Below are 72,089 nucleotides of genomic sequence, written 5' to 3'. Positions count from 1 at the left end.
TGTTCTTTATAACTATTTACTTTGTTCTTCCCTGGTCTCTGCAGGAAACACGGACAGTCCTGGATTGCTGCTCCTTTGTTCATTATAACCTTTTCCACCTGACAGTGGCACCTCTCCCAGCTCTCTTAAAACATCAGGGTGAAATCAAGTGGGAAAACAATCTGGAGGGAAAAAAGTGAAATGGCCTGTTATCAAATGGCCATGTTCAATTGGCTACTCTTTCTATACTCTGCTATTTGAGAAGTCTGGACATATCAGTCTTCTCTGTCTGAAAAAAAGGTCTCACCCTTGCTGAATGTTGTTTTTCATCCTGGCAGTGGGCTGTTGCCCTCTGTAGATCCATACTAATGAATAAAATCACTGAGGGCTCACCCTGTGGCTCAAAGGACAAATGGTTTGGCAGGGTGATGTCCATAGAGACAAGTCCACTGTGTACTCGTCTCCTATGCAGGATGGCCTCATACATCCTGCCTGTTGGCAGCAGTCCTCTAGCACATACCATCCCTGAACTGAGCCTATGAGACAAGCCTAGCTAGTATGAGCCAAAACTGTGTCCAGAGAAAAACCTGCAATTATTAACCAGCAGTTTGGAGATGGACAACAGAAGAACACAGAAAATAGCTGATCCCATGCCCCATCCGTGTTAACCTAGTGCAGACGTAGTTACAGTGACTAAAATTGCCATTCTGCTTCATATTTCAAGATGAGGCAAATGGACAAAACTTTTGTGAGCATTTTCAGATCTAATGTTCATGGTCTTACACTTTTTTAGTTATAGGCAATTCTCAAACACCACAGTCACAAGGAAAACACAATTTTTACTGGCAACCATAGAATAGAACTAAAGCTAACAATGCAAAACAAGAAGAAAAAGCTCCCATACTTTTAAACTGCTTGCTGAAATGCAGTCATGGAAGCAATTCCTTTATTTTCAGCAGTGAAATCTCCTAAAATAGGGAGCTGAACCTGATGAAAATTAGATCAGCTACTATGTGAGGGTCTCACATTACACTTGCCAGAGAAATGCAATAAGCTTTCTTGGTCTACATCTCTCTAACGTGTCTGTGAATGGGAGGCTTCACAGTGACCACAGGGTTCAGAGTCCAGATTACATATCCTGAAGCAACCAGGGAGTATCACATTCTGTATAAAACATTTTTCAGCTAATATGGCAGGCAATGATACTTTCAAAAGCTTCTAAGGGACTTAGAAGTTGTAAGCTCCCTTTCCAGCCAGGACCCCGGTCTCTATATAGGATATACTCACCAAAAAGCTAAGCGCCATAACCCCAAGGGTTTGCATATCTCACTATCCCCAAGAGTAATCAGCAAGACTGAAGTTGCTGTCTCTGAGCAGAAACTGAGTGGAGAACTGACTAAGCTAATGAACAGATACTGCTAAAGAAAGTTTTGAAGATTTGCCAGAAAAGAAGGCCCTGTGTAACTGAATTCCTGCCATCAATTCCTTTGTGAACTAATATTTTTGCAGTCTTAGGCAAAAAAAAGTGGGGTATTGGTGGTAAAAAGTAGTCATGCCAGTGTTCGTTTTTATCCAAAACACAGTGTTAGAGAGCAAGATGCAGTAACGTGGGGTTCAGAGCAGCCTGAGGAGGTTACAGCCCACACATCCCATGTGAGTTCTTCAGCCATGAAGGCAATGACCTTCATAATCATAAACATATTTTCTCTGCTACACGAAGATTTAAGTATGCTACTGAAAGAAGAACAGTTCTGTCAGACAATACGGAGACCATTTTATCCCAAAATATCCTTCAGAAGAGAGAGTCAACTTGCAATACCTAGTTAAGGCCCATGTGGCTGAGAATGGCAAGAAGTGTGGCACATACCTGGGAAAGCAGAGAGGGCATGGAGGAGCTGCAGGAATAGTCCGTGGCTGGAAGATAACACTGGCTGCCCAGATTCCATAGGGTGGAGTAAGCTGGGCTGGATGCTCAGCTAGGTTCCATGAAGGTCTGGCAGTGTCTGCTTCAGTTCTCGAGTCACCTGCTACCACAGAAAAAATTTGGGATGCACGGTAGCTCATGTGACAGGGTCAGGTGATTTGGCCTCCAAATGAGAGCCTAACTTATACTGCTCATGAGCAAATAAAGACAGATGGAAAAATGAATGTGCAAATCTTCCATGGTTTAAGTGACTGGAAACAACCTTCACAACCACCAGGGTGAAGAAAACATCTTCATTCCTGCTTTTTCCATATGGTCTAATCCAGCATTTGCTGATGTTGGGTTTCCACAGCAGGCTGAGCCAGATGGTTCTGCCCACCCTTTGCTTCTACCCTTTCTACTACACTCACCTGAGCGTTTGGTTGCTGTTGTGTTGATCCTGGTCAGCATGCTGAGGCAAGAAGCGCCTTTTTTCACATCCAACATTTTCTGTTGCATTTGCATGCTGAAATGATTCAGCACAGACAAGGCCAAACAAACTCTGAAAGGGAGAGGTTAGGACCCTGGCAAAGGGTGTGATCTTGGAAAAGCTAAGGCAGGTTATGCTTGCACACCAGCCCATTGAACCAGCAAGGAAACAGGTAGGGAATGCCTGCTGTAAGCATTGAGGCGTCAGGCTACTAAGCAAGTGTAGCCAGTACTAAAGCTCTCAAGGGGAGGTATTTAAGCATTTTATGGAACTTTGCCAGAAGAAATTAGAGTTCAGGCAACTTAAGGGTTTAGTGATGCCTACACGAATGTTTATCTGTACTTATGTTTGGACGATGGTTTTTGCAGCATTTAAATAGCATTTGGTTTCCTGTATCAGTCTGAGGTTTCTGACTCATGATATCAAAGGTACTTTTGAAAATGTTATGGAAGTCCTTAATTAGCCTGAGTATTTTTGAGAATTTTAGCCATTCTATTTCCAAGCCATTCAAGGCTAATTATAGAGGCTGTAATAATTTCTATGTTGTACAAGAGACTCCTGATTCCAAGTGCCATATGTTACTAAGCACTATTTTATCTAATACTCAGCTAGAGCCTTTTTGAAAGACAGATTGTAATTGAGTGTGATAAGTTCTGTTTTCTGATAGCTATTATTACTACAGTGCCAGAATAAGTGATTGAAAAATACATTTATATGAATCAATTTTGATTGTATAACTTACAGTGCTTACTTTATTAACTTAGTCTCATACAATCTTGTTTCCCAATTCTTAAGAAAGACATTTTAAAAAACACAACCCCTAATTTCCTATTCTCCATTAGGCACATTTATCCAAACCTTGATTAGATTTCTCTCACTTTCTAAGTGATGCTGCCCTATGGAGCATCCAGCAAGGCCAACAGTCTGCCATTCCCATACTTTTACTTATTCTTCAGACCTTCATGAAGAAATTTGAAATGCAATTATAGCAGTCATAGCAAAAAATATGTTAGCCAAAAGGAAAATGGAGGATCATATCTTTATGCATTTTCATGCATTTTATTTTATTATTAATAATATCTTCCTGTGGATGTCTGATCTCTGAGAAGTGAGAAAAAAATCTGAATATCACGTACAAAAAAAATATAAGAGGAAGGCTAAATTCTCAAATTCTATTTCAAATTAAAACAGAAAAATTCATGGGAACCAAGAGGAAAAACAGTTTATACTAGCATTCTATTCAGATTTCCATCACCTATTAAAATTGTTAACTTACAACATATGTAGCTTTTCATCAAAACAACAAGGGTAAGATTAGAAATAATCGAAATTAAAGAATTTTCAATTGCCAGTACAACCCATAGAATTAAAATCTGGGCTTTTTATATCTTTCCATTATTTGTCATTGAGATAAATGCTTGCTGTTGGATAAATTATGAACCCAGGTTTTCTTTCTGTGCACACAGCACTATATGACATAGGAAAGCTTCATTTTTCACTGCTGCAATGAAGTGACAGTGTAAAATCTCTAGGGGATGCCAGTCAGACATAGTAGCACTGCTCCAAAATGTCCCAGCTGCAGATCTAGCCCAAGGACCAAAGCTTCGAGTCTTATGCATAATTAGCAAAGTAATATAAAGTGGTAACAAAATAGAAGCCCAAGCACTACTGTTTTCTTGCAAAGGCGTTGATGCCTTTTGACAACGTGAATTTGAGCTGATACCTGTGGTCAACAGTCCCAAAATAACAGCAAAACTTGTTCAAAGGAGGACAGGGGAGCCCTAAAGCATGTGTTACATGCACAGTCCTTCAGGGAGAAGTCTTGTTCTATTCTTGAATACACAGTGCTGCATACACTGTCTGGAGAACCCACAAATCAGCCAAGCACAGATCCGTCACCCAGAGAGACATGGATTTTTCCATGTGATTTTTACCTATATTCCAGGGAATTCAGAAAGATGAAAGCAAAATGTAGAGCTTGGGATCTTCACATTGTGTTCTGACCTTTCCAGCAGTATACTGAGTCCATAAACTGATTCATTTTGCTTAGTGGTTCTCTGGTTTTTTGAAATGGATGTAGTGAAAAAGGCTCCATCTATTTTTACATCCTTTCCAAAGACCAATCTGTATCCCAACAACAGATGTTTTCTTTATTTATACATGCAAATAAAGTACAGTAAAAATAAATATCACATGGAAAGACACAGATATACAAGTGCTGAGAACATGTTAACAAATAGACATCTAAAACCATTTTTCAATGATAATGTGTGAAGAGGAAAAGTGCTTAGATATCAAAGGGATGTGCATGGTAGAGTCAATAATGTATTGAATACGAATTCAATATGCATTACAGTTCACCAGTGTAAACAGGGTTAGAGCCAGGAAAGTTAAGAAAAAAATAAAGAGAAATATGTTTTTTGGGGCATCTGTATTCTTCACTATGGGCTTTTGGTCCCTTGGGGTGTTCTGACCCTACTTTTTGTTGTGCAGAAGATGAAACAAATATGTATAGCTAGAAACCAACATAAAAACTAAATCGATCTGGGGTATCATCTCACTAATATGTTAATTGAATACACAGTCTTCTTGCTCCAAGCTGTTTTAAGATAGTCCTATTTTTCTTGACCTTTTAGATGAGGTCTACAGTTACTTCTACATTTCTTTTTGTTCTGAAGATGCAAGAAATGGTAGCAGTGAGTATTGTGATCCATCAAGTTCATCATGACTTTGGAGATAGGCTTCTGAAGTGAACAACTGTAGATGGCCCTGAGTGTGCACAAGCCCCAGACTATTTCATTTTTAGTGACACTCAATATCCTGATGGAGCTATACAGTAAAGGATATTACTATAACCAATGACATATATTTCCTTTTCATTTATGTACTTTTAGGTCATGAGGGGAATAAAGATCAGCACAACTACAGTGTCTATTGAGGCATTTATTTCAGTTCTCTCTGCCCTGTACCTTGCATTAACGCGTGAGCCTCTGCAAAGACTGCTACAGTGCAATGAATCATCCCACTAAGTCACTAATTAGAGAAAACTCCTCTCAGATTCAGTGAGTCATCAGCTTTGCATATTGTGTTTTTCAGACTTTTTCACAATATCGAGGATATTCTGAGAACAGGAAGAGTAACATTTCATAGACTGGATAAAGTCACTTGAAGGGAATAAACAACAAAAATAAATTGAGCAGGTAATTTTTTTTGTTAATGACTAAAGGAGCTCTTTAGGATTAAAAAAAGTAATACCTTGAATTGAAGTGAGCAAATTAGAAAAAATAAACAATTTTCTAATGAAGGAATATTCCTCTAATTAAGATATCTATCAGATGGCATGTGTTTACGCACTTGCATTTGTATATGCAAATAACAAATACGCACAAACAGGACTATCTGTTACCTGAGCCCCTCATTAATATTAAGGTATTTATCCTCTCAATTCTTCTTTGATACTTGTCGCTGTTGTGGCGGTCACGACACGCATGGACAGTGCCTTGGATTAAGTGCCAAAAGCCATTTATTTAACAAAGCAGCCTCTTTCATAAACATTCTGTATGTTGTCATTCGTGTTACAGATTCATTGGCTGCTAAACTACTACAATACTCCTACTGGCTGCTGTTAACTAAAACATACAGTCATTGGCTACCTATGGCATAAGCGTCCAAGCATTCAGAAAAATAACAGGTGCAGATATGTTGCTGTTTTTCTCCTGTTGTTTAACTTTCATGCTTCTGTTGATACTATATTCTCATGGATAAAAACTAACTGCTTTTCTTCTCGTGGGCTTTTCTCATGAATAGAGGTTAACCATGTCCAAATTAAGGTCTGTGAAGACTCCAGACCTGCTGTCGGCCTCAACAGATACTGGTAAATGTTTTATTATTGTATTAAAAATGAGAACTGAAAGAGTCAAATATATCCTTGAAAATTTTGGTTTATCACAAAAAGAAGTGTATGGCAGATAAGAATTCAGAAAAAACCCAACAGCATCTAATGCCACAAATAGCACTATTTTTGCTCTGCTTAATGGATCTGAATGTCAAAATGTCTCACAAAGCCTAATTAATTTCACTTGCCCTTTATAAATGCGTGACAAATCCATGCAGATATGGAATATTTGTTTTCCAAAGTTTCATTGTGAATCAATGATTGAAGCAGGGAAGCAATCCAGAACTTTTAAGGCCATCTCATTTTCTTGCACCAATTAAGCTTCTGACTCTGCTTTTATGCCCTTTAAACTGTATCTGAAGTTTTAATAATTTTTATGAAGTCAACTGGATAAGTGACTTCAAATATCAAAAATTAATTGACTAAATTGCTTTTATAGTCAGCTGACAGTCGCTTCTGTCATTTCTTTACTGTCCAGATAGAAATGGGAAGAAAATACCCGTATGTATTAGAACATACCTAGAGTTAAAGTGAGTCTGATATGAAAATGATACTGTTTCCTCTTGGAAAATCTATCCAACAATTTCTAGTCATTTGAAGATCTACATCTTTGTGCATAAGCAAAGGTTAAATAAGGTTGAAACTTAACTAGCTGGGCTGTATTTATACTGTGGTAGACTCTTCAAAATATCCAGCATACAGTCTTGACCTTGGAAGAGACTGAAAATGCAAGTGCTGTCAGTGGTACTGACAGTAAAGTACTTATACAAAACTGAGTCAGCATCAAAAATGTCAGCAGAACATTTTCTGTTTTAAATTAATTCTCTCAACATTTTCATTGGAAATGTGTGTACATTTCAACATTAGGCTGCCAAAGTTAAGGAATTCTCAGCTCTGCACAGATGATTGTTCTGTGTGGTTAACCACTTCACTGCATCTCTGGAGCACTGCATAAAGCAGGAGAGCAGTCACCTTCTTCACAGAAGTAGGACTCTCAGAGTTCCAACGAACCAAAGATAAAAATATTCAGAAGTACTCCTGACAGGATGTTAGTCAGAAGATGGTGCTATTATAACAGAACTTCTAAGGCAGCTGAGTCTCTACAGGAAAATGCAAAAGTAAACCCCAAGTGTAAATTAAAAGCTGATTTCAGTGTGAGCTGATGCTCTGCCTGTCACTGAATACACCTCACAGAAATGCACTCACTAGGACACCCTTTAAGTCTACACCTTGGCTTGCTTGCATCAAAGGGGAAATGCACCAGAGAACACACTTTAAATTGCCATTCACAAACTTTTCCACACCCACTTGGATCTTAGCCCATTTTAGTGACCCTCAAATGATCAACAACATTTTTATGTATTTCTGTACCACATAGTGTATTTCCATGTCAATATATAGGTTCTGACTGAATTGCTGCTGGTATTGCAAACAACCTGGAAACAGGCAGTAATACAATTTTATGGCTTCTGGAGCATTATTAGCTCAAATATCTACATAGAACCACTGTTTTGTGTCATATAGATATAGCTTTGAAAACACTTCCTTTTGTCTTTATAAGGGGAAAAAATGGAGGTTGCCCAAATCTTCATAAACAGAATACAAAATTTTCTGCGATGTGAAAAGATTGCATTTTGACTGTGAAGGAGAAAAAGCTGATGTTGGTGGGAAAACTAGGAAACAAACATATAATTACTAAAACATCTGGATGCAAGTAAATGAGCATGGTAATTACCTACACAACAAATGGGTGATTAGAAATGCATGAAATTAGAGCAGTGCACAGGAAAGCTAATTATCATAATTGATATGATGAGTGATATGGATTCTGTAGTCTTTGGCCAATTGTGAAAACTAGATTATAGAGAAAAAGGCAGAACCACTAAGTAGAAAAGACCACAGATGCGTTTTACTGTCTGAGAGAGATCTCTTCCTTGCTAGAAAAGTCATAGTGCTGTTCTTAATATCTAGAATATAATGAATGTACATGTACATAAAGAAGAGCAAACTGGGGACAGGTGTTCTCATCATGGTGCAAATACGTTAATGGAAGAGGTTACCACTCCTGGCTGCACTCTAGTGCCCCTCTGAAGAATGTCACTCTATTGAGTAAGCTTTTAGTGGAACAATCTGTTAAAAAAATTGCAAAAATCACATCTGTGAGATGAAACAGCTTGATAGCCTGGTATTCCTTCAAAGTTCAAGCAGACTGCTCTCCTGGAAGGCTGATAGGCCTTAGTGTTTAGAGTCAGGGCAGTGCCATGAAACTAATGACTGCAAGGAGAATGATATAAAAGCTGTATATCATGTTTAGTTACATAATTAAAATAATTCAAATATGTACATTTCACCTGATTTCTGCCTTAACAATTATTATTTGGCTCATTTCTTACAGCTTTTTTCAACAACAAAGGTCAGCTAAGGGAAAAGATTCAGAGGACTAAGCAGGAAACCTTGTAGGAAATATTTTGCAATTCGGTATTCTTAGCTATTATTAGTTACTTAGCTATTCTAGAGTAAATCCAGAGGAACACTGCTGCTTCTACTGCCGTGTGTGTTTACATCATGGGAAAAACTAAGGGAATGGGAAAAGAGACAGTCAGTGGAAATGGGGTGTAACGTGATTGAAGAGAAGGGTCAAATTCTTTCCTGCCAAAAATGAGCAAACCTCTGTGAAAATGTCAGTGAAGCTTCACTCAGAAATGCCAGGAGATATTTTAGCCAGAGTGGGAATTTCACAATGAATACGTTTCTGGTTTTGAAATAGAGCCATACTTCTAAGCACTTTTATGATTAAATGCAAGAATTTTCAGTGGGCTCTACTGTGCACCATTCTATGAGACACTTCTGTCTCCTTGCCGGACAGCCCCTGTGTCTGCACTGGGTTGGAGAAGGGAACCCTGCAGCTTCCTGGCTCCTTTCCGTGAATGTGGGCTGCTGGCTCCTCACTGAGTATGTCAGTACCCTGCAGCCACAGCCTCTGCCAGGCTGATGGGGCTCCTGCCAGGTGTCAACACAGTCCTGGCTTCTCTGCGTCAATGACCACTTCTACAGCACTGGTGCGAGCTGTGCAGATCTCCAATAATCTTTTAAAAAACTTATTAATAACTGCTTTCATGATTGTTTTAAAAACTTCTAAATAAAGTTTGGGAACTTCCACATTCAGTTCAATTCTGAAGCGAGAAATTAATTTCCCATAATTTTAAGTTACTTTCAGCTGTATTTTGTTGTTGATAAGTGAGAAGACAGAGTGAAAACGTAAGGCCTTATTTATAAGGAGAGGAAATCTGAGTATTAAGGAGTTAATTGTATTCTGGCATGAATAACATTCTCATTACTTCACTGTCAATATGGGTAAACAGAAAGAATAAGAAATACGTTTACGAATATTTCAAGGGCACTGTTAATTTTGATAGGTTTTGTATATACACCAATATATCTGAGAATATTGTTCTGGTCCTTGGATACATGTCCTGAGGTGCACAACGTAGGTCCTGCTAACGAGAAACTCTTACATTTTGATCAAATTTCAAAGCATGAAATGTAATCAGGCTCAGTAGTTTGTTAAAAACTATTTGCTAAAAACTCTTTGCTTTACAGGGAATAGAAGTAGCTATATTAATTCCATTTCCAAAGAGGAAACTAAATAGGGAGCTTTTTTCTTGCTAAATGCACAAATCCTTTTCACAGACAGGCTTTGTGGAACCCTATGCACTTACCTACGTATTTCCATCCACAAGAATTCATACCAAGACACCAAACCAAGAAAAATCCAAATGCATGCAAAAATGAAAGAAAAAGTAAGCAAAAAGTTTTCTCAAAGATTCACATCCCAGTTAAACAAGTAACTGACTTGGCAGGTCTTGTCTTTGTTCTGTCCCTGCAGCACAGTCTAGGAAAGAGCACTCCCAGTGGGAGCTGTTAGTCTTGAATAATAAAACAGATAACATGTAGAGAAGGCTGAAAAGAGCCATTGCAGAGGTTAAGGGAGAAACACTAATTTTGGAAAGGAATCCCAGTGGTGGATGTAAAATTGGCCCGAATAAAAGGGAACACGTTCTTGTGGCAGAACAGCTCAGCAACCAAGAAAATAACCAGGCATGAAAAGCTTTATTTTCCAATTAGATCAGTTTAGGGAGTTTGATATATGCACTGTGTTTCTCTACCATGTCTTGTCCAACCTTTGGTGTCTCTGCAGTTGAGTAGCTCCAGGTTCAAGTCTGGACTTCTCCTTTGTCAAAGAATTTATGGGGGCAGAGATGCCAGAAAGATCCCCCACAAAGTTTCCTCCTTACAATGTAGTCAAAGACCTTTTTCATTTTCACAAGTGTTTCTGCTCATAAGTCAGCTGGAAACCCAGAAGAGACCAGGACAAGTTTTACAGAGATCTGCTCCCATATCTCTGCTTCAATATTATTCTCTGAGAGCTGTTCCCTAGAAAATATGTTGCTCTCACATCTCCAGCCAACATCTGGCCCGAGAACCCCTGCTACACAGATATGAATACAGTCCCAGTCTTAACGCATTGCTGAACTTCCCACTGAGGAGGAGGAAAATGTAAGAAAAGAGAGGGATGTAACAACGCCTTCAAGTCTACTGGTACAGATTTATGACCCTGCTGAAAAGGTGCTCCAAGATCTTCTGCAAGATAATCTCTGTTGGCTCCCTAAAAGTAGCTTTTAAGTATAACCACTCCCACTTTGGAAAGGTGTGGTCTACATTCTGCAGAAAAATAACAATGAAAATAGAAAAATACTTTGTAAATGCAAAGTATAGGTCCAGGTAACCCCTAAGACTGCCTATCTTTCCTTAAGGTTATGAGCTGCATGGACAGAAGTGCCAGGTGTATGCATCACTCACCAAGAGTGTGCAACAGGGTTTAGAACACTGGGACACTGCAGGTCTGGTTGTCTTCCCTATACTGCCTCTCATCTGCTCTTCTCTTTGCCAAGCCTGTCCACTTTTCTGTACACATAATGCTTAGCAATACTAATAACACATACTTCTTTAATAAAGCATTAACATCTGCTAAAGCAATGAAAATATTCATTCATATTAATAAGAATAATCAGTGGTGCCTATTGGAAGCAAAAATGGGAAAAGAACAGAAAGTATTTAGCTGGAAATATAGCAGTTGGGAGAAGTGTCTCTGTCATGTATTATAAATGTGGAAAACAGAATACAAAAGGCCCATTTAATTCACATGAGATTCATGACCCCCTCGTATACCATGTTTGGTGCTGATTTATTTGAATTAAGATGGCCAGAAAACCTCCTCTAACTGTTTTTTGTTGAATTATTTAGTTCAGTTTTCTTTTGTTTTTAATCAAGCTCTTGCTCAAGCCCTGTGAGTAAGAATTCAGTAACACATTGTAAATCACATTTTGCAAGTTCTGTGACTTCAGATGAGATAGTAAAAGATAATGCTGTATAATTCACATGTGGCTGGTTTGTCATTCAGGCACCACATGTCAGATTCTCCCTCTACACAGCTGAATGTGTTAGCAAAAAAGCTGAGGAGACTGCAAATAACACAGTTTTAAGGTCCTGGTAAATAGAATGCTCTTGTTATTGCTGAAACAATTCAGAGTCTTATGAGTACAAGCCTAAACCATTTTTTTTTTAACAATCCTTGACTCAAATTCAATTTATCGTGAAACTTTTCCAAAAGAGGAATTGACAAAAAAGCCCAAAACCCAACAACTAACCAAAACAAAACACAAGAAAAACACAGTCAGCAATTCAACCTTTCCCAAGTAAATGGTAGAGAAAATTATATTCCAGAGCAGAAGTGTGACATCCCATCATGATAACAAAAGATTTCTCAAAGCTTCACATACAAAATAAACATCTGAGTAAAACTTTTTCAACAATGTAATGTTATTTTTAAGGTGTCAGGGATTGTCACTGACTGCAGTTGCTCAAACAAGGTCTAAGCAGAGTCACTGTCCTAAAACTACTCTCTGGTCTTTGGAGAGAAATAGGTGAATTGCAATCCAAAATGCAACTTCTCTATATTGTCCCTAAAGAAAGTCTCAGTTAAGGTGTCTACAGCATAGATGTAACTCACACCACTCATGGATCTACCATTTACCAAAATGAGGCCCCAAATGGTCTGACAATTGATTCACATAATCTAAAGACTAAGTACTGTTCTATAGCGTTATATGTCCCAGTATGCAAACCAAACATTTGCACTGTCATGTGCAGCTAAAAAGGACTGGTGTCTTATTCCTAGAGATACCCAGACTCCTCGTGTGGCTCCATTTTCACTCCCTACCTAATCCCTCTCACAAATACATATTTACCTACACAGACCACTGCAGAAGGACAAGTCATGGCACTATTAAGGGCGTATCAGTCCAAACAACCTTTCAGACAGATGCACCATGGAATGAAGTATGATCATCACTTTGTTTGAAGACATCCACACCAACGACTCTCCAAGATGTCTCTAGCTGGGCTTTGCACTAATCCGATACATTGCTATGTTGTCAGCTACCAGACAGCTTTGAAACACTGATTCTGTACTGGACTTCTACTGGGTGTTTTTGGCTTTCAGCCATTGAGGTTCCCACTGTTAAGGATTCCAAAAACTTGAACAGCTTGAAAAAAAATAAAGCTCGTGTCCTAAATGATAACGGAATAGTCTTCATGACTAGAGGAATAGATGCATCTACAGATAAGGGTATATTTTCATATAATTATGTACCCATTGCATTAAATCCAAGTGTATATGTATTATGCATGAATATATATAAAATAACAGATATTTGATAGGACCAAGCAAAAGAACAAAAGGTCTTCCATTAGTAGGTGCTACTGAAGAATATCTTACCTGAACAAGTTTACAAGAAAACATGTATTTATTTACTTCTCCAGAGCCTGCAGAATGTTTGCTGCCCCTATCCTTCATTTCAACCAGAGGAATGACCAGTTATGGATTTATAGGGAATTTTAGAAAACATTTCTCCTCTCTAGAGTATTTTGAGGAGAGTACTAGCACTTGGAGGTATGATTTGAAGGCATGATTTTTATTAGTAGTGTAGATGGTTCACCATCTGCTGTTTAAGAAACAACAAAATAAGAGTAATTTTGCAAAATGTTTGTACTAAAAATGAACTATAAAAAAAGCTGTCCATAACCATTGGTTATCTGCTTTTCCTTTTAAAAGGATACATCAAGTCAGTGTCATTTTGTCATGTGTCTAAAAAGCAAAGCCACAGCAGAGGAAAATATTATTACAGGTTTATTATGTCTCAAAATATAGAAATATATTCTGACAGTATATTTTAAAGAATAATATAACAATAATCTTCAGCTTCTTAGTCTCAAAATGGTACACCATTATTTAAAAATATATTACTTAATGTACCCAAAATTTAGGATCCATCAAATTCCCTTTAGAATAAATTGAATTCAAAAAAAGCATAACCACCTACCCAATTTATACAAAAAACCAGTAATTTTTTTAAAAAACCCAGAGGACTTTAACTTTTCTAAGAAGGTAATTCAGATGGAGACCTATTTTCCTATACACTCTTGTGCATGAACTGCAACTAAATGTAGATATGTAGGTAATGTCAGTATAAAATACAGATGGGAGTGTAAAATGATACTGTTCTATTAAGGGGAAAGAGTTCCCAAGGCTGAAATCAGAACTGATAAATTTTTTTTAATTGAGTGTATGCATAGAAAGGATTTATGTATTACTCCAATAGCAAGATAAAATAAATTAGTTTCTGCAAAAATGACAGCTGCCTATTCACATGCATACACAGTCACACACACATGCTGATTTTATCAGTCTGTAATCATCTGAGTTTTCTGAGATATGTTTTAAATAACCAGAGAAGTCAGAGTTTACGTGAATATACTAAGAAGAAACTTATAAATTCTATCCATTTTTAGCAACTCTTTGAGAATTGTTTAAAGGAAGCATTTTTAATGAAGGCAATTCATGATAAAAGCATATGTTATAATTAGCCATGTAATAGAGAGAAAAACATTTCTATTTTCCCATTTTCATAACACTAAAATAAAGGGATACCCAAAGACATTAAATGTAATTAACTCAAAATAAACATATGTGTAGTGGTGGTGGGAATGGTAATCTGAAATTTGTTGTGTAATTCACAGCCAAAGGATTTAACTTCGGGCCGAAATTTGGTGGGATTAAAAAGTTATTTATATGGATTTAAGAACTATCAAAATTGCAATAATTAATGCTAAATAAAAGGAAAAAAATCCCTTATTAAGTCTCATTATTTAAATCAATCCCCACCTGATAGAAAAGCAGATGGGACTGAAAGTAGGCTGCACCTTCTTATGAAAGATGTTTTTTATCTTTTCCTGAAAACAGCCACCACTGGGGATAAGATTTTTGATTAAACAAGTGACAGCTGCTGCATCCCATGTACCTTCCCTTGCACACTCATAAAACACATCCAGAAGTGGGAGCTAAATAAAGCAAAGCACTTCCATACCCTGTATTCTGTATACTTTGTGTGTATAGTAACTTGTGTATGTAATGGGAAGGCTTTTGTTTGATTTTGGCTTGGTTTACACTATTAAAAAGATACCTGCCAGAGCAGTGTAGTAGATAACAAACTGATATGATTTGAGGTAAGAATGTTGTAGTTCAATTTTTAGTGTTAACTTGGAAAGTCATAGATAGAGGCAAGTCTGTCTACACGGGATTTCTGAAGCCTGGAGCCTTTTACAAACTCTTCATCACACAGGCCAAAAAGTAACATACTCCTCCAGTTACACTCATCTTGTTAAAGAAAATAGTTATAACAATTATGTGCAATTTTTTCACTTCTATTTTTTACCTGCTATTTATTTACTTAAGCATGGTTCAACATTTCACTTTTTCTAATGGAGCAGAACTTCTAAAAGAAAAAATATGTTCAGCCAAGAAGTTTTGTTTAGTTTTTTTCCTCCTGTGCCTTTTTCTAAAGAAATATCTTGCCACAGTTTTCATTGGCACAATATGACCAAATGCATTTTAGTTCCTCTAACAATACAAAGCAGTTACAGAAGTTCTGGAGTTTCTAGTTTAAAAAAATTCTATACAAAAAGGCTTTACTTTACAATATTGGAATGGGATAAAGCAGATTTCAGCATGGTCAATTGAAAAATTAATTTGTGAACTTCTATTGCATAGTGAGGTGACCCATTAAATAAATGGTTCTGAAATTTTGCTCATACAAAAGAAACTATATACTTTTAAATAAATAAAAGCTACTATATACATTATACTGTACAATTAAATGAGAGATGACATGAAATGGAATAAATTTAGGCCTGCCTTTTCATCAGCAAGGCTCATATCTTGACTTTATTACAATTTTGAATAAAACCCTCTGCTTTAGATTATTTTTTTATTTTAGTGGCAGCCACATGAACGCACCACCATATTCCTGTATTTTTTTAAAATAACATTGGAACTGTCATCAAAGTAGAGCACGGAGATTGCGTTCAGTTTTGTTGGTGCACAGCATGGCTTTGGTACGTGATCAGGGAACATCAAGTGAACCTGAAAGACAGATGAATACATAGCTCATATATCAAACAGAGAGGTACAAGGACAATGTCAGTGCAAAACATGTCTTTGCAATTCAGCGAGGGCTGTGGTCACAAATTTTCCTCGGTTAGCAACTTTAAAGCACAGCTTACCTCCAGCACATTTCTCTGATTTCAATTGCACGGGCAGAGTTATACAATAAAAGTAGATGCAGAGATAAATGAGGAGAAGCAGCCAAGACAGAAAGTTGGTTTTCAGATGAAATTTAGAGAAGAATTGGGGTTAGGTGGCTGCTCAGGAAAACATTTAAACATATTGTCTGTACCATCTTTACTGAGGCCAGGGCATAATATGAAGCAAAGCTCAAGCCCCAGGTCTCACCAGGACCCCAGCATGTGCTAAAACACTTGCCTGTCTTGGGGGCTGCGTGTGGAGGAAAATCCGGTGCAGACAGCAAAGGCTGTGCAGGCAAAGCCTCATAAAGACACTGTTTTCAGCCTATGAAATGGTAGGATGTGGGGTCTCAGACAGTATGAGTGCATTTTAAGGTCTTAATCTAGGTACCAGTGGATCCAATTCTACTTCCACTGGATTAAAAATCAGTTTATAAGGTGGGTGCCAGCTGGACAGAATGTTTGGGGAGGGGCTGAAGCAGACAAGTCTTCATGTTCACCAGGCTGAAATATATCAATGAAAGGTTAAAGAGAAAGAAAAGAGTTTTGAAAAGTGTCCCAGAACAAACAAGATCTAGTGGAAATAAAATGGGGGAAATACAAGTTCTTTGTACTTGAAAGAAGGTTGGATGTAATATTCTACACATGCTGAAGACTTGGAAACTGGGGAGGCCAGAGAAGAGGGAGTTGTAATAGAGAGGGCAAGAGATTATTAAGGCATGGATGAAGACTTCAGCAGTAATAGGTTTCATTTGTATGTTAAGTCTTTGTAAATCAGTTAGAGCCATCTGTCTTGCAGTGATATAAAGCCAGAGCCTTTGCCAGACAACAGAGAACAGTCTATCAGGAAACGATAGACTGTTTTACATAACAGTTACCATGAGAAGGTCTTTTGAAATGTGTAATAATAAATCCTGAAGCAGCAGTTTTGTAACAGTTTGGGCACACATTTAAAAACTATTTAACAAATGAATAGCAAAGCACTGGAGAAAAAAATTATTGTGCTTCACCTAGGCAGATGTTTGTCCTGCCACAAATCCTGGTCCCACCAGCCCCTGCCACCCCTGATGGAAGATCCGTGGCCCCACAATACCCCCGTGGAAGTGATGTCCACAGCATTTTCAAGAGTTTACCCCAAATTCAGTGCAAGTCGACCTGATGATCCACTGCCTTGCATGACCAGGAAGTCAATGCTACCCCTGTGCCTGTTCTGAGGGTAATGGAAAGCAGGAGAGGAGAAGACAGTTTATAGAGCTCATTAAATGCACCCTATCTTTCATTTATATGCATCTGTATTCTCTGTTTGCCTGAGTTCACTTGCAGAAAAACAAGAGAGAGAGAGTGAGGTACTGGCCCAGTTTCTCCTATTTTTTGTTACAAAAGAAAATAAAAAAGAAGCAGTAAAGTTTGGAGGGGTACCAAGGAACAATCACTTCCCAGCCCAAAGAGTAGGCTTTTTCAGAATGGTGTAATCAGTATGGCCGGGAGATGACTGCATTTGGATTAGGGTGGAGCGTATGAATAATTGCTTCCCAAGCCATCCCCATATGGCACACCTTGTGTAAATCTGAATTTTGTATAATTTAAACCAGAAAGCATTCAACTACTGTTATCTCATCTAATTTATGTACAGCTAAAATTTAATTAGCCTCATGATTTTTTGGCTGCACAACTGAATGCATGTACAGTACATGCAGAGGGAGACACACAATTCCAAAATGGCCATAAAAAGGGGGAAAATTAAGTATCCAATTTAAAAAATAGGACAAACTACACACATTTCTTAACAATGGGAAAATAACCACTTTTGGACAGGAAAGACACACGAGAAAGTAGCACTGGGCCAACTCTTATTTAACAGTCCATAATTGCAAGAGGGAGCTCTAACCTGGGGATCTCAGCGATATTGGCAACTTTTCTGGACAATGTTTGCATAATGCTAAACTATTGCTTTGCTGACCTGCGTCTTTTCAGCTCAGGATTGCAGATATTCTGTTCTTCATTGTCTTCTAAGCATATTGCTATATTCCTTGCCAGCTGGCATTTTCTGTTCCCTTTCACCTGAACCCCTTAACACACTTCTACGTATTTTCAGCCTCTGACATTTTCCCCTCTTTTTGTAAATCTTGCTGAGTCGAATTCTAGTATAGAGGAATAATGTTGCATTGGTAACTGGCCTTGGAGAAGGTAAATGAAAAGTTGAATGGAAGGGAAAATGTCTCAGCACATGCTGGGTTTTTAAAAATGTCTCTCTCACGTAGAAATTCTTGGCAAATTTCACAAACAGAATTTGTTTTCTATCAGAAAGAAATCAAACTTCATTCTTGTTTGTTTGCTTGTTTGGTTTTGGGTTGGTTTTTGATGTGGGGTTTAAATTTGAGGGGGATGTTGGGGCCAGTATCCCAGGTAGTAACTCCACTCATTTCTCAAGGGGAAAAGGTTTTTCAGGTCCATATTTTTAATGTGTAAATAAAAGAAAAAGATCACTATCCATGGACAGACTCATCAGCATAATCTGATGGTCAGGATACCTTACCATTATCAGTTTAAATCAAAGGGAACCTTAAATTCATGGTTCTCTAATCGAAGTTGAATGCCTTGGTCTTTCCAGAAACTAACTGGGGATGGCAACCCTTTCCTGTTCTCATTTCATGCTGTTGCTCCCTCCTTGTGTATAATTTCTCATTCCTCTACTTCTTAAAATCATTCTGCTAATACCAGTGCTATTCAGAGTCAGTTCTTCAGCTGGCACAGGGGAAAAATCAGTTTTTGACCAGACTGACCAGACTTTGACCTCACAACATTACATTTAGTCATAGTCTAAAGATCATGATTTCTGTAGCTGAATGCTGCTGGGGTAGAGGAGGCCTAGCCAGCTGCCTCAACTAAGATCATCTTTTTGGCTGCTCCAGCTGAGGCACAGGACTAACATAAGAATTAGCAGAGGCAGAAAGCTGGCTGCAAATCCCCTTTTACATGTACCAGGCAGAGCAACAGATCCAAACACACTTATTTTTAAATTGCATTTGTAAGCCAGGCATGACTGAACACAATTTCTTACATGCAAATGCATCTGTTTGCAAAGCTTCACATTAAATTACAGTGTAAGAATCTCTGCCAGCAGTTGACAACAGAGGTCCACAAAGTGGCCAAGTGTCATCATTTCTGGAAGGTATAACATGTAGATGTTAACACTGAGCTTCAATAAGCTGCAAAAACTCTTGGAAGTCAGACCAGGGGGCCCCTTTGCTTCCTGTCTACACAATTCTCCAGTAATATAACACAGTCTTCTCATGTGCTATTGCATGCGTGAAATGGAGGTGAAGCCTACCCCACAGGCCACTCTGAGCAGCTCATCCTCTCTCCAACAAAATCACTAAAGCAGGTTTTCAAAATGAGCTATGATTTACCCAGAAATAATCAAAATTCAGTAGTGGTAAACAGAAGAGTCAGACTCTAAGCAAAGACACAAACAACTGAAGCAGAGGCAACTATAACACAGTCAGAGGCATACCAGAGTCTGAACAATGGCATGGTTTGTTGCATTCATGTGGGCATTGAGGGGGAAAGAACACTCTCCATCACAGTAAAACGCAGCATAGCCCTCCGGTGCAATAATCCAATCCTAAAACAAGAACAAATAAATCCACTCATTATATTATCTTGCTCAGGGAATTTATAACTATATCAAACTAAGACTTGCTCAATGAGAAAATGAACTTCAGAAGGTGGCATGTGAAATGAATGGGTTAATTAATCTTTTGAACAAACAATGTTTTTTTTAAAAAAAAAATACTTGCTTTGTTCATGAAAATTGAGATGAAAACTAAATTGAACTTAAAAATCTGTACCGAATACCAACTAATGAGGCTATAAGGGAGATTAAAGATTAAAAAATATTTGCAGAATACTTTCCCTTCCAGGCTAAAAATCTTGAGCACTTCTTGGTGCAACAAAAGTAATTAAAATGCATTCTCCTTCTTCAGCTTACTCAATACTGTTAACTGTATTATTGCGTGAGACTGAAGGTTGCTAGTGATTACCTGTTGGCATGTCAATGAATCATACATTTTCAGTATTTCAGGCAACACAGCATGGGCAAAAGACCACAAGAGGGAAAATATTTAAAAATGTTAATGAAAGCTCTGTGTTTAGTTTGCTGAATTCCTCCTTTGCCAGGTAATGGAGGTGCTGCAGGAAGGCCAGAGAGGATCAAGTAGCTACTTCTTGGGATTTGTATCTTTTTTTTTTTGTATCTTATTTCACTCTGGGTTTCACTGATCAGATATTGTACAGTGTAGCTCTGGCTTTCTAGCAGAAACTTTTAACTCTTATAGTAGTTTTTGTGTTAAAAATAGATTTTCTTTTTTCTATGGCTACCTTGGGCACTATGGCCACTGATCTGAGAGCCTGGCATATCTTGGAGCATACCAGAATTTACTGTTTAAAAAAAAAATTAAAACTTTTGATAGCTGAAAAAAAACCCCTGTAATCTAGAGACAATGGCTCACTTGTTCAGTGGCCTGAGTTCAATACCACAAGCCTGCTCTGTGGCCCTGGACAGAGTAATTATGCTTTGCAGGCTTGGGAAAACATCCTCTGCCTACTTCTTCAGGCTGCTGTGGGGATAAATATACTACAAAATATCAGACAGGATAATGAGGCCATATGAGAATCTGAGCTGGATACATAAAGGATGAGCTGTCACTACGGAGGTAGCATACTTTTTCTCCTCATAGGCTTGTTCTGCTCCTGGAGAGTGGTTTTTAAATGATTCAGAGAAATGTGAAAGGCATAGACAGCCATCCCAGAGTTCTTACCTACATATGCAATACTTATAGGTTGCTGATGGCCTTCTTGTTTCTTTACAGAGAGTTCCTTGCTTTCTGGAAAAAAACTCTAGATTGATCTCTGTTTTCTTTTCCCATAATGCACTGCCTTTGACTTCATGACCTTTTACTGTAAGTATATATTTTTTTTTGTTACTGTATGGCAGGATGAGTTTTCCTCAGAAATTATATAAAATTAGTTATGGTGTTGCAAAGATCACTGAGTAGTGATCCAAGATTTATTTCCCCAAGGACCCTACCCCAGCAAAGTCTCTATGGCCTGCAGTAGACAGCACTGAACCAGGGAGGTTTAAATCTGAACTAATGAAAATTTAAAACATTTCATTACTTGGTGTGGGGATTTTGGTTTCATTTGGTTTCATTTGGTCTCTTGAGCAGTAGTTCAAATTTATCTTTATGTAAATGAATCCAAATTATAAAGCCGCTAATGTATGCAATATCTTTGAGAGAAGAACTAAACAGGTAAAGTCATATTGATAGCAATGCTGATAAGGATTTGTTACAAAATACATTTAAAGAATTTGTCTCTCATCACTGAAATACTAATTTCCATAAAGAAAACAGAGTGTAAATAATGGGAGACTTCAAAATAGATTGTCCCAGTTTGAACTGATGGGAAAGAGCATTTATCATCTTACCTGCCATCCTAAGTCTCGGAAACTCACATAAAGTTCATGTTTCTTACATGCTTGCTTTTGCTCGCTTGTGTTATAATCTACAGGAAGTAAATAACATTAATAAATTATTTGGAAGCATTGATAGAACTGAGGAGTTTTATCTATTTTTGAGATCCTGACCAAGCTATATAAAGGAAAGGAAAACCAACAATTTATATTCCTAGGGTTCGTTGTAAAGGCAATGTAAACCTGGAAATCCAGCAGCATAGTCAGACTGATACAATTTCTGTACACTGGCATACATTCTGTACAATGCATACAACATTAGGGGAAAGAGGTTTACAAGATGTCTATTTGCTGGCTAGCTGGGGAACACCTCTGATAATATCCACACAAGTAATCAAAGAGGACAAGTGAGAGCCTGATCCAAAATATGGGGAAGTCGTCTGTAGGTTGGCACGTTTTTTATAGCCAGGTAAACAAAGCAGCTCAATCCAAAAGATGAATTAACAACAATAAAAAATGTCCTGAAACAAGGGAATTTCCAAAAGTCTCTTAGTTAAACACGTAGTAGCACATTTTATACTTCTTAATTTTTACCATATTTTGTGGAAATATTCACCACTTGTTGATCTTCAGCTGGTAATACTAATGTAAACAACTAGACTAACAGGTGTTATTTAAAGGAGTGAAAGCTCACTGTCAGAGATGTGTCAGGACAGGACACAGAGAACCTTTCATACATGCTTCTGCACAACAACCTTACTCCTGGAGAAATTCTAGCACTTGCTCCTTTCTGCTCCTAAGTAACAGGAAAGGAAGGGAACAGGGTCATGCCTTCATCACATTAGTCCCCAAGCTTGGTTTATAGAGCTATTCATGTGATGCCATATGTGAGGTATGTGACAGAGCAGGGAGTACAGGCTGTCTCCTCTGTTTCCAATTCAAGAATTCTTAAGGTACTTTTTTGAACCAAAATAACCATTCTGGGAAAAAAAATCACAAAACAATTCACAAAAACAACAACAAGAAAGAGCAAACAAACAAACAAAACTCCACAAAACCCAAACAAGGACGACATGGAAAAAGAAACAAATCCTTCAGTTTCAGGAAAAGAATTTTTTAAGGAACATTTCTTTTTAACATTGTAAGACTTGAGACTGAAATGGGAAGGTCTCTGAAAAATTTCAGGATAATTAAGAGAGAAACTCCTTTTTCACATAAAATGAAAGGAACTTCTGCAGTATATGAATTAATCTGTGTAGTTCATCACTATTCTTACAGAAAACTCTTCTAAATATATGGTCTAGAGGAGTTTTTCTGCAAATTTTCCAAGTGCTTCTTGTCAGCCATCCTGACCTCTGCTACCATTGCTTCTCTGGGTTGTCTTCAGCTTCTCTGTGTCTTTCCAAAGATGTGATGGTCACAACCAAACACAGTGTGAAATAAAGTAAAATAGTTGTTTCATATTATTTCAGGCTTATTTTCTAGTAGTATAACCCAGAATAGGAGTTTTGCAGCAAACCCACACTGTCAAGTGATCCGCTTCCAAACTTTTTTTTATATATTTCTGCCTTGTCAGCCTTAGGAGTCTTTTGTAGTTATATAAATCAAAAGAACAGATTGGGGATGAGGATGCTGATGAGAACTGTAGCATGATGGGGCTGCAGCAACCATGGTAGAGTTATGGTTCTGAGGGATGACGTCAACAACAGTGCTGCAACGCATTGCAAGTCTAGCAAGTATGGCACAAATCCCCTGTGGCTGACTAGGAAAATCTTGACTGAGCTCAAATTCAAAAAAGAAGCAAAAGTAATGTGTAATTGGGACAAACTACACAGAAATAATATAAAAATATTGCCTGGGTATGCAGGGATGGATGTTAGGAAAGTTGAAGCTGGACTTGAAACATGAGGGATGTGAAAGTCAACAAGAAGCACTTCTATAGGTACATTCACAGTAAAAAGAAAACATAAGAAAAATACAGCTTTGTTGTTCTGTAGAGCAAAGGACATAGTTACAAGGACTCAGAACAGGTTGACGTAGTCAATGACTTCTTTGTCTTGTTTTTTACTGGCAAGATTTGCCCTCAGGACTCCCAAGTCCCTGTTCCTAGTGGCTGAAGCTCTACCCACAGTAATAGAGTTAGGAATCAGTTAAGCAACTTGAAGATACATGAGTCCATGTGAGCAGAACGGATGAATTTCAGGGTGGGGAATGAGCTGACCAACACTGCAAAGTCACTTCCTGCCATTTTTGAGCATTCATACACTGAAAGACATTTCTGATGATTCAAAATGGAAAATATCACACCCATCTTCAAGGTAGCCAGTCAGCTTAACCTCAGTTTCTGAGAAGTCTTTGGAACAAATTCTCCTGGAAACTGTCCAGGCACACAAAGAACAAAAAGGTGTTTTGGGAACAGTCAGCATGAATTTACTAGTTCAAACTGGGCCTAACCAATCTGACTGTTTTCTGTGATGATCTGACTGGCTTTGTGGGCTTTTGAAAAGCTCTGGGTGTTGTTCCCATTACTTTTAGGAAGGTTTTGGATATGGTCTCCCTTAGTATTCCTTGAGTCAAATTGATCAAACCAATGAATAACTTTGATAGGTAAGAATATAATGGATGGAAGCTTACCAAGACTGCTGGGCCCAAATAGCTGGGATCAGTGGTACAAAGTCCAGATGGCAGCTGGTGACTAGGGGGGTCCCTAAAGGATCAGTACTGGTATTAACATCTTTGTTAGTAACTTGGACAATAGAACAGAATGTGTTCTCTGGAAGTTCACAGAGGGTATGAGATCTGAGAGGAGTGCTCAGTCATCCAAGTTACCAATAAAAGCTCAGACTGAACATGATGCAGAAGAGACTCGACAAGATGTCATTCAAAATACACAGACAAATTTTTATCTTGTTGTTAACATGCTCTTTGAATAGGCTTTTTCTTTATTTTTTAAACAGGGTATGTACCTACTTTCTATTGAATACACATGAGCCCAATATGACTCTCAAAACTGTGGCAAAAGCTGTCCTCAAGTCAAGATATGTACATTTGCAATACTAAATAAGCATCAGGGATGTTGAGTTAGGCTTTCTAAGCTATAACACCTCAAATCCTCATAATTTTAAAGACAAACACTGCATTCTTTCCTGTGGTATTTTCCTAGCCCTTTAATGACAGTCATTAAAGGATCTCCACATATAGCTGGTTATGTGTTGCCATCTCAGATACTCTCAGTTGTCCCAGGGCATGCAGAGTCAAAATATACACCCACATCCCATGGGAGTTCTGTGTCTTTTTGGAGTAGCAACTGGAAGTGAGGCAGGATGCCCTAAGATATCACAAGTTTTCAAAAATCTTTATGCCTTTATTACAACCAAAATCCCTAAGTCATACCTTGTGCTGAGTTGTCTGTAATAATCTAAGGGGTTCTGAACACACTCTAGAAGTACAGTGAGGGTAGCTGAAAGTAAAGGAACTTAAATGGAACTGAGATCACTGGTCACTCTTCACAAGGATCTATACATTCATTTTCACTGGCATCAGTGCTCATACAAGGTCAATATTGAGCTTTTCTGTCTCAGCAATTAGCGGGAATTTAAAACTCATACATATAGAATACAAGTCACTTTGCAAAAAAACTGTGACTGAAAAATGTGGAAAAGATGAACATGAGAAAGTCAGGAAAGTCACGATATGGTTTTAGATAGCACACAAGCAGGCAAACAAATGAAAGCTGAAGATTGTGTTTTTGCCAGTTTTCTCTGCAGTGCCATTTTCATATTCAAGAACATGTACAGAAGTTTTACTGCCAGGATGTAGCAGAAGTCCATACAGTTAAAGGAGAAAATCTGAATAATACGTATGTAAGTCATCGCACAGATGTCATCATTGTTGTGATATTCTGAGCCATTTGAATATAGGTTCAAATGATGTGTGGTCACACCAGAACACCTGATAAAATGGCCTGTGTGTACAGACTGTAAGCCATCTAATCCATTCACCTACAAAGAAAGTGAGACTCAGGAAGGTCTCTATTCCTTCCTTGAACTCTATCTTTCATGAAAGACAAATGTTGTGTGTAATATAACATTTCGTGTAAGTATCAAATGTGACATTTATAATAAGATCTGGTGCCAAGGATTCAATTTCACATACTGTAGCTTCAAGTCCCATATGCTTATTCTGTCAAGAATCAAAACCATAGGCTATTGTGATTGAGAAAGCATTGTTCCTCAGCTATTCAGGGACTGCAGTTGGAATCTAAACCCCTACATAGGAGAAATAGCTGTGGAAGGAGGGCAATAAAATATATGTATAAGAAATTTAATGAGATTTTTTTTCCAGGGGAAATAAAGACATAAAAACATGCTTATACATATTATTACAATTATATATTATTATATACATACTATTTTGAATTAGTTAGTGTGACACCAACCAATAACATACACAAAATGCAGCCTTAAGTGTTGTCTTCTGGTTTTATTTCACTCCATATAAACAAAAATTATGTAGCTTCATTTTTTAGTTTCCTGGTGTAAGTCACTATTCAGTATTTAAATGTGGATATTCTCTAGTGCCAATTACACTGTAACTCTTATTAGATAATGTTAAAAAAATTAAAGTTAAACCAGCTTTTTTTCAGAGGAGAGCTATGTTATATACTTTGTAAATAACCTGTCTGTTTTGGTTTGGTTTTGGGGTTTTAATTATTTTTTCTTTTATCTACAGTTTGACAAAAATAAAACTGGGTAAACAATAGAGTTCCATCCTCTGTGCATAGCAGGCAGGCAGAGCCTGAATGCTAAGCTTAATTCTGTCTGTCTTTGCACTGCATTGATATCATCTCAAAGTTCTTAGCAACAGAGGGATGATAACCTGTGACCCCAATTTCTCAGGTGTTATAATAAGCAATACATAAGATTTTATTTTCTTCATATTGCGATTGTGTATATGACAGAATCATAGAATGTTAGTTGGAAGTGACCTTAAAGATCATCTAATTCCAACTCCCCTGCCAGGGACAGGGACTCCCCTGATTTTCCACTATACCAGGTCTCTTCCAAACTAAACTATTCTGTGATTTTGTGAAAATTCATTAATAATTTTAAAAATGTCTTGTCCTTTGGAAGGGAAGAGCTGAGTTGCCCAGTGAGGCTTTCCTTTTTGAGATGCTGAGAAGACAGTAAAGCTAATTGCTGAAATTCAAGAACTTAAAAAATAAGAAGGGAAAAAGAAGAAGGCAAAATACAAAAGGCAAGAGGCAAAAGAAAGATGACGAAAGGCAAGGGCAAAGGGAAACAAGGAAAAAGAAAAGAAAAAGAAAAAAGAAAAGGGAAAAAAAGGAAGAGAAAATGAAGAAGAAAGAAGCAAGGAGAAAATGAAGACAAGATTGTGGTAAAGTTGAGACTGATGTATAGAGAAATATCCAAAGTCTGCCACATATGAATGACAACATACCTGTCTGGGTCTGGCTACACTACCTCTGGCTATGTAAGTGAGCGTTTTTCACTGTCAGTGTCTGTCTTAGATGCTATAGCTACAAGATTATGGAAGAAGCTTAGAAATGAAAAGACCTACATCACGAAATTATCTTTGTCCATCACTGTGTCAAATGTCTTGCATCAAGGAGTGAATGAGAATTGAATACAGTCTATTGACAGTCTTCCATGAGAAAGAGGATGGACACAATTCTTTGGTTTTTTCCCCAAAAACTTTTGTGTTTAAATATGAAGAGATGAATTATACTTTTGAAGTGCTGCTCATTACTGAAGCTGTAGAGAACTTGGACAATTAGCCTTCTCCCACAAACCTGAAAGGATGCAGTATGTCCCCCAGATCCTGGGACTGGTGAAGAGAAGAAAAAGAGCATAGCAGAGCATAGAGCCTCTGATAGCAGGCTCTCCACATGGAGGGACTATATTCTGAAAAGACTCAAAGATCAGAGAAATTAGAACATGTTCTCTTCTGTGTGTCGTTTTCGCACACTGGTAGCATCTGGATAGAATCCATAGCCTTCAGCATGCTCATCCACAGCAGTTGATGAGTATTGTTGCAATAGTTATTAAAAGTGTTCTGGATCACCTATAATGTGAGAAGTTCAGTGAGCGATCATTAATGACACCCAAATAAAAGAAGTTTGTTATTTGTGACATGGGGGTTGTTGAGGCAAAATGCAAGGCAAGAACATGGAAGCTGATTTGCCACAGTGCAGGAGCTACACCTCCAAGCAGTTCTGCTGCAGAGGATGTTGCTGTGTGAAGCTGTGGTCACTCATCTACCTTCAGTTTTGCCGTCTTTTCCAGCCTGCCCATATCTTGCTGCCGCCCTCTCCAGGCAGTGGTCAATGACTCTGATGAAATTGCATGAGTAATTGCTTCTTAATGTGATCTTGTTTAAACAGTATGGTTTTCTTGAACTGCAATCTCTTTTGAAAGAGACCTGCCCATGGATCAACATATGTAGTGATTTACTCTGTGCTTATGTAGACCTTAAAGAGATTAGGATAAAATTTGTTTCATAATGCATATTTCACTAGAGATATTCTGATTTTTCTTGTTTTACAACAGGTCTGGAGCACAACTGAATTCACAGACAAGGTTGAAAAGTATTTTGAGACTTACAGACAACTCTCCCTGAGGTAATTCTTATGTCAATGCAACTTGCCAGCATTTGATAAGGTTGTGTTTTTCCCAGTTTAAACCAGGAAGGAGTTTGTGTTCAGCTTTCCAGCTACAATCAATGAGGACTAAGAAATCTGTTCAATTCTCATTTTTTCATGCTCTAGATACATAAGATTCAATATGAAAGTGCGGTATTTATATTTAGGTATCTTGTGTGTACCATGTACTTAGATGATTTTCCCTTCACCCAAAATAATGCGACTCTCAAAGTTAACAGACTTTTTCCAGGGAATAGGAAAAATTATTTAAGTTATTTCTTTGACTTCTTTAGCAATGCAGTAGTAGTTTTTGGTTGTTATGGTAAAATTACCCTTCTGCAAAAGATCTGGGAAAGGTTTTTGCATTGTATTAGAGTGGTCTCTAGCCTGCCTCTGTCAAGGTTCTGAGACAGAACACTTCTCCTCAAATAGATGAGCCACACTCCCAGGCTAAATTCCTTCCACAAAATACTGATTTCCCTACTTGTAGACATCCATGGGGTTTAAGAACAGCACTTATATTAAGGTTTTGATATGTTGTTATTAAATCTATCATGCTTCTAGAAAGATACACTTTCACACCCTTTTCCCTAAAAGTAGAAATGTTTGTTCAAAAGTGAGAATATTTAGAAAGTTACTTTGTACCTTTAGCTGAAAGGACCATTTCAGGAAAAACTGGAGCAAAATTTATTCCAGGCTCTAAAGTGATTAAGAACATTTTCATGTGCATTATTGTCAGTACCTTTCAGGTAAGGGACTAAATTCACTCCATTGAGGGATATATTGTATATTTACAGCAGTACTTGTCAGCTGATCTGAACTCCTAAACAGCTTACAATTTTTCAGATAGGTTAAGCTTCCTCATTTCCAGTATTGAGATTTTTGTGTTACATCTTGTCTTCTTCAGCTGGGAGGCAGTTTAACAAGAATCTAAACAACGTCCTTTGCTGAGGCTTCCTAGACAAGCAGTAGGGGTGCAATCCTTCTCTTTACCCTCTACTTTTTAGTTACATGTAACAAAGATATCATCCAGCTGAGTACTGTGTAGGCTTAGTTTCAAGTTCAGACACAAGCTTTCTTAAACTACTTGGTCATTTCACCTTCCTGGCGCCCACGATGCATGTAACTGATCTGACTTACAGAAGGTAGACCGTGTCCAGGGCCAATATAACAAAAGAGGAGTGGGAACATGATTTCTGACAATTCATCCAGTGAGCAGCATCTTTTTGAGCCGTCGTGACTGCATTGCATTTGAGCAGGTGCCCATAATTCCTATAAAAAGACTAATAAATCATTGCTCCATCTTACCCCCAATGCTTGGCATCCTAGAGGACTCCTGTTGACTACTGGATTTGTTGCGGTTCTGGTTTTTCCTTTTATTGTTGGCTGCTCGGACAGAACGGAAAAGCACTTCACTTGCCTTGAAGAATGCAACCATGAATGGTTGCTTTGACTGAGGCCCATGTCTTCCAACCAGGCCAGCAGATTTAACATTGATACTTCGACCTGTAAAGCAATGGAAGTTGCAAGTTGAAAGGTGAACTTCTGCCCTTCCCTAAGCCACAGCAGCAGTTCAACTGCTGACTGACTCATAGCAAGGAATTTGCTATAATCCTGAATTTACATGATTAGGAGTCCTATCTGTGTTTTGTTGAACAGAACGTAAAAAGACAAAAAGCTCAACCATTTGCAAAAGTTTCAACAGCTTTACAGGTACAATTTGTTCTTGCATAAAATTGCAGTCTCTGTGTGCTATATACCTTATTCATTCCACAGCATTTTAATTCAGTCTCATGCATACAACTATGGAACTGAAAAATAAATGAGCCCCATTAAAGTCTATTTTCTATAGAAGGGATAATGTAATGCAGTCTTCTAATTTTGAATCGTTTCAGTGTGACCTGGAACCTAATATCCCCAAAGCAAATCAGTAGCAAATAGAAGTGTAGATAATAAATATAATTCTCCTTTAAAAATAAATATTGTGCAGTGTTACTCAAACTGATGTTCATTCACCAGTAAAGGTGGGAAGCCATTCAGTCGTTCAAGAGAAGAGAGTTTGAAATATGTACATTATTGACTCTGGTTCTGTTCCCAGGGGATGTGCATATTTCTTTAAAATATTTGTTCAGTCAGGACTGTGTGGTAACCTCACTATATTATGTGATCTAAACCTCACTGAAAGAAAGGAAAGCAAAACAAGTCACTGAAACTGCATCAGTGACATTTTAGCAAATAAACCCTTGCTCTTAACAGAATTTATTTTGGCAGCATAAACACTTTTGTGCGTACGTGTATTATGCAGAGCCATTCAACCGTCAGAAAATGAGACAGTGTCATGTGAAGCTGTGCAGCTGTGCAGGGTGGGGGACACAGAGGTCCTTTAAGCAGGAAGGTATGGGCACTGGCACCGCGTGTGCTGGGCGGCATTGGGGTGCCCCAGGGCTCTTCCAAACCCACTGGAAATGTTTGTTAGGTGGGCAATGAAGGAGCATCTGCCTCACAAACGTATAATGCTGTTAACTCAATCACCCTGAAAAAGAACTTGCAAACAAGCATAGGAGTAAACCTTATAGAAATAAGCATATAGGTTTCTTTTTCAAACACAAACTTACAGTGGCTGCATGCCAGAGTCTATATTTCTTAAAAAAACTCTATCACTGGCATAAATGAAAGAGGCAGTTTGATTTGTGGTTAAAGTAGTTTCCATTCTACTTCCACTGTAACAAATGTATTAATTCAGCTCAGACTTCCTCCTTCTGGCAGCCCTTTTGCAGTAAAAAGAGAAATTAGAAGTTCCAGCCAAATACCATACCTTGAACTGACCCACTTCAATACATAAACACTTTTACAACATGTTTATTCAGGTGTAGCACTTTAAATTGGTTTAAGATGTTTCCAGTGACAGAGAGCCCAGCAAAGGCAAGAGAAGAACTGAGAAAGTTAGCAGTTACGGAGCAGAGTAATTGGCAACATATTCTGAACAATTTTGATAATTACTTTTTTGACTGCAAGGGAAAAATATATTTGTTGAAGCTTCTGATTTCATTTAAAATGCCTTTTTAGTATTTTGTTCCTTTAATTCTTCTTTTCATGTGTTTGAGTTACTATTAAATAATTCAGTAACATTAATTTCTGTATGTTCCAATCTTCTGTTGCAAGCCAGATATGAAAAACTGTATACACTATTCTCTATTCATAACAACGTGGACAAGCTAGCTTCTTACCACAAAGTTCCACATTTCCCTTCATTTCTAGAGGGAATATTTTTACTATTTTTCTTTGTTTTTCATTCCAATGACTTTCAGAATTTTAATTTTATCTGTAAAATATTAATGCTTTACTGGTGGACATTTTAAGAATACTATTGTGTTTATATATTGAGAACTGTAAAGGTGTGTGAAGCTTTTCTGAATTTAAATATAGGTTCTCTGAATTTACAATGGTGGATATTGTGTGTGAAGCAAAATATCCTTCAAACCAATGTGAACTCCCTTTAAAATAACTTTTAATATTATTAAGTTTCCTCTGGGTTTCCTTCAGACTTCAGCAATGAGATGGCTATTACAATTCCACAAGTTAAGGCTTAGTTGGTTATCCAGGGTATAGGGATATAGTATAAAAAATTAATCCTGTAACCCACAGCCTTTTTACACACAGAAACAGCTTATGTGACTTTATTCCTCTATGTGCTTGATCTTCTAAGCAGCCAGCATAAGTTTTTAGGACCCATTTGTTTAATTCATAAATGGTGTATGCACTGGATCTGCTTCTAGTGCAGAGGAAAGCTTTTATTGACTTCTGTGGGTTCATCGTTAAACTTTTCTCTCTCAGTTTATCATAGACCTTAGCTTAACTGCAACTTTCAGAAGACGAAGCAATCAAAATATACACTGCCCTTGAGACTCTATATTTCTTCTGAGGAGGACCTCTGAACTGTTTGGTTTGGAAATTCAAACTACATATGTTATCTCCATTTTTGGTTGCTTCTTTTCAGAAAAAGGTTGCATTTACAGAACTTCTATTATCCTTTATAAAAAAAAAAAAAAAAAGGAAAAAAAGAAAAAAAAAGTGCATGTGGGATATTTTCCTTCAGTCTAAAAAGCATTGCCCCTTCTTGAACAGCAGGTTATTCAAAGTATTCTGCCACTGAAAAGCATCAAGCTTTCTGCCACAGCAGTAGCTCCACTGTGTGTGCCATAGTCTTGTTAGCTAGCCCTTAACCTGTCTGTAGTGTCAATTTCAGAATACATTAAGAAAAATTTTACTCTATCCTGAATTTCCCCTTGTAGCAAGAAGCATTCATGGGCTTCATTTTTGTAAGTAGTTTTAATCTATCGTTTCTTGTAAACATTTAGAAAACGCTTAGCTTCAATGACAACTGAAAATCCACGTCTCTCAGGCGTGTAGTTGCTCCATACTGTGGCATTAAAGCAATACTTTCTAAAATCAGCTGAATGACTCAGGCTGACCTGCTTAACTACACTCGGAGCTTCAGCCACATGAAACTCGTAAAACCAAAACAGCAAAGTTTGTCTTTCTGCTTCTCTTGAGCATCTCTGAACAAGAATTGAACTCGGTCAAGCATTCCTGAAAATTGTTTTGGTTTTATCCTTTCATTATATTTTTAATTCTGACGATTTCAAAGATTTTCTTCAGATTTCAGAAGAAAATAAGAAAGTTCAAGTAACCAGCAGTCTGCTTGTGCCTGCTCCATTGAACTTAGCCACTGCAATTGCCCCTGCACCTGGGAAAAAACCCCAAAACCATAATAGATGGATTTACACTCTGCGTTGACAGTCCAGAGCCTTTGTATTCTTCATGTACTGGCATGCATTTCTCAATACTGCTGTGACAATTAATTATCTCTTCTACATATTGGCAGGTATATTTGGAGACTAAAACTTATTTAAAGCATTATGTTCCAAATTTTCTGAACTCCTCAGTCCTTATTCATAGGATTCTGAGCCTTTGGCAAGATATATTTGTTTGACTTGGCATTTAAACCTTTTTTTGGTTTTTATACTATTTGATAGTAAAGTGCCCTTAGCAGTTTGCATAAAAGCTTGCATGGAAGTTCAGGTTTGACTGACTGAACTGAATGAATATTATTTGCCTTTTCACATTTCCTCAGCTAATAATAAAGGAATCGCTGCTGCAAAAATAACTCTGATGTTCGGCTTACAAAAAGGTCCTATCTCAACAACCCTCACAATTTTGTGCCTTTTGGTTTTTTACCCAGAAATTAGGAATAGCACTCAAGGTGATAAATGCAGAGCTATTTGCTGTGTCACTATGTCACATGCAGTCATATCATACAAATCTTTTCGTGAACTGATCAAGTTCTATCTTAAAAGTTCATTTCCCCCCCAGCTGCTCCAAATGGAAATGCAAAAGCCCTTCAAGCATTCAGTAACAATCTGTCTCGCAGTCTTGACTGGGAGACATATCCTTGTTTTCCATAACATTCAGAAAGCTGACTTTTTCTGAGATTGCCAGTGTGGATGCCAATGACGGCGGTAAGATTTGTGCCTTGGCTTTATCTCCTCAGACAGCATATATTTTAAGCAAAATATTGATCAGACACTAATTTTGCAAGAGCTTTCAGTCATTATGCATCCCAGCCAGATTTACACTGGCAACACAGCACAATGAGTAATTCCAAAATCCATTCTTTTGTCCTGAGTCATCAGACTGTAGCAAACCGCTCATTTTGTTATGAAAAACAAGAACTTATTTACTTTCAAAAGTGTTTGAGAAGCCACAAAACACATTTTACAGATTAACCACCACTGCTAGGTCACAGTAGTTATTTTGGTAATAATTTTTCATATTTGTACTTAGAAATTAAAAATTTAGTGATTCTCAGAACTCATTTCAACATGGTTGGCCGAAAAAAAAAATTAAAATTCCAATGCCACACCTATGGTTTGCTTCTTTTGGGGAGTGACACCTGAAATGAGGATTGGGAAAGGCCTTTTGAAGAAATATTCTGGGCATCCAAGGTCCAATAACGTCTAATATTTGAGAAAAAAAACTGCCCATAGGCTCTGAATCTGAAAGAACACAGTAGTTTTCAAAATTAGATAGAAACTTTTGTGGTTTCTCACGCCCAAAGAGAACTCTTGAGAGCAATGGGACTTGAAACAAAAGAACTGAGGTAGACTTTGGCTACCTAAGCTTATTTTTAAAAAAGAGTAGAGAAAAGCTAATAACACCAATGTGATTGTCCATATATAAGACATCCTCAACACTCCAACTCCAAAGTACTTTTTACTGTCTCTGTTGTATCATCTACATAAACTGCTATGCAAACTTTTCCTTTGGTGAACACATTTATCTGTAACAACATAAAATATGCTTTTGACACAAGCTTTATGTGTTTTATTAACTCTTTTTCTCCCTGGAGGCTTTAAGGAATTCTGACAAATGGGTGGTCTTGGATGCTCTGCTCTGCCTTTCCTAGGCTTCACAGCTGTAGTCACTACTAGATTTATCTTTTGTTTGTCAAATCTTACATTTAGTTATTTTTACTCAGTTCATTTTGTGTATCTTTTTGTGTTAATTTTGATATTCCTAAAGTTCTTGAAGAAAGTGCTTGGGAACACGCAAGGAGCCCTGATATGCTGTATAGTATGGCAGTACCATATATGCTTACACAAAAAATCAGATATAATTAGACACAAAAATGCTGTGGAAGTATTTGATTTATCCTTTCAAGTTAATGCACTTAAACTATGAGTGGCTTGTGGGAGTCCTGGGGCTTTTCTGCACCATTAAAAAATGTGTTTAGGAAGACAATAAAACAAGGAGAGATTAGATTAATTGGTCATCCACCAAAGAATAAAATGGATAAAAGCCTTCTGAATGGAATGGAACACAAATGCCATTATCTCTAAACTAATGGTGTTGAGAAGCAGAGGTATCCTTCATCTGTCTGGGGAGCAGGGTGTGGGGGGATTTGCACAGCTGTACAGCCAGGACCAGTGTGCACCAGTGGTGGTAGGAGAAGGGGCGGGAGCCCATTTCACTCCCCTCCTTGGCCCTTCTGCTTAAAGCGAGTGTGCCCTTACTAACAAAGGGTGTGTTCACTTGCTCGAAGCTGACACAATGAGGACCATATTTGTGACTCAGCTGGAAACAAAGGTTTCACCTATCTGAACAAATTAAAGAGTGCTGGAACTGGATCATCCACTCTGCTCTGGTTGGGAGTGTGCTCCTGGTGCATTTACATCCTGTGCCAGCTCCACTGCAGAGTCAACAGAACCTCAAGGCAGCACTGCATGGGACCTTTCTCATGGGGACAGCTGTCATGGGATCACCCTGTTTTGGACACTGAGAGAGTCATCCCTCCAGCTTGTTTCACACCACAGTATTCCTGAGCATGTTTAATTTACTAGTGCAATTTTGGCCAAAGTCAGCTCTGAACCAGAAATGAATGTAGCTGTACTCAGGCAGTGCTTGAGCCCAAGCTAATAAAACCTGCTGAGGGGCAGGATGTATTAGCTCGGGTTCAGTGCTGTGCTAACATGCCTATATGGCTTCCAGATGGCTCCGAATTTAGTCAGAGCTATTGCCTGCCAAAGTCCATATACATATCAATATAAATACATATATCCCAAGTTCCCCCACTACCAGGACAGTAATGAAGGCGAAATTGCTCCTCATACTTTGCCTTGTAGATACCAGATCCATCAAGTGATTTAAAGGTAACGACCCAGCTGCACCCTCCGGAGTGCTTGATAGCTACCGTGGTCATGTAAGCGAGGTGTCACAGTTGTCTGGGGGCAGCTGTGGGATAAACTGATGACATTTCGTGTGGTAATGGTGAAGCCAAAACAATGTCAAATATGCAGCCAAGTACATGAAGAGGCCAGGGTGCTTCCACAGGTTGTCATGGCTTGAAAGCAAACCAGCCACTCCATGCGGCACCAAGAACATGGTTGTGCTGCCTTTCTGAAGGCTTAGTTAGTGAAAGGGACCTTGAAAGATCCAGGCTAAAAGGAAGAGAGGCTAAAAAAGAGGGAGTGTGTTTTTTGGTTTCTTCCCCAACATCTCTGGAGAAGAACTTCACCAATCCTTCATGCCTCATGTAGGGTTAAGATCCAAACCCCCTTCCAGGGACACAGATCAGAGTGTACCCAAATTCATGATGGAGTGAGAATTGGACTTCCACGGAGTTCACTTGGATCAAGGAACCTATTTTTTTCAAGTTTCCCTTTGCTCTGAGGAAAAAAAAATATTTAAAGTAAGACTCAGAGTCAGGGAGCTGAGGGTTCCTGCTGCCTGCCCACCTCAAGCAGCAGGAAAGCCCAAAGAAACCTTCTATGGGACTATGTGGCAACATAAATCACCTTAATCTGCTTTGGCTTTTCAAAGTCACCACCAGTTTCTTCTGCTCTGATGTGCAGGTAGATGGAAAATAACTGAGAGCTGCAGAAATCTAATAAAAGGCACAGAACTACATGACTGTGGGGCTACAGGATGTTGTACTGAGAGCTGTGTATTTGGAATCCATTTTATTCTGTGGATCACCAACAGTCATCATTTCATGTTACCTCCCTCTCCCATTTGCTGTAAACAACTCTAGGTTCTCCTCAGCAATGACAGAAACAGAAAAAGGATTATTCTTGTAGCTGTTTATACCCCTTCAGCAAACTTGATGTTCAGACCACTGCTAACGTCCACTTATAAAAATGCTAAATGTTAATATAAAGATGCTGATTCACTGGAACATGTTTTAAGCCTTAGGAGACATATGGTATATATATGGGAAAAGCATTGCATGGAGCTTTTCAAACTGTTTGTGCATCTGCATTGATTTCACGCTGCAATTCCTCCAACACCCATGCATCCATCAGCATGAAAAAGATCACCTCTCGTTTGAATCATAACAGAGTTTTGGTGTCAAAAGGAGGGAATCAGCCAAAAGGGGATGCTGCAGAATGTTGAGGATACATTAAAAAAGAGAATTGAAAAAACCTGATCCTTAATTTACCATGGCCTCAGGGAAACAGTGCATTATATGTTGACAGCTTCCATATGTGTCATGCAAACCTTTATTCTTACTGTTCAAAATAAAATGTCCCATTAAGAGAAAAAGTCTACATTTCATGCTAAAATGAGACGTATGATACCAAATACTGTCCTAAAGAAAAAAGAGAACACATTCCAATGTCATGTGGCTTTTGTACTTTTTCAGGGTTTTCAAAGGGGGAAAAATATGAATTGCAGCAACCAGACATTTTTCCAAAGTTTTTTTTTTCACACTGTTATGTTAAATAGTTACAAAATTTTTTTATTCCTTATGTAGACATTATTATTATTTATGTGCCATCTTCAGGGATCCAAAGAAATATATCTACACAAGTAATTGCCTAAAATGTCTCTGATAGATAACTGTAAGAAAGATTACTTTTAATGGTAATGATAACAAAGTAGTCGTACCCTGGAGTCTCAGCCACTATTGGCATCCCCTATTGGCTGTATGAATAAATCTGAAAATTAGTATGCATTTACAGACTTGATTATCCACAGCGTAGCACCTGAATAACTCAATCGGGGATTCTCTTGCTTAATAGAATTCCATTTAGTTTAATGATTTGTTGCAATAGAAAGGTTAATGGATCAGGTCTTATCATAAATATCTCTCCAGTTATGGGGGCAGAAGTCCTATACCTCCTGTAAACTCAGCTGACAGCTGGAGGCATGAAGAAATGTGCTTCAGACCTGCCCGGCCTGAAGTTCACTTGAGCCAAGGGAAGGTTTTTCAGTTGATTTGAACCAGTCCCTGAGCTCTCACAGAGAACTGGTTGGAGGGAGGGTGGGTGGGGTTCTCTGGGTTACAAACCGAGTCTGCTACATACTGAGTCGTATAAAAATTCATGTTCCATCTGTACACAAACGTGTCATTTAACTGCTGGTGTTTCTAATAGCTTCCAGAAGTAACAGCAACCCAATAAAAATAATCAAAGCCTTAAGAGCAAAATTGTAAGAGCATGAAAGGATGATTTTGCTTGTGCTAAGCTGAAGTTGTGTAGCACAGGTCTATCCTATAGTTTTGAAAACTTTAGTCCACAGAACTGGACTCCTTGGACGAATAAACTGAAAAAGGGAACAGAAAGTGAGGGAAAAGGCAAATTCCTTCTTCAGTGAAGCAGCTATATTAAGTCAAAGAGGTAAGATGCAAAAGGTAAAGCTGCTTGTGGCTTTGGAACTTAAAATAGAAAATTATCTATCACCTTTCTGATCTTAGGAGTAGGACAGGGGAAATATTTGCCTGTGCTATTATTTTACAATTTCTTCAGTGTATTAACCTAAAGGTTTCCTTTTACCCATACAAACTTCCCTGTAGTTTACCGAACGGATGTAATTTTGAGGCTAGAACCAAAAAATTGCTGGTGGCAGGGTTTCTTAATGAATGCCTTTCATGGATATTTAATTTTCAACAATTTCTCTGTTCAAATCTCCTGGAAAAAAAAAAAAAAAAAGGCAAGGATGGAGTTTATTCTGGAGCAGGAAAGCTGGCCAGAAGCCAGCCCACCTAATTTGGATTCCTGACGGAGGTGTCACCTCCCCAGAATTGTAAGAGCTTTAAAATGGCCTCACTAAACCAGGCTGCCTAAGAGGTGTACTCCCTATGCAGCCCAGGCTCAGGAGTGGTGCCTTTAAAGGCTGGTTGAAGGCAGCAACAATGTGTTCTACTTTGCACTGGTGCCTCTCTTGTCCACTGACTGTACTCTGACCGTAAAGGTAACATCAGATGAAATGGCCATGTGCTTTGGTGCAAGCCTGCCAGCTCCCTTATTAAGCATCGTGCCTAAAGGACAGTTTTTGCATAACTCTCCAGCAGCCGGGGCACTTGCTGAAAAAGTATGAGACGCTTTGTTCACAGCCCAGCTGAGCCTGAGGGAGAATTTAGATCAAAACCAATGAGAAAATGTAGCCAGAACAAAGAAAAAAACACTAATCCTTACACCAGGGTTTCTTCTGCTACTCATTAACATTATGTCAGCTAAGGTTTAGATTAACTGGCATCATAGATCCCTTGACCTCTGACATAAAAAGCTTTTTTGACAAAAAGAGTTAAATCTGAGTTTGCTTGTAAAGTGGTATGGATTAAGTGAACCATCACAGAAAAAACAGTATATAAGTCTCTTTTTATTAGTTTCTAAAAAGTCTAAGTAAAGAACATTTCTTCTAAAAATATTGTTTTGCATTGAGATGCATTTTCAAATTTAATGAAGAGCATAACTATGAATAACACAGTAGCCCAGTAAATTTGTACTAAAACCTCGCACAGCTTGGACTTCAGTTTTGATAGTGGTTTTTCTAATTTTCAGCTAACTAAAATTTTCAAGATTTCAAATTTCTAACCCATTTCAAGATAAAAAAGAATATCTTTTTAAGTTAAAGAAAAACAGTTCCCATATTTCCCTATTGTTAACCTTTCTCCAACATCAATATCAACAGATGCTATGCCTTCTGAACAGCTCTGAGGTTATTTTTTAACTTTCTCCATGCTTCCGCCCAGAAAGTTCTGCAAATTTGTCTGAGTTTCATGAGTGTAATCATCAGTGGTAGAACATTAAAATGGAACTGAATTTCATGTGTAGGAGCACTTCTCCTGAACCCAATTTCACTTGATTCAGTTAGTTTTATAATTGACATCTTCTACAGAATTAAAAGTAATAGAAAGCTTTCAGACCACAGCAACAGCAGGATAAGATTTGTGTTGTTTGCTTATAAACTCTCAGTGAATTATCACCCGGTCAAGTCAAAAAACACCCATCCAGAAAAGAGTCCCAGCAAGGTATGACAAGAGCATACATGGCATTATGATCTGTAGCTTCAATCTTACCGTCCCCAGTTTCAGCACAGAGTTGCAAGCCCAGGTTGTTCTGTGGATTAATGACCCAGTGATTGCTGGTCGCAGTAATGTCAAAGACAAACCAGCCCACATCAGAAGCTTGAGCCTTTCTTGTGTCTAACAGGAACAAGTCTGCATCCCTAAGTTAAAGAAAATAGAGTTAAGGCATTCAAATGTTATTATTTTTGTCCTGAATTTCCTTGCTGACAGTAACTTCTTGGAGCCCAAATTAATAATCATTTAACATATCCTCATTATGACACAGTACAGCATGTGCTGTAGCTAACAAGTAGTTGTTAAGCATAATACAGGTATTTCCCCTAAGAGGCCTTTCTGAAATAAGTTTCAGCATGTAAAAACCTACAGCTCTGGAAAATCTGAAAAATACGGTTTCCTGATATAACTACACGAAATACATAATTGAGGCTGTGTATAAAAAATTCATCTTTCAACATCAGAATGTCTCAGGAAAATTAACTTTTATAAACCTTTCAGTGTAAAAGACAAAAAATGTCAAAATCACATTCCAATTTCAACTAAAACTCAGAGGCATAGCGTTGCTAAAAAGATCTGTTGTTAATAACATATCACAGCAGCTGTATCCTATGACAAAACTAGAATAGATGGCAGTTCAGACCGTTTCCTATTACTACAGATGTTTAGAAAATAAGGCTCTATATCAAAGCAGAAATTACATATATACTCAATAATATAATTATTACATTTTAACCCTCAGTTCCCTGGTATATTTTCAAATTTGTTCCCGTGAAATCTTCCAGTAATTCAGAAGGGCTGCTCAGGGGAGTTAGTATAATTGTGTTACTAAATTTTTTGCATGGGTCATTTATTTTTTCTGTTTTCACATATCTCCTGACACAATTGGTTCCAGATCATCGTCTCTATTACAAATAATTTACTACAATGACCAGACTAAACCCAAGATATTTAACTCTCATCAGTTTCATTTTACATGCTTCTACAAAGCAGTGTGCATTATTAAAAGCTGTTTTCACCATTTAACCTTTTAAACCTAAATCTATAGTTACAGAAATCTATGTCTTTTATGCCATAAATAGTAGTCAAAACAGTAAGATACAAGAAAAAATGTTTTATTCTATTTTTTTACTGTACAAGTCAGCTGAAGTCAGACTTGGCTCACATAGATCTGAGAATCGTACCATTGCCTTACAGACAGAATGAATATGTGCTTTAAAAGGAAAGACAGACAGAAAGAATAGAATAGAATTTTTGTGCAAAAAGTGGATTTAAAATTTCTAGTGTTCTTGTCAGTGTATTCTTACAGTGCTTAATCGCAACGACACCTTAGTTCCTGTCTTATCTAAACACAGTAAATGCACCTAGAAGGTCTGATACTGAAAAAAGCTTCAAGTGCACCTTTTGAAACTGTGGTTGCTAAATACTGAGGAAAATAAGACCAAATTAACTATAACAAGCATATGTTTACTTACATGTGAGATATATCTGCAAAACCAGGTTAAAGAGTTCAGAAATTATAAAAGAAGATTATTAAAAGAAAAAAAAAAGGAATTGAAAGGGCTTTTATTCAAGTCACCTCTTTTATTCCTTCTGTTAAAGGATAATCTTTTGCTGGGCTCTTATCACTTCCATTCTAGTAGAACTGTGCTAATGACCACACAAGGAGAAAACATACATTCCCCCTCTGGAGCTAACATGAAGAAAATCTTACCATTCAAAAGATCCTGACCTGCTCTGCTAGCACTGAACAAATTAACAATGTACCACAAGCTCATAAATAGTACTCTCTGGACTCTTAAATGCCAACTTTTTTCTCTAATAAGTAGTTTTATCAGAACTTTTAACCTGCAAAGTTTAATTCTGACTGTAGTAGTCTTTGAGATGTTTATTTAGAAATACTTTTGCATCACTCAGTATATTTTATAGAAAACTGTAAAATTGTTTGGAATAGAAAATACTACAATATCACAGTGATATAATTCCACACTTGTCTTTTCTCCTCCTACAATACATAATGCTTTCCCATATGCAGTCTTTCCATTCCAAATCCAGGATTGATACTAAATGTTCTCAAAAGTCAGGATGCACAATGTTTCCCATGCCAAATAAGGCGCTACAAATGGTACAGTCCAGAAATTCCTATGAAGGACAAATTTTTCCTCAATGTGACTTTATTACTTTGCATTGTAGTAGAAACTCAAACTAAAGTGTCTTTGGTATTGATATGTCAATTTTCTTGTTGGTCCTCCTGCAAGGATAGTGATCTGGCTAAGGTAATAGACTTTAAAGAGACAGGTTGCTCTTACTCATTAACTCGCAAATGAAAAAAAAGTGAGTTGGGGATACCTAGAGAAAACCAGAACTGATTCTTGAGAGCACATAGGAGAACAGAGAAAATGTATCTGGACTAATACTAATGATTTAGCCCACATAACAGCATGCTACTGCAGAAATTCAAAGTATTTGTTAGGGAAAAACCAACTTCTTTCCCAATTGATACAAACATAGGGTGAAAACGTGACCCCTGAAAAGGCAGCAGGAGCTCTGGGATCAGGGTTCCCCCATTAGCTCGTGTCATTTCATTCAAACTACTCATCACATTTTGTGACATTTTTAATTTTAAAATTCTCCTTTATTCTGCGAAAGGAAAAAAACAGACACACTTGAAATGAAAAACAGCTGCAAATTTTGGCTGTAATTTAAAAAAATATTTCTATTTAAAAAATAGCCCACAACACGTAATAAAAAACTAAGGCATTGTGTCGTAAATAGCCTGAAATGTTACAGTGAATATATTCAGGCAGAATACAGCTGATTGGCTTTACCTTTACAGAGGCTGTTTAAGTTTAGTGATTTCAGTCTGGTCCCCAATGACCAGTTGTCTCCAGAAGAAATGCTACCACAGTCAAGAATTTCAGCAAAGAGGCTGCAGGCAGAATGTCTAAGTAGCTCCACATCTCCTGGGTCACTTAAGGAAGTAAAGGTGGAACAAACCATCTGTATGTTCCTTGAGACCCAGAACAGTTCTTGATCAGATCACATAATCATTACAGTGTAATAGGCCATCCCAATAACGCTGTTTTACTTCTCGCCTCATTCCAGAAACCTGCTTTTGTATCTTACTGCCACTTGAGGATTCCCTAATGCGGGAAGAGCCCTCAGGGTTTACTTAAATTAGTGGCTAGCTGCCACCAAAACATGAACAAAGATTTGGCATGTTGGAGTATACTTTAAGATCTGGGTAGGAGAACATAGGCAAGGCTCCATAGGAAATCAGCCTGCCATGGGCTGTGCTGCACATGCTTCCTTAGACCAAATAGAAAACTTCAATCCCAGAGAGTGGAACTTCAGCAAACTCCAACGGAATTAAGCACACCCATTTCAGTAGCCGTGCTGCCATAGAGACAGAAAAATGCCTGAGACTACAGCACAATCCTTAGTATGCAACTTGGAAGACCTGAACCCTGATCACTCCTTGCCTGAAAATATTAGAGGACTGTGTTTGGGATTGCAGAGTCCTGTCAGATACCCATGTTTCCTGTTCAAAGCAAAAAAGGGGGGAGGAGCAGTTTCGCTGTGCAATGTCACTAGTAAGGACTGTGGGACATTATAGAATCACAGAATCAAAGAATGGTTTGGGTTGGAACGGACCTTAAAGATCATCAAGTCCCAACCCCCCTGCCATGGGCAGGGACACCTTACACTAGGACATGTGGCTCAAAACCCCATCCAACCGGCCTTGAAAGCTTCCAGGAATGTGGTATTCACAACTTTCATGGGCAACATGTTCCAGTGCTTCCCCATCTTCACAGTTCTCTCACACTCCCATTCTGTAGTTGCAGCTTCTGAAAATTTGTACATATGTAGGACAAACCTGAGGTGACAAAGTCAAGAAAAGAAGGAGTGAAGTCTGGGCCCAAAAACAAAAGGTGTGGCTTTGTTGGAAAAAAAATTATTGGGAGCTCATCTTGGGGTCTCTTCTGTCTGGAAACAGTAAGAGGCTTGTGGAAAAGTTTTCTTGTTTCTAATTTGAACTGTGAAGAGCTTGAGATCTTCTCCCATCCTGTTCCACTGAGGCAGTTGCCTATAATATCTCTATATATGAGTAGAAACTGTCAAAATCAACAATAGGAGAGAAACACTTATTCTACATCAAAGTTTCTGTAGTTACACTGATGAAATCAAGCTCATGGCATATCATTCCCTGCTCCTCCTTTCAGCATCATGCTTCCATTAAAGGACAGGGGACTTTTATGATTATAAATGCAAATAAAAAGCATTTATAAATTTCTGGTTATGCCTTGAAAGAAATCAAAAGCCTTGTTTAATGGCTTCACAGAGACAGTTGTCATTTGAACAAGTCAGATAATATTAACTGTGATTTTCATCAGAGTGGTAAACAGTTTTGCTTTCTCTGAAATAGAATACAAACCACCTACTGTGAAAATATTAAAAAACTAAAAAAGAAAACATCAAAAGATTTAGAAAAGCTAACTTTTCCTACTAGTTCAATAAAAAAATCTGAGTGTTCCGGTGAAGAGCTTTCATCACCTCAGCCTTGACCTGTATGCTTCAAAAAGATGTGTTTTGTTCCTTCCTGCTTTATTCCTTCCTCCAAGAAGTTTCTTTTAGAACCTATGTCAAAAGAACTTTTGGGAAGCTGAAGATAGAGGTAAAAAAAAAATAAATAAAACCCACACTGTTTTCTTCATCCCCAAATTTACTAGGTATTCTGGAAGGATGAGTGCTTTCCCTCCCGTTGTTTCCATTGGTATAAAATGAATCCCTGTTTATGGCCATAAATATTTTATTACTTGATGTTCAGAGATCTCTGGAGGGTACAAGCTCAAGGTTCTTTGGGCAGAAAAGAGATTTGAATTCTGGCCCAGCCTTCAAGCTAACTGGTGATGGGGCTTTTATTTCCTCCAGGATACTCTGCAAGTTTAAGCTGACATTTTCTTTGGTTTTGCCAACCCTTCCTGGGATAGAAATGTTTTAGCAGTTCCAAGATGAAGGCGAGTTTTTGTTTATCGTAAAACAGAACTTTTTTCCCCCACTTTTTTGAGAAAAGACATAAACTAATTTAATTTCAATCCCCCCATTTTGGGTCGATGTAGCTTTTTAAGAATCATCTTGGAATTGATACTAGTTTTCAATCATAATTTTCAGGCTACTTTGCCTGGTGAAATCCGCTAATTTACTGAGATCTTGTAGAGTCTTGGAAGCATGTCATACACAGAGCTCTGCAAGCTCAAATTCAGGGATTTGCTCATGTGCAACATCATATGTGGCACCTAGGGGTGTGGTTTAATGGCAGATTTGGCAGTGTTAGGTTTATGGTTGGACTCAATCTCAAAGATATTTTCCAACCTAGATGATTCTTTGATTTTCAGTTATGGTGAAAGTTATGTGTCAAGTATGCACATGTCATCTTAAAGTTAGTGCATGAGTTTATCTTTTAATTACATTCTGCAGAACTGTAAAACACAAGCAAAAAAGCCATGCTCTTTCAAAAGTAATCAAAGTTAGACAGTCTTTCTGCCTCTAAGGAGCTAAGTGAATCTTGGCTTGTAGTACCTCAGTGTCAGCAAATGGTGCATTTCCCAAATCCAGACACTTAGACTGTGCACAGGACACCACCATTTGCTCACTGAGAACATTAACCCTCACCTGCTCTGTGCATGGGCAGATTATCTGGTGAACTGAACTTGGACATAAAGCTGGAATAAATCACATTTAAGATAAGTGTTATTCTTGTTCAGTGTTTGCTGTTGTTGCCTAAGAATCAATACTGCACAAGCCACAGTGGTAACAACGATGCCTTGTCAGGTGTACGCTTACGATTGATTATTGTTTCCCACTTAAGACAGGCAAATGGGATGGTATTCAGCATGTGATGAGTTCATGCCAAGAGGGTACCTGTTGGGATACTCCTTGATGATCTGATATATGCTAATCTGAATGGTTTCATTCTCAAAGCGGCTGTTGCTCCGATCTTTGTATATCCGGAATTCGGCTGCCGTCACTGCCTCTCCGTGAGGGATCTGAGTAAGGTCAAAGCGAAATTCTTTGTAGTGCCTTCGGTGGTGGGAGAAATCCTTGTCCCTTTCAACTGTGAGAAAGAGAATTCAGTGTAAATTAAAGATGTGAAACAAATGCCTATTTCCCATGATTAATGCAGCATTGCCTCTGTTTGGGGGTAAACAAACATGACAATATAAAACTGTGCAAATAATAAAACCACAAGCCCAGACATACTTCCAGTTAAAGGAAATTCCAGCAGCCCAGTGTCTTCAGTTCAAAAGGAAAAAAACCTCTGTGGCTTTTACATAAATTCCAGAAGCTAGAGTGGAAAGAATATCAAAAAAAGCTGAAAGGGGGCATGTTGTAAAGTAGCTAGAAATATGGACAAACTGAAAGCTGTGACAGGATTTAGGACTTCAGTGTAGCCATAAGCACAGCAATAGCAATGTCAGAACTATAGATGACTTTGGAAAACACTAATTGCCACTAATAACCAGGCTGATGAGAGGAATGCAGCTCATTTCCGTTTAACATAATAAAAGTGGTACTAAAGTGCACTGCAACAACTATATACTTAAGAAGCAGTTAAGTCGTATAAATTAACGCAAGTTGTACTCTAATGGCATGCACATCAGCTTTCCAGTGGTCAGAAGAAGGAACTGGGGGTCAGGGCCAAGTGGTTCTGGCATCCCAGCAGCACAGGAAGTAAAATTCTGGCTTGAGAAGTCCCCTCAAACCTGTTCTGGGTGGGCAGGTGCAGCTCCTACTGCTTCTGACACTGCCACTTTTTAAAATAAAAAAGTAAATCTCATTATTGCTTAACTGAGGTTTCTACAGAATTTTAAGAGGAACAAACCAGAGGATTTTAATTTACAATTGGTTTGGGTCTAATTCCATTGTCTGCTGCAGTTCTGACTCTGAGTTAGGAGCAACTTTTGCAATGGAATATATGTTTTGATGTGGCAACGGACACTACAGGCCATAGTACTGGCTAATGATCACCTTATGGGATTAATACTTCAGATTTTAAGGATGTGGAAAGGATAATGATCCATGGTTTCCACTTCCACAGAGTACAATGTATCATTGACCTATGAATAAACTGTACTCTGTGGGATGACAGAATTTCTCTCTTCTGGAAAAGTTCTACCTGCCTCATGACATAGGTGCTTTGTTTTACTGATGGTGGACAAAGTCTAAAACTCAGAGTTGGAATTTGGTTTAGACAACCAACTAAGCATTTATGGCTGCACCCAGCTTCACTAAACACTCCCTTCTTTAACCCCAGCTCTTTTATTGCATTGTAGTCCTCAGATCTGAGGGAGGAACAATGTCAATTCTGAAAAAGCACACATTTGGATTACTAAATGCTACATGTATAAATAATGTGTAAATTATTACAATATTTATATTTACATGGTCATATATACGCCTCTTCCAAACAATTTTTTCTACATACATAATGTGCATGTGTTTGCATGTATATACATATGATTATATAATTTTTTATATAAACCTGCATATCTGTATTATTATAATGTATATGTTGTCTTACAAAATAGAAATGCACTAAAAGGAAAAAAATGATTTTGTACATACAAGTGTACAGTTATGGACATATTAAAGTGAGAGCTATTGAAGAAAAAGGATTTAACATTATTTTCAGAGCAGTAGTTGCGAGTTAAATCACCTGTGGTCACGTAGCTAGTCCTTTACAGTGTACTTCCCTGTCACCTTTCCAAAAATGTAAACTCTCCTTGTTTTCATTAGGTTGTTTTTATGTACAAGTATGTGTTGCCTTAAGAACCACCAAAAATAAAATATATAGGCAATAAGAACACTTTATCTTCAGTGAAAATGAACTTTCTCCTGGCTGACAAAAGGAAAATTGTCTGCTAAGTGTGAGGTTCACTTGGCTCAAGCACATATTTAGCTTACATGGGTTTGCCATCGAACACTATGTAGAAAAAGTAAAGCAGAAAAGCAGCAGAAGCATGTAAACTGGCTGCTCTGTACCTGAAGATGAATGGGCTGCTGCTGAAGAGAAACAGGATACAGTCTATTTAGCAGCTCCGCTGCTCGGTTCTAAACTGTGAGATATATACAGAGATCTGACTTGAGGTTTGGGAGTTGTTTGCTTTTTTTTTAAAATACCCATGTAAAGCCTTTCATTTCAGAGGAACTTGGCAGAGATTAGCATATGCAAAAGCACTGAGCCGAGAGGGTTTTTTCTAATACAAAGAGTCTGCTGCAAGTTTCTGAGGTTATAACTGAGCGTTTCAAAACTGTCATGGAACAGATATGTCAGTAACCTTCAAATGAGAACTATATAAGACAGACCTAGTGTAGCAACCCTTTCTGCTGTCTCTGGATAGTATTTATTCAAAAAGTATTTACCAGCGTGCATGGGTAACTAAGCACTACTCACTATGAGTAAACACTGAATAATTAGACACTGAATAAAAGGTTTAAATGCCACTGCTCCTGGACTGATTGATTTTTATTTGGGTTTGAAGCTTCTTTTTGTCTAGCTTCTACCAAGTACTTTCTAATTAGTAACATCAGTTTGGAAACAGTAGTTGTCTCTCTATATGTTATAGTTTGGACAGAAACCTCCATAATACCCCTAATAGCATCAGTGGGGTCCTCTCAGGACCACTCACAACTGCTGAAAGAATACTGATAGCCACTTTCTGATGGGCCTCAAAGTAATAGTTACAACTCACACATATAGTACTAGTCTGTGTTTCCATGTATATACCTAAGGAAGACGCAGCACTGTCATCTGAAAGGGATATGAGTTCAACATTTCTTTGGTTCAAGAAAACATTCACAGGCAGGCTAGGACTTCAGAGTAGCAACAGTCTACAGAAGTGAAGGGTTGTAGGAAACAGGCACTGAACAGCACTGCAAAAACCCTTGAGTTCAAGGAGGTCCCACTCCCCACAATGAAGCCAGAATCTCTAACTGCAAATTTATGTCAGCCAATGTACAAAGAAAAAAAAAAAAATTGTGTACAAATGTAGACAAGTTAAAATCTTGCATTACATAGCAGACTGAAAAAGATGGTGATGGTGATGTTGCAATAATGACCAATGGTTAGAATGGTAGCCAAGCTAAAAAAGTAAAATATTATTTAATGATACTTAATATTTTAATACTGAAAATACTACACAAATCTTGATCCCTTCTGCATCTAATAAATGCCTTGTCAGGCAAGACTGTGAATGCTTAGTAGGGTATCTCTCAGGTCCTTTGTCCTGCTGAAAAGGCATGAAGTGCAGGGAGGCATCATGTCTCAAATACTTTTATTTCACAGGCAAGACCTTTTCAGCACTGGCAGCCTGAAAAACACAGGTTAAGATTTTCAAGTATTCAATCCTTTCAGAATATTCTCATGTCATTCCAGCCCTGCTCAGTACATCTGCGTTTCTGTGGGACGAATCACAGCATCTAAAAACCAGTTGACCAGAAAATCAGTAAGTATTCTTTTAATCATTGGAGGAATATAATTTTTCTAAGTAAAAAGTATGTTGAATATTAGGGTAAATGCTGATAACAAAAAAATTATTCTTTTGCTCTCATTGGTGAGGATTCTTCGCATTGACTTTTAAATTATTTTTATACCACCTGAAACTAATATATGCAGCACTATGGTTACATCAGACAAATCATGGCTCAGGGGAATATCACAAACACCTGTGTGTAAGATGGGAAAGAATGATATTTTCCACCCATGTGGCAAACTGATGAAACATTCACACTGTATTAACACTAAGTCCAACTCTAAGAAGAAAAAAGTCAAATTTACATGAAAAAGGTATTTTGGAAAAAGGGTCTTCTTTTACACCAAGAGAAAATATCATGCAGTGATTTTCGTTAAGAAAACTATTTATCTTATGGGGGGAAAAAAAACAACAACTGAAAAATATCCAAAGTACTCATATGGATAGACTGTATAACTAGTAATCAGTATTTTAGAAACTCAGCTATAAGTATCTGATTATGTTGACTGAACTTAAAAATATAAAAACTGCTAGCAAAGAGTTTAGGTCATAGTGCATGAGGGACTATTAGATGTGCTCTTTCATTCGTGCTTAGCTCCACACTGATATGTGCTTCACTTTTTCTGAAGATGTTGGGGTGTGGCTGTGACACATAGGTGAAGTGAAAGCTGCTTTGGCAAATGGGTAACAAACCAAAGATATGCTGAAAGATATGTTATAATAAGCTGATTTTACAATATAAGATCCCAGGGTCTCAAGGAGGTTCACAAACAGTGAAGCCTCACTAATCAAATTAATGTCACTTTTTAACTACTAAATGTACCAAGGCAAAATGGAGGGTTTTACAGACCGGTGTAACTATAAAGGGTCATTTACACTCATCTCACTGGATTTCACTGTTTGACTCGAAATTCTTTGTATAAGTACTAAGTAAACCAGTCAGTTTTAATCACTCCAAGGTGATAAAGTTTACAGTAAGCTGATACACTACAAACGACACTCATTTACATCTTGAATATAATGAAATGATAGTTTATCTACAGTGAACATTTGTGGTTATCTGACCAAAACAGGTCAAAGGTTCCAGGCATTTTCTCCTGAAATTACTCAGTGCTGCCTCTAATGACTGATAATTGAAAGCAGAGACTGGAAATATCAAATGTGGTAGGTGACAGATAAGCAACAGATTAATGCAAGTACTCTGTTACAGGACACTGAAAGGTCAGAGGCCCTAGGAATTAGCTATTGTGCTACTGTGAAAAGACAGACATCAAATAGCTGTTTGCCTCATTCTTGTTCTTCTCTCATTCAAATTCCAGTATCATAGATGGGACTGTTTAAAGTGACTCACCTTTTATAAATTAGGGTAACAAATATTTTGTAGGGTGTGTGGAAAGGAGAAAAGGGATTCTAGAAAAGCATACAGTGTTTAAAAAATCTGCCAAAATAAAACAGCTATGCTAGGTGTAAACATTTAATTGAAGTGCATCTGAGAGAAGGACATTCATTAGAATGTCATTCTCAGTTGGAGAGACACCAGGTTACAGATTCTAAAAGATGTATTTTTATATTTTTAATCTTTGTAACTTTTTTGGCTTGTAGAGAATTAATATCAACTTTAGAAAATCAGCTTATCCCAGCAGGTATCCCTTTCATCTTTTCACCCTGGAAGTCCTAAAAATGTAAAATCTAGTTAATATTGAAGTCAGTAGCAGCTGTTTCATTCTGCTCGTTGGTCATTGAATGAGGAATACAGTCTTCTAAAAAAGATTTTAAATCAAGTGGATTTTAAAGTCCAAGAATGAAGAAAAATAACTTCCCGAACTGGTGATTAAAAGACAAAAAAGTAGCAGACTATAATTCTACTTCTCTAAGCACTACTGCTTTACAACATTTAATTTGTGTTTTAGAATGGTAAGATTCCTGATCTGAACTCAGGAAATCTGTTTTGAGCTAGACATTGGAACTGATAAAATAGTCACCTGTCCTTAAAGCATTGCTTTGGACACCAGAGATACCTGCCTGATACAGTCAGTGGAGAGAAAATTCTGTTTGTTAAGGGTCAGCTGTCTTGTACCAGCCAGTAAACAGAACAAAGCAGTTTATCTACATTTCCCCTTTAGTGTGCTGCAGCTCCAGAGAATCAGAGTAAGAGATAGTCTTTGCTCAGTAAAATGACATTTCAATCCTTATCAGCTGATTTCAATGACTGGATCCTAACTGCCATGATGCCGAGTAGCCCAGCAGTGGGACATCCTGAGCCATTGCACAGAAGAAATGCAGGGGTTGAGGGCCAAAATGAGAATAAAATAAGTTTTTGTTCCCACACTCGACTTTTTCTTTATTATTTGACATTTGATATTTACCATTTACATTACCATAATCATTCAGGTGAGGGTTTTAACTACAAAACTTCAGAGTCATACACCCCATTGTGTGTCTTCCTTTTAGTATGAAGTAGTTGTCATCTCAGAAACATGGTGGGATGGCTCTCACAACTGAAGTGCTGTAAAAGATGGCTACAAACTCTTGAGAAGGGATAAGGAAGGAGAGGCAGTGAGGTAGCCCTCTCTATTAGGGAATGTTTTCGTTGCCTAGATCTTAATTATGGTGACAGCAGGATTGAGTGTTTATAGGTAAGAATCAGAAGGAAGGTAAATGGCAGATATCTTGGTAGAAGTCTCTTAGATACAATCTAGCCAGGATGAAGAGGCAGATGAAATGTTCTACAAGCAGCTGGGAGAAGTCTCCCAATCACCAGCCCTTGTTCCCGTGGGGGACTTCAACTTACCAGATGTCTGCTGGAAATACAACACAGCAGAGACAAAACAGTCTAGGAGGTTCCTGGAATGTGTGAAAGAGAAATCCCTGACACAGATGGTGAGGGATTCAGCTAAGGAAAGTGTCCTGCTGGACATGCTGCTAGTGAACAGAAAATGACTGGTGGGTGATGTGATAGTTGGAGGCCTCTTGGGCACAGCAAGCACAAAATTATGGAGCGTTAATGGAGTTTTTAATTCTTGAAGAAGTAAAGCAGAGGATCAGCAGAACTGCTCCTTTGGACTTCCTGAGATCAGACTTTGGCCTGTTTAGCAGGCTGGTAGGCAGAGTCCCTTGGGAGGCAGACCTGAAGGGCAAAGGAGTCCAGGAAGGATGGGCATCCTTCAAGAGAGAAATCTTAAAGACCTGTGTGCTGAAAGACCAGCCAGTGGGGAAGAGGAGCAGCCTGCCTGATCAAAGAGCTTTGGCTGGAAATCAGAAAATAAAGGGGAGTTTATGCACCTTGGAAGAAGGGGCAGGAAATGAGGAGGACTACAAGGATGTCATGAGGTTATGCAGATAGAAAATTAGAAGGGCCAAAGCCCAACTATAATGTAATCTGGACACTGCCTTAAAACACAGTAAAAAGGTTACTGTAAATACATCAGCAACAAATGAAATGCTAAGGAGAAACTCCATTCTATTTGATGTGGGAAAAAACAGAGTGACAAAGGATGAGGAAAAGGCTGAGGTACTTAATGTCATCTTTGCCTCACCCTTTAATAGAGTTGGACCAGTTGTCCTCTGAGTGCAAGCTACCTGAGATGGAAGACAGGTACAGGGAGCAAAACGAAGCCCTCAAAGTGGTGGACTTGTTGGTGAATGTTTAATTCTTGGAGTCAATGATCTTAAAGGCCTTTCCCAATAGAAATGATTCTATGATTCTGTGATATCTCACATGAAATATGTAGGCAGAGGTTGAAAATAGGTGTCCCCAAAATTACATTCCACACATACCCTATCTTGGACACAAAAGTCATCGTCAGAAACTTAACCTACATTTGGATCCCCCTCAAACTGAAGAAAAGCTGTTTCCATTATCCATGGGGATTTTGCTTAATTAGAAAGGGCAAGTCTGGAGATTTTTTTTTTTTAATTGCAACAGTTCTGTTTCTTAAAAACTGTTTTATTGCAGTACTTTATATTTGAGTTTCTCTGCATTTATTATTATTGTATTGGTCGTAATTAAAGTAATTACATATTTAGAGATGTGGTTTTGAAATAATAATGTAAATTACTTTCACATGAAATATACTTTCTTTTCAAAACAAAAAGAATAAAGTTTGGTCAGTCATATGCTGCAGCTAGATCTACTGCTGTAAATTTAGAGTTATTTCACTAAATTCTGTATTTTCAGGTCAGCTACTGACATCAATGACCAACATTTTCCTATTTTGTTTACCAAAATTAGAGGCAGTATGAAAATTGCTTGATGAAATACTGTGCAGCTAGTGACAGTTTTAATAAATGAAATACTGTTTATCAAATCCAAATTTTTAATGGTAGAACATCCCTTCCATAATTGAACAGAATTACTGAACTCTTTGAATTGCAAAGGAATTCAAATCAAAATAAAGTCAATGAATAAAACCTTCAACAATGGCAACAGAATCTAGAGCAAGAATGAAAAGAGAAAGCAAATTTAAAAATCAAACCAACAAAAAAACCCACTGCCTTTTTTCAAAGCAAATATTTCACTTATTGGTTTTCTTTCTTTAACCCTCAGAAAATGCATTTCAATATCCCATTCTTTATAAAAAACAAAGATGTTTGACTATATTAATGTATTTTAACCAAGCACTTAGTATTACACCTTTTGAGAGTGCTGATCTGTTACTAAAATGTTCATTTCTTCATTTTGTTATTGTAGTCAATAAGATCTCGTAGATCCTTACCAATTAACACACATTTGAAAAACTCAAAATAGTGGAAAGACTAAAATATTATTAAGGTGTACTTTGAGATGATGTGATTTCTACTTTCTAATCCCCTCAAAATGCACATGCAATGTTCTCATTTTAGTAAGTGATAGAAAGTAAATGGTAAAAGTTACACACCCAGGTAAATAATGAAAGTCACACCCATACTAGAATATAAGTGAATATATAAAAGGATAAGTTTCTTTTTTTTTCAAGGATTATTTTAAGAATTAGAACTCAGTTAATAGTTAAAAGCTTCCAGCTTTTCCAGAAAGAAAGAGATCCCAGAAATCATATAACAGTGCCTGCCAGCAACTTTTATAAGCAGATACATAAAGAAATGCCTCAATCAAAGAGGCATAACTGGGCTTGGCTTTCTCACATGTAATCTTCCAGGTGATCTGGATACTGTGAGATTACCCATGATACCTTCTTGTTACTTTACATTAAATTATGCAATGAAATAGAAGTTTTAATGAAATTGCTGGTCTTCATTCAATAGCCAATGTTTTGTTAAAAATTTCATTGCTAAACATGTGTTATTCACTCAATTTACCCTTCTTCAAAGTCAAATGCACTTGCTCAACAAGTCAAAACAAGTGCTGCACTGCAGCTGGTCCAATAATAATTAAATGCTGGAAGGCTTTCAGTTGTTGATGCAAAATAAGTGGGAAAGCAACACCCTGCTTTTCTTACGCTGCCTTGAACCCAGCCAGTACAAGGAGGAGTAAGTAACCAGACAAAGAGATTGAGTTTTGGAAGTGAACAGAACTTTGAGGGTCTAAGTTTGGGTATTACCACAATCCTAACATAAAAGATAGCTGGCGAAGCAATTCCTCAAAATCTACTTTTTCTGATCGTTTTGACAGTATGATGCACTGTATCTTTCAACCTCACAAATGCAAATTATGCGCTCCAGTTGTTCAGCTGTAGCACAAATCACAACAAAAGATACAACTGCGCATATGTGCTATTTAATCTTTAACAAGTAAGGACCCTGTGGTTTCTTTATTAAGTCACACTGTATTACAAAGGCAGTCCAGTCACAAATACGTATGTTAATCTAAATCTACTAAATTTCTGATTGCATTCAGTTTCATCAGTGATAAATAAATCTTTACCTGGAAAAATAGAACCGATCAGAGAAAAGATCCCTCTATTACATAGTTCTGAGCTAAGGGATAGGTAAATTAACTAATGGTTACACCACCACGCCTCAGGTTGCTAATTTTATCTACTGTTTGCAATGATGTCTATTTTGCCTCACCTTTGGCAAAGCCAGTAAATTTTGATACCATCTGTAAATAGACTTCCTTTTTTTTCTCACATTTAATTTTGTTTTTCTTATAATCGCAGATCATCACAAAGAAAACTAACAATTATTGCCAGGTTTCTGACTGTGTGTGAAAGTCAGGATGTCAGATCAACACAACCTCAAGGTTAGCAAACGACAGAAAAAAAGATCCCTCTTGGGTTCAGCTGCAACTGAATAGAAACAAAAGTTATACCTCTGGGATCCAATGGTCAGAAAATAGGTGTAAGTTATAACTGTTTTGACACTGTAAAAGTATACAGATGGAACATAACTTCTGAGGAGGGTGAAAGGGCATATATCATCATAGGGCAACTGGCAGGGGAGGAAAAGCTAAACATTAAAGTGCACTCTATCTTCTCACATCTCCTTAGTTTCTGCTCATGTTAACCCTCTGCTCACTTCCACCCAGAGGTGGCAAGTCACTCTACCATTTACCATTCACGCATATCGTCTCATAGACTCCATCTATTTTCTGCTGTGGAATTTGTTGGAAATGCTTCCATGGAAGTTGTGTCTGCACACTAAACTGGATACAACTGGATAGGCAATATTTTCTGCTCACTATGTGCTCACATCTGAGTATTTTAGTATTACCCATACCCATTAACACTGACCAAACATCTCATAAAAACAGTCCAGCCATAACAAGGATAAGGAAGGAAGCCCTCAAGAACGTCTCATTCAGAGAGCAGAAGGAGGCTTCATTACATAGAACAAATCAAAACATTTTTTCAGACTATATTATAGATAGGATGTTAATTACAATTGCAAAAAATAGCTGCTCACAGGCCATGTACATAGTTACTATGTCAGCTTGGCTCATATAAATTCAGAGGTCCTCTGATTTATACTTTCGTTGCGCAAATATATACAGGGCTAATCACTATACTGAGTCATCACCTTAAAATTAAAAATGTAGGGAGACTAAACTTCATCTTTTATAATCTGTTGGCCCTTGTTTTGAAGGTTTGTCCTGCACAGTCTTGCAACACCAAGAAACCACCTAAGAGAGCCTAAGCAGCGGTGCTGAGAAACAGCAATGGGGACAGAAGCACAGCAGGGACAGGCCCTCCCAGACACAACACTGGAGTCAAACAGGAGGAAGACGAGGAGGAAGAGCAGACAGAAGACTGGCCAGGTGTGGTGAGGAATGGCACTTTCAGACAGCAGGTTTTAACAGCCAGTTTGGGATCTGGCTATGGTTTTAACAGCTTGTTAATACTGATACAAAACCCTCTCCTCTGCAGCTCTGCCGGTCTAATCTGACCATGATTTACTCCCACAGAGATTATTTCACCCCCATATGGAGTAAGTCCCCTCAACAAGAAGGGAAAAAACATTTGGGTTGGGGTTTTTTCTGAAAGAAGTTTAAAACTTACCAAAGTTAACGATCATTTTGACCCTCTTTCTGGGCAGAAACTCACTGACCATTACAGAATAAAATACATCTGTAATGCCATCCAGCATTACACCTGCACTGCCAAAGGAAAGGAAAAATAATCTTCATGAACAATGTTTGTGCCATGAAAGAATTCAGATTAGCTCCAGGTAACACAACAGTAGGTCGTGATCCCTCACGGCAGGTTCTTTTGGACAGACTTGGGCAGAGAGACACAGGAGTCTCAAAATTACATAAAAAGCAAGAAAACAATTTCCAAACTAGAAAGAGAAAGTATGGCATTTTGCACACACAGTACTGTTCATCCAACAATTGTCTGATGCAAGGTCATCACTCCTCTCCAAAAAAAACCAATGGTTGATGTCAATACATATGAGACAAGAGTAAGGTCCCCCTTTGTAGTTACTCTGTCACAGAGTCACGGAGAGGCTGCAGTTGGAATGAACTTGAGGAGGTCATCTGCTCCTGGCTCAGTCACAGCCACCTAGAGCTGGTTACCCAGGACTGTGGATATTCTTCTAATATTTCTGCATTTTCACTGTTACTCCACCTGGGACTGCATTTCTCATATTCCTCACACAGTTACTTACAAACACAACACCCAATCCAATTCTAGAGGTATCTTTAGGTGTAATACTTCTCTGGAACAGCAAAGATTGCCTCCTGAAGCTTGAACTGTCTGCTGAGATGATGTGCCCCAGACAGAGCTTGTGTGTGTTTCTGAGCAGAAGGTAAGAATGAGCAGGGAGTGGGAACCTGACCTGCAGTCTTTTTGGTACAACACCACTAAGAATATTTCACATTCTTTTTGCAGCAGCTGATCAACCTTTGCCTTTGCACATGTTTGCACTAAATCTGTTTCCGCTAGGGTTGGAAGTGACAACTGCTGTAATCTTTGGGGATAGACAACTCCATTTGTCCATCCCCAAAACTGGAAGTATCACAGTCTCTCCTTTTGGAGACATGTTTTTATTCCCATTTTAATGAAAACACACTGCCTACCTGCAGACAAGGAGAAACAGCGTGATTTAATGGAGTTTGTGGTAAATCTCACTGATATAATGATGTAAAGTTAGTGATATAGTGGTATGTTAATAAAAGAAGCTTCATTACTGTGCAGCAGCAGATTGTAATGTAAACACAGGATGAACATCTCATAACTTGTTTGGGAGCTGTGCCCATGGAGCCAAGATTTCAGTTCATGAGTGTGCCTGTGTACCAGTTCCAGCTGAGTGATGAACCCCTTTTATATGAGGTCTCCCTGTACACACACATATGCTAATAAGCACATCTTTTGTATTTTGCATTTATAAGTAATACATACAATATGGAGGGAGCAGAATACTACTGCTGGGCAATGAAAATGGTGGCAATACACTGTGAATCTTAATGACATTACTCTCTTCATTCTGACCCAATGAATTGCAGCATGAACTTGAACCACTTGACCTCAAGATTAGCTCAGTTGGTCAGAGCATGGTACTAACATGAGCAGGGTTGGGGGTTCAATTCCCATATGAACCCTTCACTTAAGAGTTGCACTTGTTCCTTGTGAGTCCCTTTCAGCTCTGAATATTCTGTGATCTCTGTCTTAGAATTCACTCCACAGCATCAATCATCTCTGGATTTTGCATTAACACATATCTGTATTTCTATAGAAAAATATATATGTACATATATTTTCTAAAATTATAAATATATTTAAGATATGCTTACTTTAAAAATTGATATATCTAAAAATGCTTGTCCTTGTAAATGTGATGTCATTATTGTACACAGCCTCATTAAACATGATTATTAATTCAATAGTTTAAGAAATTCTGGGAAAAAAATTACCTTTTGAAGAACCACAGTTGATAGCTATAGAATATAATATAGGAGATAACCAAAGAATTAAAGAGAAGAAAAAACTTTATTCTGAAATAAGTAATTTTAAATTCCTGTGATGCACAATACTATATAGTGTCACATTATACTACCTCTCGAAATTCTGAAAAATAAACCAACCCTTCCTGAAGGTCATCATATTTAATAGTATGTTTTCAGGTATACTTTCTATTGCTTAATAACAAAAAGAACTTAAAAATTATGATCTTTTGAATACCTTATTATGACATCCAGCAAATTCTGTGTTTTATTTTTAATCATATAAGCTTGTGATTTAAATCGATACATCAAAACCATTTCACTATGTAAAAACAATTGTGTCTAGTTGAACCATAGGTTTAACCTTTGCTACATGAAATACAGTACAGACTTTTAGCGTTCACAGTAGTGTTCAGTTCACGGTGACAACCATGGGCAGTACTGCATCAGCCTAAGGGCTCACAGCATTGCCCTAAGTAATTTGTCTTTTTTATCTATATTTGGACTCATGCTGGATGATAAACCATTGCAATAATGCCATAATTATGTGCAGTTAACCACTAAAAACAATTAATTCTTTATGGCACTTCATTCTGCAATAAGTCTATTATATCGCTGTTATAATAAAACAAAATGGAAGGTGTATTCTTTTGCCTTGTGCTCCTTAAAGTTTTGGGACTAGACTTTCACTTGGTAATGATAATTTTGTAGCTTTTATTCCCTTTTTTCTTCATTCATGTTAGGAAATCAAGTTTACTAAAAATTTGTGGAAAGTAAGCTATGGAACAATAACAGCAAAAGAAGCATATATATATATCTATATAGATGTATATATATCTCATCACTAGTGAGAAGAAAAGTGATACGGTCAATGCCAAGTGTTTCAAAAGCCACTGACTACATGAAAAGCATTGTAAAACAAAAAGTGCTTGAAGTTGCTTTCTGAACCTTTAGAGTGACCATTTTCAAGAACTGCGGCTCTTTCTGAATGTTGATTTGTTTTCATTTTTGTTTTTCTGCAGCTACAGGGGATAATTGCTGCTCTGTAATGAAACCTTAGATGTGCTCATAAATCATCAATGCACAGAAAATCTAGTAGCGAATATCATACAAGTCTCAAAAAACTTGAGGCAACTGGCAAGTCTATGCAAGCATAAGAAACTCTGAAGTTTTGGAAAACCACCCGAGATATCACTTGTGGAAATAGAGGCTTGTGTCTTATATATCACCAGATGTGAACTTCAGCCCTTGCAGTACTGTTGATATCTCCCTCCTTTCTTGATCTCTTTGGAGAAATATCCAAGCTGTTAGTCAGAGAGGAGAAGCCCTTCACAGAACAAAAAAAAAAAAAAAAGTGTGATTTTATTCACAGAAGTACCAATGGTCCTAAATGGGAAAGGACTGGTTTAAGGAACTAATTTTGCCATCAACTGGACGAGCCACAGCTCTCATTACCCTCACTACAAGATTACTCAGCACCTCATACCACTGACTTCAGCTGCCATTTTAGTCTTCAGGTCTTTGGAGCAGATCCATAAACTCTCCTCATTTCAAAATGTTACAACAGGATGTAATTAAGTACAATTAACAAGGAGGTCAAATGGTCATCTGATAAACACCGGTCCAAGCAGGCAGCTTGAAAGGTCAGGGCTGCTAAAGCCACATAGTATTGATGGGAAAGAATATTATGATTTAAGGGGGAAAAAATTCCAATGACTAAAACTGAAGAGATTTACATGCTTTCTATATTACATACACAAAGCCATGCACACAGGCTGATATGCATGCACACATGACTCAGGGAGACACAAACCTATATTCTAAGAGCAACAGCTAAGCTAGCCACACTTCCTCTCTCCATTACAACAGAAGACAAATCTGTTTTGGTGCTTAAATTCCCGTGTCCCTTTTTCATTTTCAGTATTTTGTAAACTGTCTGTTCTAAGAACAGCAAACTTGTTGCCCTTATAGGAAAGCCTTTTTTAGCCCTTTCTAAAATAACACTTGAGATCACCATGATGAAATGCAAGGTGGTGTGAGACTTTTAGAAGCAAAGTATTTTACGGAGCACACAGCCAGAGTAAAAAGAGGCTTCACAAGAAGAAAGCTATACCAGTACTCTGCAGCTTCAAAGAATGACATCACACAGAAGAGAAAATGAACACAGGAGTATTTGCCCATCCTCATTTTATGGACTGGAAAACAGAGGCACACTGTTTTCATTCTCTATCTGAGGCTCTTCAGGATTCTCGTGTTAGGTTGTTCTGACATTTCACTCTCTGCCTTTCAGGTTTTGACTTGGCTGGGGGCGGGACTGACTCACTGCAAAACCTTTGCACACATTTCCTTCGCAGGTATGAGGCAGCAGGGTAACCTGGTCAGGAGCAGCACATTAACCTTTGGGATCACTAACATGTTATGACTTGTAGTTTTTGACAAATATTCCAGCTGAGCTAACCTTGGGAACAACCTTCCCAGAGCTATGTTCCTGCTGGATCTCCACCACCATAAATCACCCCAAAGACTACAGCTGTTATGGGGTTGTACACTGGGCTTGGACTTGCTCCCGTAGCAATATCATCCACACTACTGTTCTCCCACTCTTTCAATTTCTCAGCTAGTATTTTTGAAAACTGTGCCACCAGAATCCCACAGCTCTAGGCACCAGATGCCATCAGATACCATCTGCCCCCTGCTCCAAAATCAGAGTCCCTGCTCATTCAATGTCTCTGCTCCTTCTTTTTCTATGGTCTAGAATAAAACAGAACACTTTTTTTTTTTTCCAGAATTTTGTTCTTTGTCAGAACAGAATTTAATACCTCTACCTCCAAAAATTATGCCATTCACCATTGAACAAGTCCAATACAATAAATTTTTGAAATTATTTTGCAGTTTCTTATAGCTCATACCCCACAGGTATTTCTCCTCCATTTTTAAAAAATAATTGTTTTAATGGATATGCCTATTCAAATTGCTCTTAATTTACAATAATTACTCTGGAATAGGGGTACAGCTTTACCAGATCATATGAATTTAACTTCATTAACTTGACTACAATCAAATACCTGTGAATTAAAACAATAATTTCATTTAGTTGACCCAGTCTACAGAGGGATATAATTACAGAATCATTGAAGCTGGAAAAGAACTTCAGGTTCTCATGGAGTCTGCGTAGGTAATATTGTTAAGCCAGATAAAGATAAACCTTACAGAAATTTCAGTTGTTCAAATTTCTTCCTCATTCTGATTCTCCTTGAAAAAGAATTATGTGGAATTTTGCTTCTGCAAAGTCACTGGTTATTAGCTAGAGAGATACATCATGAACTAGTACTAGCTGTCCTGGTGAGTTTTCTGGGTTCTTACTCATTAATAATTTTTGCCTCAGTTTGCCTTGAATTACAGTGGGAAAAAAAGTAGAACCACATTTTGGTGAGGTACCACATGTGGCATCAAGTTGTATAGCAGTGGTTGATAAAGCCAGGTTCTTCATGTATTGCACCAGAATAATCACCCAAAAAGAGCTGGGAAATACACACTTGAATTCACCTCTTGTAGCATCTCTCAATAACTGGGAAATTTCTGAGTGGAGAGCGGAGCTATAAAATCTCTCTTTTTCTGCTTATATTACAGTCATGTTTTGAATAGAAACAAATTCATAATTCAGTACAAAACACAAACTAGCTCTTGCTACGTGTACCCCACCCACAAACTTAAATAATGTAGTTGTCAGGGTTGACAAGTTCTGCCTGCTGTAGCATTTCTGTGTTTTATAGGAAATTTTAACCAGGGGTGTTATTTTAAGAGATGAGCAAATGGGGAAACCCCATGGCCTAGCCAATAAATATGAACTTTAGGTGCAATGGAGCACTCATAAATATGACTCAGAACAAGGGGATTCATTGTTTCTCTCGACCCCTCTTAGCTGCTCCTCTGATCTCAACCTCTGTGTGCGTCATGGCAGCCCTCATCCTTTAACCTGCGGTTTTTAAAAGCAGCTTCTAAGTTATTTATGGCTGCAAATGTTAGTAGCCCGTCTGTGTACTCCCGGCACACGCATACCGAAGGGTGGGGGAAGCTGCATTTTGTTTTGCAAGGATGAAAAGTTTTGTCCAGGAAGCCAAGTGCCTCAGGAGGCTGAGGTAGCTGCTCTGCCACAAGGGATTCAGAAGAAAAGTGCTCCCTTTGCCTTCAAGACTTACTCAGAGAGGAAACCCATACTGGCACTAATTTTGCCTTTAATTTGTACATTATCTGTCTTTATCATGCTCTTTGCTCTTTCTCCGTCTTCATTCACCTTCTCCCTATCATGATGAACTTCCATTTTTGGAATTCTATTGGCATGGGAAATGCTCTCAGTGCTGTTACATCACACTCCATGTGAGGCACAGAGGAGTAGGACTAAATATTCCAGCAATACCAGCTCCTGCAGAGGCTGTTTCTCTGTTGTGAGCCTTTCCCATGCCCAGCAGGTCTGTATCCAGCCCTGTACATTGGCTGTTGCCTACTGAGAAGAGGGATGTCCTCCTTCTAAAGCCCAGCCTGTGCTTTGCTGTTTTTCTCTCATGCCTGCTCTCATTCCTTCTCTCTCCACCTCCCGCACTGTCGCCTGGTCTCACCATTTCTCGGCCTTTAATCCTTTCTACAGGCAAATGCCACTGACATAAAACTAAAGTTCAGTGACCCTGCCTAGACAGCAGGGGTTAGAGACAAGGGAAAGGATAAGGAGGAGAGGATAGGGAAAAGTGTGGGAAATAATTATAAAGTCTGGTAGCAGCCAGAGCTCTCCTGAAGCCCTGGGGAGCCTTTCTTTAGCTGGAGGCTGCAATTGGCACTTCATAAACTGTTCATTCTCAGCTATGTGGAAACACCAGACGACACCTAGAATGATCAGACTGCAATCAATCAATTTTTTCCAAATTCTATTAGTCTGTGGGCCTATGAAAGCAAGCTGAAAGGAACTGCCATGGCTAAAAAGAAAAGAAAAAGGAACCGCTCCTGTCATAATTACCACCATAACTCAGGCAGTAAGTAGGCAGGTAGCCATGGTAAAATTCTCTGCATAATTTAACATCCAGAGAAAATAACAACAGGACCAATGAGTGTGGGAGATGACAGAGATGCCAAAGTTGTCCAGTTATCTAAGAAAACAACCCAGAGTTTGGGGAGAGAACCAAGAGACTCTCCATCCAATCTATGGCAGGATTCCTCCCCTAATACTTTCCACACAGAGATGTCTCCACAAGCCTGCTTCTTTCTCTTTCATGGTTAGCCAGAGTCACTGCCAGATTGTGTTTTCCTGGGAAAATATGCACTGTACAATACATACAATCCCCAAAACCCCACCCAAAGTCTGTGTTTAGTCTGGAAAGGAACACTTTCTAAAGAAGAAGCGGAACTGGGTCAGCCATTCTTCCCAATGGGAAAAATATTAATAATAATATATATTTATATATATCCATACATATATATAGCTTTTCACCATGCACGTCTAACCATCTGCTAAATCAGTTTCTCTTCAGTTATCTGCAATTTCTTTCAAACCTGTCGGCAAGGAGAGTCAGACAGTTTTATACCCCAGTTAATGGAGAGCTTGACATTTTTTTGGCTGGGTAGATACAATAATTTACTCGGATTTAAAGTGTTAACTTTGGCAAAAAAATTAATTGACAGTTATAAAAACATTATTTTGTTAGATGATATTTATGGATCACACAAACCTATTTTGAGGTAGAGCTATGTAGTTCTTAAGATTCATGTAACTTGAGAGATTTCAAAGGAAATATAAAATATTTCAATATAAAACAACAAATGTAGTGCAATTCAAAAAAAGAATATGTGGAATATTTCTTGCTAAAAATTAAAAGTAATCTCTAAAAACCTGCTCTGTCATTGCACAAAAATGGGTTAAAATTCTAATGAATTTATAAGTATTAGACGAGAATTTTTATGTCATCCTGTGAGTAAAGTCCTTTTGTTCTGAAAACAAATAAAATTCTTTTGCAGAGAGTTGTCTTAATATTTAACTGGATCATAGAAAATTATTTCATAATTCATAGTTATTTCTAATGCCTGACTGCAATAGGTCACAAGAAATTCATTGTGTTCACTGACTGGGTGACAAAACTTTAATAAAGGGGAAAAAAACATCTTAGGATTTCCAGATGCCAACTGATGTCTATTTCTGATGAAAATTAAGTGAGACCTGCTTGATCCAATTTGCTCTAAATTTAATGTAAAAGAGTGAAAAATGATGCCTTATTGATTTGGGGTTGCCATCAAATAAAAGCTTCACAAACGTTTTCTCATTTATTTCTCAGTATTGATCCAAATCCTCAATTAAAGACATGGGGTCTATTTGTTATTTAACAAGTTTTATCTCTGTAATAGCACCCCTCTGTTCAAGGCAAGATAATAGCACTATTTCCATCACTTCAGCTAAGGCTGTGTCAATATTTTCATTAGAAGCCTGCATTTATATACTAAAACTGTACCACAGCCAAGGAAATTCACGTACGGTTAAAATTAAGACAGCTACATCTGAAATCCTGTGGAAAAGAAAGAAAGTGTGCTCATTCCTAAGCTTTAGGACAGAAGTTAATGATCCTGAGGCCTTTTTGTGTCTATCCTTCAAACCCCTTCCTCAGCTCCTGGCATTTTATAGCTTAGCACTCCATATCCCTCGCTGATGATATGTTAGCTGTGAGTGGAAGGTTGTAGAAACTGAATTAGTTTAATTTAAGAAACGAGCTACTATGTATGCTCAAGGTCTGATTGCACTAAGGAATCCTTTCTTTTTTGTGTGTAACAAAAATATATTTGTACAGGTATTTGGTGTGGATTGATGTACTATAGGTTTCTCAAAGTAGCTGTAAAAAGTTGTTCTATGCCATGTTAGTGTTCTCCAGTGAACACAATGGGCTATAAATCTTTCAAATTTACGTATTTGCTCAATGATTCAGGTTTTAAAAAAGAATATAATCTGTAAAACAGTGTTCAAACTTGGGATAGAAAAGTTGGAGAAATATGAACAGTCTTCCATGCCTCAGACAAAATTTCCATTGATTTCAGTGTCTGGTTTAAGAACTGAATACAGCACGAGCAGTTTTAAAATTATTCTAAGATTGTGGAATCAGTCACATTGTGTGTGAAGAAGAAAAAATGTCTTTCTAGGGCATACCGGTTACTTTAAAAATCTCAGTAATATTGTATACTTCTTAGCACGTGTACGTCAGGGTCACAAATTTTATTGTGATCTTCACATTCAAGTTTTTGAAATTAACTTTATATGCTAAAAAAGAAAACATAACAGAAAACCACAAACCCAGATATATATCTCCCATTTTATGAAAGGTTCATATCAATTAGCAGGAAAACATGAAGAAAGCAAACAGACTTGCTTAGCAAATGAAACAATCTGTTAGGAGAAAAACTAACAGAAGTGTTATTAAAAAAATGAAAATACAGACCATTTGAATTGCATGAGAAGGAACACTTAAGTATAGCAGATTTAATGATCACTTTGATGATAATGGAAAAATCAGTATTTGAAATGTTTAAATGCAGTTTACAAAAGTGCTGTTTCTCCAAGCCTCATCCATGTAGATCTATTTTATTCAATCCCCCTCTTTCTGTAGGAGGTGAAGAGTGGGAACACTAACATTTATCTTTAAAAAGTCCTTCCCTGACTAAATTTTGAGTGTGCAAAAAGCGATAGGACTGCATAAGTATTATTTGCCTGTTCTCTGGGGAGCAGGGTATCCTATATATGTCATTTTGGGAGACCAGCCACAAAGAAGATGCCAGAACTCTTAGGAGTCAGGGCTTTGCAATAATATAATAAAATATAATAATAGGATAAAAAAACACCCAGTTAGGAAAACAAAGTTCTGAATTTGTAGGTGATATAATCAGATCTTTGAAAATCCCAGTGTGTTTAGTGGAGGATTTATTTTTTGACTGCTGGACCAAACCCAGTTAACTCCTCTGTTACACTCATCAATATTTATGGCGAGTTGCCAACACACACAGTCTTATACAAAACACAGGACAAGACAAAGTCTCTGTCTTGTTGTATCTTTCAAGAGAAAAAGAGATGGAAATTCTGATATAAATTCCAGTAGAAAGAGCAGGTGTTTACAATTTTAACTTCAGGAGAAATAAATGCATTCTTATTTTTCTCCCTGGTTGGTTGACAGAATTATGATTGCAGTTCCCTTGATGACTATTTTCTAAATTTGTTTTTGAAAGTGAGGCATTTTCAGCTCTGACAGGTTGTGGTTTTAATCAAAATTAGCATAGAAGTTCCAATTTTTATTCTTTAATATAAAATTATTTGGTCTTGTCTATTTTTTCTTTACTTTTTAATCATGTTCAGTCTTTTCCATTCTTATGCTTAATAATTTCTATCCAACATCTCAGCCACATATTTCTTGTTTCAATATATATATATCTCAAATTGTTATAATTGGTACAATTATGTACAAAATTTCAATTTAAAATATCATGATGATTAATAGAGTTTTATTATTCTGCATTTTGTAATTAATGCTGTGCAAGTATGAACATGGTGAATATTATTTTCAGAGCAGATTTATTTGATGCAAGTTGTCTGAGGCTTCAATTCTAAATCCATTTAAGTTATTACTGTGCTTCATCAGCATTTATTGATTTTAAGGTACAGCATTAGCATTCACTTATCACTGCATATTTTTCCCCATTCTCCATTAAAAGAGCTTGCCCTCATCTGTCACAATCTCATACTGCATAAATCATATAAAATGGTTACTTGTTTCCATGATTTATTTCATTCTTATGTTAATTATACTGAAACATAGGATTGTTTAATAAAAATGTTGAAGCTAATCTATATTGGTCATCAATATTTTTTACGCATGTTACACAGTGGAATGTGTGATATACCACAATATCCAACTTGTATGGAAGGGCATTTAAAGTGAATTAGGATTTAAATTAACTTAGGGCTGAGACACATTTTAATTTTACAGATGCCAAATCAAACCCGATATTTACACAGTATTTTGTTATAAGTTAATGGTGTCTATTAATATTTACCTCTAGAAAAATACAGCATCTCACCCCCAGTTTTCACAGTCTCGAAACATAAGATGGGCTTTAGCTTCTCAGAATTACTTTCTTAGGGCAACAGTGGCTTCCCAACAAAATAAGACAAATATTAGAAATTTCCCACCCAAGGTAAGACACTCAGTGGAAATTTGAGTTCTTCCAGAGAAAGAACTCTTTTGTCTGGGGAAGCACAGTAGGATCAGCCTAGGACATATCTGACACTGAAACTTCAAAGACTTCTACTTGTTCACTGCAAGAAGTCCTATTGTAATCAAAGAAATCAAAGGCTAGGTCCCATGTAAATAGTCCTCAGGGATGCTGATGGAATGGTCCCTGACATATTTACAGATGGTACTTCTCAGGACACACAAGGAAAATTTTTGCAGGATCTGTGCCTTTACTACTGCTGAGGATAAGAGCATTTCCTATTTTTCTGTATAACTTTTCCATTTTAAATTCAGCTGACTCCAGTTACTCTGGGTAAATAGAGGCATGCAATGTTAATTTAAAAGTAATGCATGGGCAATATATAGCTGTTTCTTAATGATAAGGACAACATATTCAAAAAATGGATTCCATTTTTTTCCTAACCTGTTATTTCCGGAGCAAAAACAACAAGCAAATGTATTTAGAGGTGTGGACATGTGTTACTCTTAAGGTAAAGGATCTCAGACTTGAACACCTCCTTATCAGCCAAATAATTAATGAAAAGTGATTTTATTATTACAGCAAATAAACTCTAGAGTGTTACTTTCCTTGAATTTTAGTACTTGGAGTATTTAGTATTTACTAAAAACCTGGTAGACATAAAAAGTACAGAATGTGTGTGATAAACTGAAGGTATTATGGAACATATGCTGCTGTTAAAAAGTTTCTACAGAAAGTATTATCCTGGAAAACAAGAGTTCATCAGAATTTGTACCAGCTTATTGTGAAACTTCCAGTTTTCAATTAAATCTCTTGCTATTCAAGGTCGAATGAGAAGGGGTTTTTTTAGCCAAATTTATGAGTCCTGCAGCATTTAAAATACTTATAAAAATACTAAATGTATTTCATGAATTATTTGCATCTTTCTAGATGAGACTTAAGTTGCCTTTTAGTAAAGAAATCTGTAACCACTTTTTTTTACCTACAATGTAACTGGCAAGCATGTTTATTACACTCAGAAGCCAATGTAATTTAGTTTTATCAGGTTTTGTATCTGAATTGATATCATTTTCAAAAGCATTCTTTGCTTGCATTTTTCTGGTGTTTAATACTCCACTTGTCATTTAACATATTTATGACAGATAAAATAAGAACCATTGTAGATTCTGAGCACCATAACAGTATAATAAAACACAGCCTGTTGTTATTACATAGAAATAACAAAGGAACAGCAACAGATTATTTCAAATACAGTCATCCAGCTGAAAAGATAATAAAACTCTGACTCTTAACAACAGAAAAAACCCCACTAAATAACCTAAGGATGGGGTTTTTTTAATGGTTTCACTTTTCCCTTTTCATACCTTTCCAGGCTTTAAAATATTAACAACTGATGTTTGTTCATGTGTGAGCTTTAAGGAAAACACTGAGGGAAATAACTGAGCAATAGGCATAAGTGTTTGATTTTTAGAGATTTAAAAAAAAAGGAGTTAGCTGGCCTAAGGCTAGAATTTTCATTACATCAATGAAAGAAAGAAAACAGAAGCCAGCAGAGGGAAGTTATAGAAACTGACTTTATATAAACAGTGAGAAAAATCTTTTTCCATGGCCACCTACAATGTAGCTACTTTACCATCCGTTATGATTTTTCTTTTACCAGTGGCACAGCAGCCCGGGCCCAATCCTGCTGTTTTAGAACAGGTTACAGTTCGGCCGAGAGGTTTGCCCTTTACAAGATCAGGCTAACAGTTTGTCAAAGAGAGCAAAAACAAAAAATATTTCCACATACCTAAATTGACAAAGCTCATGACCATGTCAGCATCATTCAGAAAGTTGGTGTCGTGCACGCTGGCTAAGGGAGGATTCTGTGTGGTCAGGGGGGTCATGCGAGACAATTGTATTCTCCGCGAATATCCATTTGGAGAGGCAGGGTATCCTTTTCGTATCCCTCTGCTCTCCCCTGCCATTGATCCCTTTAGTGAATACTCCAGCTCCTCAGAATCCTCTTCATTTGTCATGGCATTATACAGGTCCAGCATGAAGAGGGGTGCAGAAGAAGCCTGCTTTCCTGGTGAAAATGGTCTGGGTCTGTGAGGTAAACCCAGGATAGAGAGAATCTCTCTCTGAATCTCCCTTCTCTCATGGTTCCGCAGCCTCCTGTAAATAAAACTTGAATGGACATGATTGTCTCCTAAACCTCCCTGTGCGTGACCCACCAGAACCCAGCAATTCCAGAGCAAGCCCACGAAAGTTTTGAGCGCAGTTAGGTTCATCTTTGAAAAGAAAAAGAACAAGGAAAAAAAAAAAAACGACAACTTTGCTCCTACTTGTTCTGAGTTCCTATGAGGTCTGCTTTCCCAGTAGTTGAAAAACAAAATTTACCTATTTTTCATGTCAATGTCATCTCTAAACATAACATCGTAACATCTTTGGTGATTCCTCTCCCCCCACCCTGTTTAAATATTATGGAATGTGTCAGGTTGCAGTTATTTCTAAGAAAGCTGAAATTCAGACTTCCAATTTTCCACTGTTGTTATCGTTTTTTCTGCATTTATGGAGCAGAAGACCAGTATTTTGTCAGCTGACCTAGGCATTCCTATATAAACCTTAGATAACCAGGTCTTTGGTGGGGAGCTGTATTAGCAAGAGATGTTCTTCTGACACATTGTAGTTCCCAGAGTTATCTTCCCTCGTTATTCTGAGTTCTTCGTACACCTTGCGCTCTTCCCAAGATAAAATCCTGAGTCACAGATTTGTCTTGATCTGTACCTTGGTGGTGTAACACATATTTGTCCAGCAGCCTGGTGATAACTTTAACATCTTTTGAATCGCTTGAGTGTAAAGTAATTCTAAAGCATTTACTAATCAAATTAATGTGTTGCCATGAATTTACTTGCAAAAAATAACCTTCTGTAAATCCATTCAACCCTTTTCAGCTTCTGAACTGTTATTTCCAACTGTAGCAGGCACAAATATAACAGCTCTCTTCAAGAGAGATCTAAAGACTAATGTAAGCACAACCCTGCTGGGAAAGAAGAGGCTTCTCATTGTAATTTGAAACGGGTATAGCAAAAAAGTCCTTAACCCTTCTCTTGCCAGATAGAGCTTTAAACCTCTCCCCCGTCTCTCCAATCTACAGTAATATACCTCATTTTGGCTATCGGCTGTTTTTTGGTAACAGCTTGCACAATCAATTTTAATTTTAACAATTTTAGGATATATAGATGGTGTAATATGGAAGCTCTTGTGAGTCTCCTTATGGGTCTATGGTTTAGTAAATCTGAGTAAGAAACTCGCATAACATACTAAAATAGCATCTCACTAATTCAAGAAAAGTTTATGTTTTAGGTAAATTTAGCAAACAAAGGTGACCTTTTTAATAAACTCTGTAGGAAATTTCATCAGTGAGGTTTGATTTACTCTTTTTAAAAAATGTTGGGAATGCAATCTGAATGAAAACAAATTTATCCAGCAAGCTAGATTTCAAATTGTGCACAGCCAATGTTGTAATTATGGTTATAGTCACAACTTTCATAAACTGTAATTTGCAATGATAATTTATTCAAAGTACATTTTTACTTATAAATTGCTATACTACTTTTCCCAGTAAATATGAAAAGCTAAGATTTAATCCCACAGCCTGTTCTTAACTGAAGAAGGAAACAGCTTAACTGAAGAAATAAGAATATTAAATAGATTTTAAAGCTGCTGCCCATGAAGTTAAGGTTCAGTGTAGAATTTTTTGACAGCCAGTAACTGGTGTTTTCCTCTCACTAAAACAAAATTACTGTGTTAAATTTCATATTGCATAGATTATTAGTGGTCATTTTCCTTGCTGCTAAATTTTGTCTTTAACCTTGAGGAGACTTTCCTTTGAAAAAGGGACAAAAAAGGTTTTTTGTCAACATGAAATTAGGGGGAAAAAAACAGGTATATAAAATCCATCCCTCTGGGCTTTCCTTTACATGACACCTACTCAGCAAATCACACAGTCCTTGAGTAAACTTGGGAGTGTGACAGCAAGTATAGTCACGCCCTAG

The 72,089-nt window shown here is 37.6% G+C and overlaps 1 protein-coding gene across 2 annotated transcripts; it reads right to left on the bottom strand.

Moving 5' to 3' along the window:
- Nucleotides 1-15,658: 15,658 nt before the first annotated feature.
- Nucleotides 15,659-70,322, bottom strand: BMP5 (bone morphogenetic protein 5; the record flags this gene model as incomplete). Of its 2 annotated transcripts, XM_082302389.1 has the most annotated exons (7): nucleotides 15,659-15,808; nucleotides 19,484-19,594; nucleotides 21,458-21,534; nucleotides 29,412-29,609; nucleotides 39,964-40,112; nucleotides 45,889-46,081; nucleotides 69,839-70,322. In XM_082302389.1, 7 exons carry the CDS (start codon nucleotides 70,320-70,322, stop codon nucleotides 15,659-15,661), a joined length of 1,362 nt encoding a protein of 453 aa, XP_082158515.1. The 2 variants fall into 2 exon arrangements, with proteins under 2 accessions (XP_082158515.1, XP_082158516.1); XM_082302390.1 differs by lacking the exon at nucleotides 19,484-19,594.
- Between the last annotated feature and the right edge of the window lie 1,767 nt (nucleotides 70,323-72,089).

The sequence above is a fragment of the Coloeus monedula genome, assembly GCF_965178545.1.
Source record: "Coloeus monedula genome assembly, chromosome: 2".
Classification (NCBI taxonomy): domain Eukaryota; kingdom Metazoa; phylum Chordata; class Aves; order Passeriformes; family Corvidae; genus Coloeus; species Coloeus monedula.
Note: the sequence above shows the minus strand (reverse complement) of the source record. Positions and strands in the feature narration are given on the sequence as shown.